The sequence below is a fragment of the Ahaetulla prasina genome, chromosome 3, assembly GCF_028640845.1.
Source record: "Ahaetulla prasina isolate Xishuangbanna chromosome 3, ASM2864084v1, whole genome shotgun sequence".
In the NCBI taxonomy this organism is placed as follows: Eukaryota; Metazoa; Chordata; class Lepidosauria; order Squamata; family Colubridae; genus Ahaetulla; species Ahaetulla prasina.
In genome coordinates this window covers 125569817-125641905 of record NC_080541.1, presented here as the reverse complement: position 1 = coordinate 125641905, position 72089 = coordinate 125569817, and positions in this window count along the sequence as shown.

Genomic DNA, 72089 nt, shown 5'->3' with positions numbered 1-72089 from the left:
GATTGCCTGATAACAAAAGGGAGCCAAAGGCCAAAAAACTGTTTTTCCACTTTCTCAGCTTAGAACCATTCTCTCTTCAAGCCCCAGAGATTCTAAGCAATTCCCTGATCCACAACCCAGCTGTTCCATTCAATAAGTCATGCAGTATTTTTAAAACATGTAATGGGATAAGAAGGTAAATGTGCAAGTATTAGTGATCCTAATGGTTCTATAAAGTAACTATGGTACCTGGACAAAGAAAAGAGCTGCAGGCATTTTAACCCTGGTTATTTCAATGCTGGGGACACACAAGACATTGTAGAAGTTCATGCTAATGTAGACAGTGTGATGTATGAGTAAGCTGAATGTGTACACACATGTGAATATGTTTTTAAAACATTCTTCTAAGGCCAATCTCTTGCTTTTTTGAACAGATGGAGCTACTGAGGTTGGGAGTATCTAGGCCAGAATTTTAAATGCTATGTACTCATGATTCACTTCACATTTTAATTTGTATACATAGCGTGGGAAGCTTCTGTAGCTTAGAAGGCCACACAAATAAATATAATTCAGTTTCAAGGTCATGGCTAATTTTCATATTGTGACTGCAGTTGACAAATTGACATATTATAATGAAAAATGAGCACACACACACTCTCTTTTATGGTACCAATGCTGAAAATAACAAAATTCTAAACTCCATATGGGAGAGGAGTGGATGCAGAAAAATCGCCATGAATTCAACGGTTTCTAATCATGTTGGAAGTCAGCAGGTTGTGAAAGGTTGGAGCATCTGCTTTCAGGGAAACCCATCTCACTAACTTGGGACACTTCTGTACCACCAACATTTTCATCCCTCTGGTCATTTTGAAGCAAATGAAAAGTGATCTGTGATTCTCCTCAGATGTGTGGACTTGAAATAGTGAGTCAAGGAGAGAAAATTGCTCTCCCATCTCCTGGGCATTTTGTATTCAGCGTTTTCTTTTTCTTTACTACAGGAAAGTTTCCCCTTTAAATTGACAAAAACACTTGTCAATTTCAGTCCTGCTCAATTTCAGTAACATTGCTATTAAGCTTAGAAGATCCAAGAAGATGGATGACAATAGAATTCATGTGTAGTTAATGAGGTTCAGATGCTTATTTTCTTGCATATCAAATGAAATCTAAATAAATATCTTTTAATTAGAAACAAAAGACATCATTGCAAGATTTTCACACACCCAAAATAAATGGGAATGGCAAAATCCTCCTTTCTACTTTGTCATCATGCTGAAAGTCTGCCAGAAGTTGCAGACATCTTGAGCAAAGCATTTGAGAACCCATATAAAGGAGATCCAGGATATGAGATGCACTAGTGCAGGCTTCTGAAACTGATGATCCAACAAACCAAGCACCAATGAGGTAATGAGGCAGTGATCTGACTTTTGAAGCAAACCCTATTCCCTTTCAAAGCTCTCCTGTGTCATTGTCACAGCATAAACATCACCAGCACAGGTAGTATAATATGTAGTAGAAAGCCTTCAAGTACCTATGATAAAAGAGGAGCCTGAAGGTAAGGGGGACACAATACTTAGTCTGCTAGCATTGAGGGCTGTATACAGAGAGAAAAACCTAACTTTACTACCAAGTGCGCATGTTAACATGGAATATGTGAATGGCACCTGTGTGACATCCATGTTTGCAAATACATAATAATATATTCAAAACCTGTAAGTTATTAAGAAACCCTGAGAAATAATAAGCCTTATTCAAGCATTCTTGATTGGATTACAATGCTCCTCTGTTTTATCTATATATATAAAAGCCAAATACCACTCACTCATCACAAAATCTCCAGAACTGTAAAGCCTACAAACTTGAAATTTGGCATGTATGTTCCTCTTGGCTTCTAGGTGCTCACTAAGAAAGGATTTTTCAAAATGACCATCAGATCATTAATATTTCATATACAGTATTATATTCACACACTCCGATGCTAAGGAGTTAGATGTCCTACTCCCCCTCCCCACCTGAAAGGAATTCTGTCCCAACTGCCAGTTGCCTTATATTAACATGCTCTGATGCTAATCCTTCGCTAAACTGGGCATGGGCATGGCCAGCACATGACTCATCTGGCCTGCGGGCTGGAATAACAACATGGAATAAATGCTATGGAGTTACACATTTTACATCAAGTTCAGGCTTTAAGTGTCAATTTATCATGCCCGATCACATAAGTTTGTAGTGAAGCATGGGCATCCAGCTAGTCTCCTCTATGAACCAAAAATGGGAAATTGATTTTGCTTTGTGGATCAAACCAGCCCTGGGCAACTGATATCCAGTGTGCTTCTACTATCTACACTCTCAGGGTCAAAGGGACATGATATCCACTCCATACACCAGCAAAGATTTTTCTATAGTCTCTTTAAAAAAATGGCGCCCATTTTAAAAACTCATTGCAGTGCAAGGCAGGCAATTTTCAAGCGTTGAAGCATTAGGAGAGATAATGAAAAAACACTATGCTTGCTAGGAAATTGGAGACCACATTTCTGGAGAGTATCCACTGGAGAAGACTGACCTACCTCAGTCTCACCACTGTAGAAGTTCATCCCTCCAGGCATGGATGACAACATAGCTGTCCAAAAAGAACATGAGGCAAGAGATTGGTCCTTGCTTTTCTCCTTACAATTAGCCTTGGCTATATAAAAAGGTAAAAGTTCCCCTCGTTGCCGACTCTAGGGGGTGGTGCTCATCTCCGTTTCAAAGCCGAAGAGCCAGCGCTGTCCGAAGACGTCTCCGTGGTCATGTGGCCGGCATGACTCAACGCCAAAGGCACACGGAATGCTGTTACCTTCCCACCAAAGGTGGTTCCTATTTTTTCTACTTGCATTTTTACGTGCTTTCGAAACTGCTAGGTTGGCAGAAGCTGGGACAAGTAACGGGAGCTCACCCCGTTACACGGCAGCACTAGGGATTCGAACCACTGAGCTGCCGACCTTTCGATCAACAAGCTCAACGTCCTAGCCCCTGAGCCACCACGTCCCTATTTATTTATTTATTTATTTATTTATTTATTTATAAATATTTATTATTGATTGATTGATTGATTGATTTTGGCTATATATATCCAAAAATAAATCAGATATCATCTATATGCTTGAGGATTTTCCCTCAGTCCTTAGTGCCTGAGCAAATGATAAGGCTCTATGGGAGCTTTACTGCTAACTGCAAAGCACCAATCTTTCACCTGTATAACTTTGGAATTTATCACAGCTTGTGAATAAATCCATATTAAATACCAGACCAGAAGAAAAAAAGCAAGGGATTAGAGTAGATAATTTTATCAATAGTCAGAATTGTCAATTAATAATTGTAAATGTGGTCTCTTCACCATTATACAATCATGTGGCTGATTTGTATGTTCAGTCCAATTCAGCCAATTTTAACATTCCAGTTATTGAAAAATGAATGTAAATATGGGCTGAACTATAAGGCGCACTGTACTTTTTCTAACACTAATGCCAACATAATGTAGAGGTAGGAATATAAAACTTGAAGCGGAGATCACCTGGTAATAAATTTTCAACCAGCATTAGTTTGGTGGTTGGCATCGGGCAAATCATTGACACCCTCAGTTCAACTTATCTTGAAAACATTTTCCATAATATAAGCTTGGTTAATATGACATGAATTGAATGCCATGAAGGAAGGGTGGGATGCTAGTGGGTTGATGAAGCACTACAATTTTTTTCCTGCACAATGAGTTAGAAACATTGGAAGCTGTTTTATACTAAATTTGGTCCCTGTGCTCAGCATTTTCAACACTGACCCCTTTGGATGACACTGAACTCTGCAGGAATTTGTTTCCCAGAGATGGGTTTGGGAGGGGGGTGTTCATTCAAAACCATTTGTTCTCCATTGAGAAATGGGCTTTCCCTAGTGATCCATTAATGCAGTTAGCTAGCAGTTACCATCAGGCAAACTGCAAGACAGATCTCCAATGTATAATTAAGGTGATAATAAAGCTAATTATTGGATGCCAGAAACCATTCCCAGCTCCTTCAGCATCCTGGGGACTATGTGTTTTTGGCCAAGCTAAAAAACAGAGTTCCAGTCCACTTCCTAATATAATATAATAAATTCTATTAAGTATCAATAAAGTCATAGATTGAATGATTCAACCCACTTTAAAAATAGTCTTCTTTGGAATCAGATTAGAATTAAGACCATTTTTATCCTTATTAGTTGTTCCTCTTGGGAAGTCTGGCATCTGATTCAATAGCCTTCAGGAAAATAACTATATTACAATTAAACTACTTACTAACCAAGCTGTAGATGGAAAGCTGAGGATATGAATACTGTCTGTGCTTTTCAGTCCCTTCACTAACGGAAGGGGAATGGGAATGTTGGGCATATTTGTCTGCTGTACAATTTGCTGGGAGAGAACACCAGGGCCAGACTCTTCAACTTCCATCAACCCAAGCTAGCATGGCCAGTAGAGAAGGATTTTATGAGCCCAGAATACTTGGAAGGCTCCAGGTTACACACTGCTCTAAAACATACTCCAGAATCCTTTGAAATGTATAGCTGTTCAAGAGCAGACTTGGATACATGCTAATCATTGACTTGGTACGGTGAAACATTTAGCAAACCTTATGAACACCAGAGAGGAAACGTGACTGTTGCAAAGAGAAGAGGAGAAGCAAGAGAAAAGTTAAGTCTGGCTTAATTATCCTATTTATAAATTAATTTAGAGAATTGCTTTAGCAGGTTTTCAAGATTCCATTGCATTATCCTATGAATAATAAAGATCTTACCAAATATTTAAATATTTTCTTGTCTTCTGAGTTTGCCAGCGTCACAAGGATGTGGGAATTTTATGTAAGTCTGAAAAGCACTTTAGCATGCCATCAACTGTTTAGCCTGCAAAATTCTAATTCCCATGACATGGCATATAAGAGCAACAGCTAACATTGTACAACCGGACTTCTATTCATGCACTAAAACTCCCATTTACTGTCCTCCCTTCCTGCAACCTCTCTCATATACAGATTTATTGTGATTGGCCCCCATTCCATACTTTAGACCATGTTTTCTAGAGCTTGGTGGGGAAGGAGAGAGGGATGAGAAGACACCGTTTGCTACAGTTCCTAAATACAGATATCAAACACTTGGACAACGTGTCAATATTCTGAGAAGAATTGGAGAGTTATCAGGATGACAGTGCACAGTCACAATGAGAATATTTGGAAGGATTTTGTGATGGAACATTAGCCAAGCCAATTTTTCTTATTTCAGCTGAACTAGCTCAGCAAAATAATCAAGGTGTTAGACATAGATTGGAGAGGTCCAGATCGAGGCCTCATTAATCTGACCAGTCATCATGTCTGTCTCTCTCAGCATCAATCTATCCATCCAGGCAATAAACTTGTAAGCCACTCAATCACATAAGAGCCCTAAGCAATGTATAGTTTAAGATTAAAAACTATAATACAATAAGACATTATTCCAATCTAATATCAGACAACCCACCCTGCCTTAAGGAACTGTTGCTCTGTATTTAAATCAGGGAAGATCACCATGAATGCTACCTTGAGCAACAATAAAACATAAATGCCAATCACACAGTAAATAAAAACTCCCCACTTCCATGCTGTTCCTCTCCCATTTGCCAATGCTCTGAATCTAGCACAAAACAAAGCAGCTGAGGGACATCAGAGAAAACCACTTGGGACCATCCCTGCCATTATTGCCCTTACTTCTTGAGAGAACAATAGGGGAGGAGCTATGCTAATATCATGTATCAAGATCTGGAGGCCATACTCAGCTGCCAGGCATCCAGCTTCCAAATACTATAGGTATTTACAAGCTTGCTTAAAAGTATGGCCAGAGTGTTCAGGGGCTACATAATGCAACTTCATCCCCCATTGCTTAGCAATGCTTAATGCAGGGAGAAAGCAAAGACCTGAGATCCTGTTTGTTCTCTGGCGGAATTCAGGAGTCTGAGGTGAGAAGGCTTATTCTTTCAGCTTCAGCCTTGATGTATTCAAGGAAGAACTGCCATGGAGACACTCTCTCTCATGGTGGGTAACCTTCAGCAAGCCATGTTCAGCACAACTGGTAGGTTCTGCAACCTCTGTGGACATGGCAGGAGGAGAAGGCATTCTCAGGCAGCTTTTCAAAAAGAAAAGGCATTTGTCAGAATAAAACATCTACTAAGGATCAGATAACTTTTGAAATAATGAACATAAAAAGTGATGTATTGAATGTATATAGTTGTGTTAAAATGAAACTAACTTTTAGATGAGCCTAACTGCTAACTGCGACAAAGTGAAACTAACTTTTAGATGAACCCAATTGTTTTGGAGGGAAATTTAAAACATTTATATTTGGGCAGGCTTTTTCTAGTTCTATGATTGGTTAAGGCCCTGTGAGCCTAGAGTATAAATAACAGGCATTTGCCTGTTTGAGACACACAGCTCAGAAACCTGAAACAACGGTTCTGAAGAATGGATATACAAACCTTTATCCCTCCAGTGCAACCCATTTCAACAGAGGATAGATGTAGCCTAGATTCCAAAAACCAATTCCTGGGTTATGTTTGAGAAAGAAAGGACAAAATAAATAAATACACAGCAGTTGTGATTTCTTTTCTAAACCTTTTGGCCATAACTAAAAATCACCTTCCACCCTGTCTTCTGTTAACCTTTCCAATGCACTTGCACTGTGGGTGGAAAAGAACAGAAAAATGGAAGGACCCTATTATGCAATTTTTCCTGCCATATATATAACTTTCTCTTGCTGCAGCTATTCAAATTGCAGAATATACCACAACCATTTTATAATAATAACAAATATAGTGAACAGTCGAATGCCAGTTTGAGGTTTTTGGGCATCACGTCCAGGGTATTACCCAACTGGTACAGAATTTTAGTCAAGCTCATTTAGTTTAGTTATTTTCCTAAATGTGTCTTAAATTTATTTTATTTGATTATTTATATCCCACTTTTATTATTTCTACAAATAACTCAAGGCGGCAAATATGTCCAATATACCTTCCTCCTCCTGTTTTTCCTATAACAACTCCTCTGTGAGGTGAAATCTGGGTTAGCCCAAGTCTTGCAGCAACAACAAATTATTATTTCTAGTTACACCATTATTTAGTGGTATTAATTCAAGCATTCAAGGACCTGGGACAGAGAAAAAACTATTTCAGAATAAGAACTTGGCTTTAAAGATCCTTCATACTGTTCCTAATTATACTATCATTCTTACAAAAATTGATAGAGGTTTTCCTTTTCAAAATGCTATATGATATACTTAGGAAACTGTCATCCCGGGGGGAGGGAGGCTCAAGTAGGGAATTAGCTTGGACTCACTTCATAAACACAAGGGACCAAGGTCCAACACTTACAACACTTCCCAAATGCCTCCAACCTTATCTAGTCTTTCCCAGGTGAAAGCTGCCAGTCTGGGGAGATTCCTGCACCATAGGCAGGAAACAATAAAGTAACTAGTTCAAACTTTACATATATGGGTCTGGTTGTTCATGTCTGACAGAGATACTGGCTTATCCTAAGACAAAATAATCAATGCAATGAATGTAAGATTCACTAGAATGACTGAGAATGTAAGATTCACTAGAATGACTGAGAATGGCTGAGGTTTTTAACAGAGGCCTTTCCTGTATGGACATATCAAGGACTAAAACTAGGGCCTATTTACTTACTCATGCTTAGCAAAAAAAAAAAAAGCTTATCCATAAATGAAATGATAACCTAGGTACATAAACTGTGTTATTTAAATTGGAATAGTAGGATTAAAACTAAATGAAACTAACTATTATATTCTTGGAAAAATTATCTGAAAAAGTTGGATTTTAATGAAAGGGTGGAAAGAGAATGCTCAGAGGTGGGAAAGATGTTTCCATGCCCTTCTGTACCAAAGCAGCCCATTTGACTATTAATCTCTCTCAGCTTCTTATTTCGGGAAAAGAGAAGACCTAAACTATAGGGTCCCCTGCTAATTTTTCAGGACAGGAAAAGGCAGTCTTTGAACTCAATCTGGTACTTACTCCCATTCTTTCCGCCTTGCCTGTGGCGTGCTCTGCATTTTATGAGCTTCATGAGCCTTGATGATATCACGCTGTTCAATCAGCCCGCCTCGTCGGCGTTTGATGACTTCAGGGCTCACAGGGATAAGTTGGCTTTGCCCTAGATCAAAGGTGCTGCTACCATCCAAACCCAGAGTGGACTCTCTCTCCTGCGATCGCAACTCATAGAGAGCATCAAAGCTGGTAGTACGTGAGATGAGGTTGTCTGGCTCCAACAAGCTACAGGAATGAGCAGGCTGCATCAGACCCAGCCGGTGCTTCCGCCATGCTTCTTCCTCCGGTAGGGCCAGCACATATCTTTGGGTTCCACTGCCCAGATCAGTGGTGGTTCCTCCAGGAGAAAAAGAACCTGCCTCAGAGAGCATGTGAGCACTTAGGGAACATGTGCCAAGGCTGAGCATCATGAATACCATTCAGGAGCATCACTCTAGAAGAGGCAAAACAAGGGGAAAATAGTTACTCACAAGTTTCTTCCTATCGTCTATTTTAAATGGGAGAAGAAAGACTATACATAATAGAGACTGTCCTCTGAAAAAAAGCTGCCTGTGTGTGTTTTACCCTTTTAAAAGCCAAAATAACATAATAAATGAACAAGATCAGAACCTGGTTGTTAGAAGGAATGTGGGAAGTACTTATTTCACACCTTCCTGTAATATCCTGTGAGATGAATTTCAGCCTGAAAGTGTTTGTGACATAATGTTCGGGCCCTACAAGCATTTCAATCTATTACAAGTCTCAGCTCCCATTCAATTATATCTTTTAAAAAACTGCTGGTTTGTGCAGGAAAGACTGAACTAGGTGGATTTGCCTGACTCAATGTAAGGTAGCTCCTTATATTTCCATAATATTCCTAGCAGGAATTTGATGGGATTTTTAAATGTCATTTGGCATCTCATGCATAACCTTGTATTTTCTGCAAGGTCAGATCTTTCAATCAAGGTATCCTTCTTGAATATCTGTCTAGATGAAGTGGATAATGGGAATGGACATCTCTGTTTCTTGGTTACTCCATGTAAGACGTGGTCATGGAATTGTAGTGGAAGGGGATATGCTCATAAATATCTTATTTTTATTTCTCTCACACACACATTTTCGAAATTCTATTTAGATATCCCCAACTCTGCAGTCTCCATGGTGTTAATCTATGAGCTCAAAGATTCCCATTCAAAATCACTGTTAAGACATCTTGCTTGGGAATTATGGAAGTTGTGCAACAAAACTAAATGACATTAGATGAGAGAAGGCATTAAATGTAACAGACAATAGCCCAAGGAGGCTAACATCACATTATATCTGGTATCTAAACACCATGTTCTGTTTCTATTTATTAAAAACAGTAATGTAGAAATAAAAGTTTTTACAGGATATTGCCAGACACTATTATAGCTCAGGGCTTGTTGGTGACTTTTCAATGGAACTCATGTTGCTAGAAGTAACTAAGGAGGAGGCAGAGACTAAGAGAAGAAATCCGGAGAGAAAACATATCAAACATCAGCATGAAGGCACTCTTATGTATTGAACTAGCGAATACATTTTGTGATGAAAATATGTGTGGGGGCAATATGCTGATGGATATTTATTAGATCAACACTATAAGAAGTGAGTCTCCAATGTGGATTGGAGTCAAAGTTTTAAAAGTGCAGAGAGAATACTGTATTCACTGAATCAGTAGGGGTTATTTTATTCATTACTTACTTAATTTAAAGAAATGTAGTTGAATCTTTTATGGGAGACCCAAAAGTAACACACTACTATCTTCAGTAGATTCAATCTTGGCTAATGATAGACGTTTAGACAACATGCCAAGTTATATAGAAGTTCATATCAAGCAGAACAGAAAGATCTCAAATTCTCATTCATGGTGACAATAAAGTTGCCCATTCATATAAACCCATAAAATTATTTCAGATTGATAATGTCTGAAGAGTTTGATCCTCTAGATAATTTATTTGGGGGAAAGAATCAAAGCAACGAGATAGGATGAACAGTCCTAAATTTCAAAGATAGGTAGATCTACACATGCATCTACAAACACACTAGACTAGTAAAATGAGGATGAGAATTAGATTCTCATTAGATCGTTATGGGAAATAGCTCTATTTGTTGCTGTTAAATACTATATTAATCTGTACCAAACCTTTCCTCATCCATGACCTTATCAAGGATGAAGTGGCTAACTTAGAATGTATAATCAAAACCTGGGTGGACCTAGAAGATAGTGCTTCCCTCTTTGAGTTGTTCTCATTGGGGTTTTGACTAGGGCATCAGCCATGAACCCAGGGAGGGATGTGGGGGATAGCCATTGTTGACTGGGAAGCTCAAGTAGCCACTGCATCAGAGATAACCAGATGTGAGGCCAAATGTGAGATCCTGTCATTAAAGTTGGAGCAATTATGTTTGTTGCTGCTGTACCGGCTCCCTACTGTGCAGCAATATTTCTGCCTCAGCTGTTCAGTTCTGCTGCTAAAGATTTTAACTTGTCCTTGTTTGAGATAAAGGCTGGACTGGCTCAGAAGTTTATTGCTCGCATGGAACACACACAGGACAGTCACATGTTAGATTTGTCATTTGTATCAGGGTAGCTGTAATGTGATCTAAGCCTATTCTTGCAGCTCTTTCCTGTGGCAGGAAGTAATTTGCACAGAATTGCCTGATGTGCCAGACCTTCTCATAGTCACCTATGCTTTAATCACCGCATGTAGGACTATTCCAATGTGCTCTTCATGAGACTGCTCTTGAAGACCACTCAAAAACCATACCCTTTCAGAATGCAGTAGTGTCACGGTTCTGGGTATGCCCCAACATGCCTGCATAATCTTGCTGAGGGAGCTGAACTGGTTGCCAGTGAATTTCTGGGTGTATTTAGGATGCTTTTTGTCACCTGGCATATGAGAGATCCCTTTTGTTCATTGTTTCCATTCATCCAGGAAAAATCTAGCAAAGAATAGACATGCTCTGAATTCTATCTGTTAAGGCACCTGATGGGGTCTAAGAACTGTTTATTGTTCTTATTTTATTAATTATTTATTATTTATTTATTTATTATTTATTTATTTATTAATTTATTAATTTTATTAATTGTTTAAGGAAAAAACAATCCAACCTATCAAAAACAGCACCACAAAAAACAGATTAGAAACACAAGTTAAAATAGGGAAGAAAATGGTAAGTGAACACCTGTCTACCCTAGACAAGTTCAAATCACCAGGACCTGATGGATTACACCCCAAGGTTCTGAAGGAACTGGCAGACGTGATCTCAGAACCACTGAACTATATCTTTCAAAGATCCTGGAGCACAGGGGAGCTGCCAGAAGACTGGAAAAGAGCTGATGTAGTTCCCATCTTCAAAAAAGAAAAAAAAAACAGATCCAAGAAACTACAGACCTATCAGCCTGACCTCAATACCGGGGAAGATTCTGGAAAAGATAATCAAGCAACTAATCACCGAACACCTAGAAGCAAACAAAGTAATAACCAAAAGCCAACATGGGTTTGTCAAAAACAGATCATGCCAGACTAATCTTATCGCATTCTTTGACAAAATGACAAAATTAGTAGACCAGAGGAATGCTGTCAATATAATTTACTTGGACTTCAGTAAAGCATTTGATAAAGTAGACCATAACCTACTACTAGATAAAGTAGAAAAATGTGGGTTAGACAGCACCACCACCAGATGGATTTGTAACTGGCTGACCAACCGCACTCAACGTGTAGTCCTCAACGGAACTACATCCACATGGAGGGAAGTATGCAGTGGAGTACCCCAAGGCTCTGTTTTAGGCCCAGTACTCTTCAACATCTTCATCAATGACTTGGACGAGGGGATAGATGGGGAACTCATCAAATTTGCAGATGACACCAAGCTGGCAGGAATAGCCAACACTCCAGAAGATAGGCTCAAGTTACAGAAAGATCTTGACAGACTTGAACATTGGGCACTATCTAACAAAATGAAATTCAACAGTGAAAAAAGTAAGGTTCTACATTTAGGCCAAAAAAACAAAATGCACAGGTACCGTATATATGGTACCTTGCTCAATAGTAGTAACTGTGAGAGGGATCTTGGAGTCCTAGTGGATAACCATTTAGATATGAGCCAGCAGTGTGCAGCAGCTGCTAAAAAAGCCAACACAGTTCTGGGCTGCATAAACAGAGGGATAGAATCAAGATCACGTGAAGTGTTAGTGCCACTTTATAATGCCTTGGTAAGGCCACACTTGGAATATTGCATCCAGTTTTGGTCGCCACGATGTAAAAAAGATGTTGAGACTCTAGAAAGAGTGCAGAGAAGAGCAACAAAGATGATTAGGAGACTGGAGGCTAAAACATATGAAGAACGGTTGCAGGAACTGGGCATGTCTAGTTTAATAAAAAGAAGGACTAGGGGAGACATGATAGCAGTGTTCCAATATCTCAGGGGTTGCCACAAAGAAGAGGGAGTCGGGCTGTTCTCCAAAGCACCTGAGGGTAGAACAAGAAGCAATGGGTGGAAACTGATCAAGGAAAGAAGCAACTTAGAACTAAGGAGAAATTTCCTGACAGTTAGAACAATTAATAAGTGGAACGACTTGCCTGCAGAAGTTGTGAATGCTCCAACACTGGAAATTTTTAAGAAAATGTTGGATAACCATCTGACTGAGATGGTGTAGGGTTTCCTGCCTGGGCAGGGGGTTGGACTAGAAGGCCTCCAAGATCCCTTCCAACTCTGTTGTTATATTATTATATTATAACTATGCCTTCTGTGTTGCGTTCTGGAATAGAATCCTCATAAAGTTTCAAATATTCTGCTATCCTTGGACTAAATCTTGTAGACTTAGTTTCTTTTTTTTTGTTTTGTTTTGTTTACATTTATACCCCACCCTTCTCCGAAGACTCAGGGTGGCTTACAGTGTACAGTCTTCCTCAGGTTAGGCTGGAACAGGTGTCCATTTGGACTGGATTATGTTTGGTTTGTCTGTACTATGTTAGTTCCTTCTGGTGTAGCCATGTTTTTTTAATTGGTTAAATGTATTGTGAGTTTGTTTTAAATCTGCATGTCGTCCAGAGCAGAGGTGGGTTTCAGTAGGTTCTGACCAGTTCTCGAGAACCAGTAGCAGAAATTTTGAGTAGTTCAGAGAACCGGTAGTAAAAATTCTGACTGGACCTGCCCCCATCTATTCTCTGCCTCCCAAGTCCCAGCTAATCAGGAGGAAATGGGGATTTTGCAGTATCCTTCTCCTGGAGTGGGGTGGGAATGGAGTTTTTACAGTATCCTTCTCCTGCCATACCTACCAAGCCACACCCACCAAGCCATGCCACGCCCACCAAGCCACGCCACGCCCACCAAGCCACACCCACAGAACCGGTAGTAAAAAAAATTGAAACCCACCACTGGTCCAGAGTTGCTGTGAGTTCAACAGCCTTATAAATCTAAATTAGAAATAAACATAACATGATATGCTATAATGCTGGGAAAGAATTAATACTTTCTCACATTCAATGTTCCTAATTTTAAGAATGACTATGGATTCAAATTTGAACTAGGGGATTCTATGATCCTGCATAGTCCTGGAGGTCAAATAAAATTAAGTTCTGCCTGGGAAAATGGCAGAAAGAACCTCCCCCTGGATTTTAATCCTAATCTGGTTAGTGAACCTCTGAGGCTGTACAGGACCCCATTTTATCCACAGACACCAACCTGTTGTTATCCATTGACATGTGATTAAAGTTCTTGTGGAAGAGCTTCAGTAAGTTTAATCATTATATTTGTATGAGTTTGGCTGGTTTGATTATTGTGATTGATTCTATGATTACCGTTTTGTCTAAACAGGCCATGTTAGAAGGCCATGCAAGCTTACTTGTGACTAATGACCAGAACCCTTTTTTCAGCTCTTTTCTATTGTCATACACATTAAAGCAGCGGTTCTCAACCTGTGGGTCGGGACCCCGTTGGGGGTCGAATGACGATTTGCCAGGGGTCGCCTAAGACCATTGGAAATATGGGAAGTATACTTGCAAGTCGAAGAATCGCGCTCCAATGGTTGACTCCACAAGCCAGCTGCAGGCTCTTCAAATCACTAGCCGAATTCGGCTTCAGGCGCGATGAATTAAAAAAGAGAGAAATCTTTGCTCTGATGTCTCCCTCTCAAGCCAGCTGCAATCACTCCCAATCGCTAGCCTAATCTGGCTTCAGACGCAATAAACTTAATAGGGGAGGAGTCTCCACTTTAATGCCTCCATCCTCAAGGCAATCACAAGCAGTTCAGATCGCTAGCCAATACGGCTTCAGGCGCGATAAATTCAAAATGAAAATAATTTCAGGGTTGGGGTCGCCACATCGTGGGGAATTGGATTAAAGGGGTCGCCACATCGTGGGGAATTGGATTAAAGGGGTCGCAGCACTATAAAGGTTGAGAACCACTGCATTAAAGGAACATAATGATGGCATGAAGGAGGCTGGGATGTTCATCTGTAATCAGTTATAATTGAATATGGATATTCTGCAAACAGTACAATCTGCATCCTGCTTTATTTGTTTGTTTCCAATATATACTGTTATTAGAAAGGTGTATGGTTTCAATTTTTATCCCTCTTTTTCTTTTTCGCTTTCTACCTCTCATCCAGCCATCCCTCACTATTACTGTTCTGCTGTTTTCTTCCAGATTGGAGCCTGCAATGTTATAGCTTTAGCAGAGGCTGTTGTTTATTTGAAAAAAATCAGGACCATGGTCAGTTCACTCTGGAATTGAAGACAGAATTAGCTAGAGACCACAAACTAGTTTCATGCAGAAAAATTCTGTATCTGCTACTTGTCATTTGATAAATGAAAATGGGCTTTAGAGTTCCTTTTTTAAAAAATGGGAATAGAAATTCAAAATAATTCTAATGGCTGGAATGTGGTATTCTTGTCCTTCATAATGAACAGAAGGAAGCAAATTATGTAAATGTCCTATCATTCATTGTGTTCTCATCTCTCCTGTGATTTGGGGTACTTTTCATGACTTTCCCCACTTCAATTCAATTATGAAAAAAGCATAATGAGGAAATTCCTCCATTGTTGTTTTCCAGTCTGGGAAGTGTGGACAGCCAGGAAAGCTTCATAGTGATGGAAAGATGGCTCCATCTGTCATCCATAATAGTAGAATAAATGTAAAATCACTTCCAAGAGAGTTCTAAATAAATTCTCAGGCATCTTAAGAATAAATATAGTAACATGGAAAAATGTTTTGCCATGGAAGAAAACTTGGGACCCTCTCAGATTTCAGCATGCATTACTCTTGTAAATTTAGAACAGCCAGGTTATTCTACCAATAGGCAAGAGCCAATGCAAGCCTGCTTAGTCCTGAAATCAAGCAGATGTCTTAAGCACTCTTCCTTTGAAAAAGCCAATTTTAATTTAAAGAATCTATTATGATAACTGCAAGAAATAGGAGCTATTCTGAGAAGTAACCAGAGATTAGCGGGGGGGGGGGAATTCATGAAATAATCCATGAAATCCCATAAAACAATTCATAATTACCTTTCTTGACCAGGATCAAACTTGATCATAATTATAGCAAGGAACTAGACTGGCAAATGGGGTTAGCTGCTTTTTCGTATAGCTTCATAAAATGTCTCATTCATCCAAATCCTGCATTTTTCACTGTAAATGATTAATGGGCTCTCTTTAGAGTGCATTGAATATCTGATCAGTAGATGTACTGTTCACACATAAGCAAGCTATTCCTCATTTGCTTAATCAACCATCAGTCACAAAGTCTTTGACAGAAAATAATCCGATGATAGATGATAGATAGATAGATAGATAGATAGATAGATAGATAGATAGATAGATAGATAGATAGATAGATAGGTGGATGGATATCACTTATATGCAAGATATCATGTGAGTTGTCATTTGATTCAATTGACTCATTTATCTTATAACTGAGGAGTATTAAATGATCTAAAGATGATTAAATGATCTACAGCTAAAATCTAGTGAGGTGGTAACTACATCTGTGTCTGATTTATACTCACGAATGAAGGCAAATATACATGCACCAGGATAATGTTGCAGGATCCAATCTTGGTCGGTCACCGAGACCAGAGGTTTAGTCTTCCAAACTTTCGGATTCATGCTAGAGCCCAGCCTCAGGGAATTTCTCTCTCAACAGAAAGTGTTGTGACTCGTCCTCCCTCCTCTCCTCAGCCGGGCCCCTCCCATCTCCAAACGGGCCTTTTATCAGACTCTGAGTCTGATAATGAAGATGAAAGGCCTGTCATGACTCCAGCCCCCGGCCCTGGCCCCATGCCCGGAGAGGATTCAAGGAGTGAAAGGAAAAGCCCAATAAACCTCACTCATACTCGTTTGTCGGAGTGGGAGTGGGACACGACAGAATGCATTTCCTGAGGATGGGCTCCAGCATTTGTCTGAAAGTTTGGAAGACTAAACCTCTAGTTCCTGTGATCAACCCAAATTGGATCCTGATGTGTACTGCATGAGACAGTTAAGTGGGATATATTGTATAACATAAAATGACTGAATATTTTCCACACAAACAGTTCACTCCACCCAAGAACAGCAACATGCCTGGGGAAACATTCTAAACTAATCCTTAGCCTGCTGGTTTCTTTGCTTAAATTTTTAATTAGACATTCCTTTTTAAAAAAAGAGTGACACCAATGCATAATCATATAGTAATCTGAATAGCTAACAAGTAACTTTAGCAGTGAGACTTCAGCAAGATCTCACCACACAAGAGTTACCATTATGTACTGGGTATATTTATATTATCACAAAGATACACAGTTTATTAGAAAGTCACCCAATGTATGGAAGAGACAGCAACTGGGACAGCACTCACCATCCTACTCTGCAATAGCCTGTCTTCGTAGCCAGCTTTCCATATACATTCTCACCATTTTGGCCATCTCTTGGAATGTCTGAGGAAAAAGAAGTGGAGAACTGAGGTAAGGTGGCAGATGAAGCAAAGAGACAATCAAGGCTGACAAAAGGTTAAAGCTGATGGCCTGCAGAAAGTAGAGGGCAAGGGAAACGAAAATTGATTGGAGACAATGGAGAAAACACAGATGGACTCAAATAGAGGCAAAATCAACTACAAATTTTAAAAAACTGGAACCAGGATTCATCCATCCATTTACATTTTCTTATTTTATGGTCCTCCCTCCATAAATCTGACAGTGTTTTTGTCTAATGCATATACAGTACTTTAATATAAGAATTCTAGATAAGGACCCATAAGCATCTTTTAGCCTATTGCAAGCAAAAACTTCCTAAAAGATTGCAATTTCATACCATACTTAACAATGGCCAGTTAATCATCTTTGGTATGCTGGCAAATTGGTTTGCATGTTAATGTCTTCCTTGTGCACTGACATCAGGCAATTCAATAAGTTTCTGTCAGCCCTGGAGGCCATCTTTTTCTTTTGGATCTTCAGGGCTGCCACTCTTAGTGCTGTGGGAAACTGAGAAGGGGGATTGTATGGAATTGCAGGGATATCTAGCAATAGTAACACTCTTTTCTCTGAAAGTCAAGGACAGTTTCCTTAATTTAAGGACAGTTTCCTTACGTTAGCTGGGGTGCTTAAGGCCTGATTAAAGGTTTTGTGGTGGGTTTTTTTAAGTACAATGGTATATATAAGGCAGTAGGTGGCAGTGTACAACTAGATTCCAAACTTTCCCCTGGAATTTACAGCATTTACCTTGATTCTCATTTCCAGTGGCTTTTTACAACTTCACCTATTGCAACAGTGTATTATCTACATGGCAGCAAATATTGTGAGTAGCTCAGAATTACAGATGCAAGGAATTTTTAAACTGGGGGAATGGGTCCAGAAAGGACTCTTCTAGCAGGCCTTCTCAATATCATTAATAGGGGAACTCCATTATTGGTCATTAGGGTCCCAAGAGGACACTGGCATGAAAGTCTCCCAGGAGCTTTCCATTCTAATCTGTTGAATAGAATGAGTTGCATGTAATAAGACAAACTGTACAACATTCCAAAGGTTACACATGCAACAGAAATGAAGACAGATGGTTTGCTTAAAAAATAAAAATAGGTCAGAGAAGATGGAGTTACTTTAATTTTAAGGATGATATTTGACTTCTTGCTGATCCTTGCAAATACCATAATTACCTTTTCTGTCTGAATATTAGTATATAAAAGTTTTAAGTACATGAACATGTCCTAGAATCCATTGTTGTTCCTTCATATAGAAATGCCTGAGCAGACAAGCTGAAAATGGAAAAATAGCAAAATTTCTCTTAAATCTAGAAATTATACAATTCTATTACAATAGCGTAATTGTAATACTCTATTGTAATAGGTATATTGAACGTAACCACGGCCAGCAATAGCTTTTGGCAAAAGACTGTGGAAATTATCTGGAAAGCACCAGATTATGTATTCCTCCTTGAGTACTTTTGGCAAAATGATATATGACCAATTAGAGAAGTCATATAATGCCTATTCACATCTTCCAAGCAGGCTCTGTATTCATTAACTATGTCTTAACAAGGAAAAACATAAATTGAGCTTGCAGCTTCTCTCAACTAACTGAACAGAGAGCAGTGAGAAAAACAAATCCAGGACGTTCTCATTTTAATTGCCAATTAGATAATGTCTGGGGATGAAGAAGCAAACCTTATTAGTAACATTTTACATTTAGACCCTTCACTAGAAACAATAATAAATTAACATGATTAATTAATAGGGATCATGAATGTTTTTAGTGTAAATTATCAATAAATACAAACATAGACAATGCATCCCTATGCTTCTCGGTATAGATTGATTTGCTGCAAGAAGTAGCCTTATCCAGATGTTTCTAGGGCATATTTCTATGCTAGATTATGTGCATACAGAGAAAGGACCATCTTGATGTGAATTTTGAAAAATGATCAGCAATAGCCTTCCACAAACTACTCCAGATTTTTTTAAAAAAATATTTTTATTAAAGATGTTTTCAACAGAATAAAAACACAAATCTTAAGTTGAAAGTATGAAGTATAAAGGAAAGGAAAAAGTGAGTGAAAAAGAAATAAAGAGAAGTAGAAAAGACAAAGAGAAACAAAAGAAAAGGTTATATAGAAGTGGCATCTGATCTTCATAATAGCAGTTATGCTATTAATAGCATTTATTGTTCACCCTATTTAAATTTTTTTTAAACTTTCTTTTATAGATTCCATTTTTTTAAAAAATTGTAATAATATTTATTTTACATATTTGGACTTGCCCTAAAATAAAGTATTTAATTGCTATGATTTAATAATATTAATTATTATTCCACAAAAATGTGTGATCATGCCCAGTATTATATTGTAAGGCATACATTAGGAAAGCAACAGCAGAAAAAAGTAAGTTCTAGTTAACAGGATTGCTTTATTTATATATCTGTCTATTCAACTGTCTGCACCAAATAATAAATAACACCCTTGTACTACTTCTGACAATGCTTGCAGGCAGTAGTTGTATATCCTACTTCCTCAGGTTAGAAAGGGCACTGCAGGCTGACACAGAGAGGGAGAGAACAATATAATTACACCAGTTGCTTTCCCAGCATGGCCAAGGCCCAATAAAGAGCCACAAATAGAAACTAACAATCCAGTGCAGCAGTAATTTCTCTTTAAACCAGGCAGAGTCCTACTGCGATCTCTCCTCCGCTCTGCAATCCCAGGGCATGCCAGGAAGCAGTTATAGAACAGCTGTATGTCTTGAAAAAGAATGGCCTGCTTGAGCATCTTCACTCTTAGCTGTTAAAACCCATAAAGGATTCATGATGCTGTCTTGTTAGCTACAGGAGACAATCCGCAGAGGTTTTGCCAGTGCCACAATCCCCCTTCCCCTCCCCTTACATAAGCAGCTTCCCGCATAGTGATAGAAATTAAAGCAATTCAGTAGCTTGTGCAAAAAAAAAAAAACATGCAATCTGATCCAAATGTCAAAGTTTTAGAAGATTAATATGATGATTTGAAAAAATTGTATTATACAGCTATTTATCACATAAAGGACAAAGACAGAAAAAGTGATGTTCTTGTATAACCGCTGATTCTCACCAACCATGCCATTGATTCCTCTAAACAGTATTAACAGCCATCTTCACCAGCAAGTTATCTGTTTAGTTTTATGATAAGGGCAATGCTGGGTCAGTGGTAGAGAAGTACAGTTAGGGAAAGGCTAGATTAAATATTTCATATGGCAAGATAAAAGTCAGTATGCAAGGACAGACCAGCTCAACAGGGAGAAAGGAATGTCCAGTAGCCCTGCCTACCTGCCTACACTGATGATATCATCAACATAAAGGAAATTTACTACCCAACAGGGAGCCAGGGGAGATTTCCTTTTTACAATGAAACTGTCTGAAATAAAACAGTTGCTGTTTATTCATCAAGGGAGCTGAAGATGAAATGAGCTGACTGGCTAAAAAGCTAAAGAGCAGTCCAGCTGCACTTACCTGATGCTGCAGCCGACAGGGCAGCATGAAATCCAGGAAGCATCCCAGTAGGAGTCCACCAGTCAGGTCTAGTGGCCCAGTGACAACATGTCTTTGAAAAAGGCCTTTCATTGGAAGGCCAGAAGACATAAGGAAAACCTACCAAAGAAATCCTGTAGGGTAACAATAGATGCTAGAGACAGACCAGCATGTGGATCATGCAGCCTAGGAAAAAGGCCCCTGCAGCTGATGAGCTAATGAGGCCTAATGAGCTAATGAGGCCACAGTGATGGGGATACAATAAAAAGGTCTGGCAGGAAGAACAGCCACCAGCTGTAACACAGCTAAAAATTATACTGCTGTATTAATCTACCAGCGAGGTGTCTAGTTCACAGGATTTGTTACTTAACCTGTCTGTGCTTGAGACCATCCTGACACAAACTTATCCAGACAGTTTCCACATAGCTCTTTCCCTCCCCAACCATTCTTTAATCAACAGGATTGCTCAGTCAGTGATGGAAGACAGATCCATTTCCAAAGATGTCTTACTTTCGAAGAGCAATTCTTTCCTTCTCGACCACCTTCATTATTGCTTTCAATAATAATGTTTAAATTTCACTGCCTGCCAACTTGCCTGGTTTTTTTCAGTACAATACAGCAGTTTGCATTACTATTTCTTCCCTTCTGTAGAATGTACAGTAGTTATACTATATAACTACAAGGTTGACAAGATGTAATAGCCCATTTTGCTCAATAATCTGAATTAATCTGTGAACCTTTATTTGTGTACATGATTCTTTTTGATTCTTGGTTTATTTTAAAGATAAGAGGATAGAGATTGCACGCAAAATTATTTTCATGCTATCTCTTATATGAAGCTTGCATATAACAGCCCTCTTCTACATTAAGGCTGTCATATTTCTGTTTTTCCTCCCCCTGTGTAGGTTTCTAAATGTCACAGATGTGAATCTAAACAAGAAAGTAGATGTGTACAAGGAAAATGCATAAATAGGTTGTCATAATACATATTATGTACAGATTTTACAGGCTAATATCACTGTAGTTCTAAATATTCTATTTTTAATCCAATTTAAGGTATAGAGCCCATTATTTCTTGGTGGAGATGGGTGAATCAGTTCTTGTCATATTTTCATAAGTTCATCTATTAGTCATTCTGTCCCATTTCTGCACTAATCAGCAATCTATTTAATTCATGTGAACTAGCTCTTTGAAATACATATCCATAGAAAAACTCCAAAGAATATTTCTACTTATATTTTATATTATAGTACACCTCATGTTTTAGTTACATTTTGTTTGGTTTAAACTGTCCAGAACTGTCCTAACATTGTTTTTCTTTGTGTGTATGTGTGTGTGTGTGTGTGTGTGTGTGTGTGTGTGTGTGTGTATGTTTACAAAAGAGCAACATCTGACTGGTATTAATTCACTCATTGATCCAAGAGCTTACAGATCTGGTTAAATCATACCAAAATTCAAAAGCTGCTAAGTTGATGTTTGATCTGTCCACAATTTAATTTGCTCAGGAGCCACACACTCATGTCATCAATTATCCTTTCAAGAGATACCAGTTTGAAGACTCTGGAAAGCACCTCTTTGCATTCCAGTGCAATCACATGTATAATTCTGAAGCTAGGCTGGGCAACATGGTTTCTGAGCTCGTCAACAACATGTTCTATAATTCTAGATTCTATTGCTCAAAATTCCTCTATTGTTCCAGATTGGGAGTTTTCTAGGTGATTGTAGATGTTTCTCTGGCAATTTTCCAGACACTAAAAAGACTAATCCAGAAAAAGATTATGGGTAGGAGATGACTAGGCTGAGCCGAAGGAGGTGTCAAGCAGGCCATCAGTCTCAAGTCCCTTCGCACAAGAGATCTAAATCCAGCCCATCTTGAATTCTGTTGACCCTTATCTACTGCCAATTTACTTTGACCACTAGCAGTCCAGATTCTTTTAGAGAGTGTTAGCATGCAATAAACCTGTATTTATTTGAACGACTCTGGCTCCTGATTCCTTATGCTTGATATTATGATTTTTTTAAGATGAATTTTAATCTGAGCCAGGCTGATTATTCTAAGGTTTTGTTTAGGAACCAAAGGCTATTCTTTGGGGTCATAATTCAAAATCTGAATTGGAATAAATTGTGACAGGTTCAAGTTTAATTTTCTTCTGTCCACCCCAATGTACTAATATAAGAGGCCATGCAATCCACAAACAGATGCATGGTTGGTAATCCAACCTATTGCATCAATTGATCTTCCTTATCTTTTCAAAAGTGGTATAAATATGTTCATATAATATGCTTATCAATATCAAAATCTAGAAACACTTTTAAACATTGTCTGGAGAATAAACATAGAGGAAAATATTTATCCCATATTGAAAAAAAGCTACAGAATATATTTGCAGAGGTTATCCACAATTTAAAAAGGTGATGTTTTATGAAAGTAACAGCAACACTTTCAAAGTATGGATACCTCTCTTAAAATATTACATATCATCAATATATCGTAGCCTGAATTTTCTCACTCCAGTATTTCTGCTTGTCCCACATCAGTCTAAATTTTATTTCTCCAGGATAACTTGGTTAGGTAATTATCAAGGTAGCTAATCTTTTTCTGTACCTTGTGCATTCTGTATGAGCACATAGCAGATACAGCCACAGAAAGGTGAGAAGAATGTGAAAATGGTCATTGAAGAAGCATAAGCAGAGAGAGAGAAAACAGTTTGAAGTAAATACAACAATCATCTACAAAAGAATGAAGCCAACTAAAGTTTCACAGATGGCTATGTCAACTATCTCAGAGAGGGATTATCTTGCTCTCTCTCTCTCCCTCTCTCTCCCCTTCTCCTTCTGCCTCTCTCTTTCTCACATTATCACATTTGCTTCCTTATCTTGATTTGCTTGTTTGTAAATAATCCTACTGTGGGTAACTTCACAGTGAGGCTCTGCATGCAGGCAACTATTTATAATATAACACTTGAAAGTGCAAGATTTTGCAACACACAAGCAAGATACCTGCCATCTCAGGAAGTATGAGATCAGATTTGAACTGGCCATATGGCTTGAGCTAGCAGACTCTCCATCGTTTTACTATATTTCCATAATAAATATGGTAAATATGTTATTACGCATTCTTTCATAACCTATTGTACACTAACCTCTGAAGCCAAACCTATTAGAAAATTAATTAGAACAGAAACTAATTTGTTCCTTCATATATTCTGATTAAAATTTTCATTTGCCAATGCTTCTGTTGACTATTTTCTGGATAGTCTTGTACCTGATGTCCAGTTAGGTACAAATTCAAACTTTGATATATTGCAGTGGCTATTTTGCAATATTTCATTAGTGGCATGTAATGATGCATACATATATGCCTAATTCACTCCTGGAAGATGCTGGAGCATGAGGGTATCCTAAGGGAAAGGGAGGGAGGGAGGGAGGGAGGGAGGGAGGGAGGGAGGGAGGGAGGGAGGGAGGAAGGAAGGAAGGAAGGAAGGGATTAGTTTCAAAGGAAATACTATATGAAAGCAGAGAGGTGTAAGTATCTGGGAAAGCAAACAGAAAGCACAAGGACTGGTCAGGAGGCACTGATCTTCATTGTAGTCTCGTTGCCAACCCACTGGATTTCTGAATTTGGCTAAACAAACAGGCAGAAGCAACATGGGTATAATGCTATTTAGGAAAGACCTTTGGAGATTGGGCCAAGGGGACAATCAGATAAAAGACAGCATAAACCACAATTGGATAATAGTTGGGGCAAGAAGCGCAGAAGAGACCACCCTTCATTTCTTGGGTTGCAAAGGAGATGGTGGTGCTAGAATTGTACTTCCAGACTTACAAGATTCTGTCAGCAAGATAGCTTTACAATAAAGTAGAATAAGCTCATATAGTTGTGATTCCTACTGATATATCCCTGAGGCCAACAGTGGAAGACAAGCAGCTTAGTCTGCAAAGTGTCATTGCTTTTAGTCTTCTTCTTCCTCTCAGACAATTTACTTTCCTTTCATGCCTTTTGTTGCAATTCAGTTCTCATTCATTCTCTCTGTAGTGCCCAAACCACCTTACTTTACTTCTTTTGTACTAATCACATACTTTTGCATTCAAATCATATTCATTCCAAGTCCATATTCATTCATCACTCTATTGCTTCTTGTTTTGGACACAACCCATATCTTAGCTCATAATCCATTCTTACTACATTCCATTCAATGTTATGAGCCATGATGGCACAGTGGTTAGAGTGCAGTACTGCAGGCTACTTCTGCTGACTGCTGGGTGCCTGCAAGGTCAGTAAAATGAGGATCCAAATTGTTGGGGGCAATATGCTGACTCTACAAACCACTTAAAGAGGGCTGTAAAGCAATGTAAAGCGGTATATAAATCTAAGTGCTATTGCTATTCTCCTTCCAAATCCAACTGTCAGTTTCATGTAACAAAGAGTATATAAGAGTGTAATTTATACTTTTTTAGATATAGATCCCTCACAACAGAAGAAATATTGCTGACTATCTTTCTTCCTATTTTTGTAGGCCTTCAAATTTCTCCATTCATATAGGCACAGTTAGTAAACAATTGTATCAAGCCAGCTATTTGCTTTATTTTCTTGCCGTTTGTTGGCAATTATACATTCAATTTTCCCTGCCACTTCTGAGTCTTAATTTTTACATCCATACCCTGATGGTATGTAATTTCCTTGCTAAATTAATATGTTTCTCATTGATCTCATAAAGAGCATAAATTTATCTGCAGAGACCCTGCATAAACCTACACTGCAATTCGCATATTTTGCCCCTCTTACCCATTAACCTTTGCAAACTTTTAATCAGAATTCTTTCGTAAATTTTCCCAGGCATGCTTTATGAATACCTTGTCATTTTTGTACTTTTGCTACATTTCTCTTCATATAGGGGACATTAACAGCACTTTTTGCAATTGTCAGGAGCAGAGACAGTCTCTCTCTGTATGTTAAACTGCACGGCCACTCAAAAACAAAACCATTTTGTTTTGTATTTTAAATTTTTCCACTTCCACTATCTACAGATGTAGATATAAGACAAGTGGGAAAAAATGTAAAATGTAAAATATTACAAGTTTTGAAAACTTCAAAAAGTTTTGAAAGTTGAATGTTTTTCACTTTCCCAAAGCATTTTCATCCATTTTTATTAGACCCTAGATTTATAAGCTCAACATCTAACTATCATTCCTGTAGCAGTATTGAAAATACCTCTTCCAGCATTCTCTTACTTCAGAGTCAACCCAACTCATTCAATAGTGTTTATTTTTAAAAAAATTCCATTCATGCTTTAGATATTTTTGGCTACTTTCAAAGGATTTTTTAAAATTGCATTTAAAGCTGTGCTGGCTTTGCTGCACTTCTTTTCATCTTAACCATTCTTTGCTGTTTTGACTACATTTTTGCAGCTTTTTTCTCCTCTATATATTTATAAAATATATTTGCTCTTTCTCATTTATTCTTTTGTTTATTTATTTTAGTAGCAATTATTCTCTTATATGCACTGTTTGTCATCTGGAGCTTCTTTTACTGCATAATTCCACTAAACATCCTTTTTAATAATTCCCATTAGAATAATTCCACACATTTCTGTGCCATGCTGTAATAAAATACATTTAAATTTGTTCCAAGTAATTTTCAAACTCTTTGTTACTTTCTATTTCCATTCATCCTGCTAGGAAACACTAGTACTTTTTTCCTACAATACATGCATTTTCTCTTCTTTCAATCGTTCTTGCACTCTTGGGTTGGATCCTTCCTGCGTTCTTTTTTTTTTTTCTCCCATATTTTTTCCCAAAATTCACTCTTAACATTATCAAAAACCAGTCTGCATTACATTTAGAACCTTTCATCATTCGAGTGCACTGCACTATTATTTCCAATCTTTCATTTAAAACAAGCAAAGCAGACATTTACATTGATTTATTTATTTTTATTTATTTATTTGTCACAACAGTGTATATAAGCATAAGCATGAAATAACTATACGATATATAAGCCTATATATAAGCATAAGCATGTAATAACTATATTAATTGGATATAATGAAAGGGAACATTAGGACAGGAATGGTAGGCACGTTTGTGCTCTTATGCACGCCCCTTATAGTCCTCTTAGGAATGGCGTGAGGTCAATAGTAGATAGTTTTTGGTTAAAGCTTTGGGGATTTTGGGAAGAGACCACAGAGTCTGGTAGCGTATTCCAAGTATTAACAACTCTATTACTGAAGTCATATTTTCTGCAATCAAGATTGGAGCGGTTAACATTAAGCTTAAATCTATTGTGTTCTCGTGTATTGTTGCAATTGAAGCTGAAGTAGTCTTCAACAGGAAGGACATTGTAATAGATGATTCTATGAGTTAAACTCAGGTAATGTCGAAGGCGGCGGAGTTCTAAGTTTTCTAAACCCAGGATTTCAAGTCTGGTGGCATAAGGTATTTTGTTGTATTCAGAGGAGTGGAGAACTCTTCTTGTAAAATATTTCTGGACACGTTCAATTGTATTGATGTCAGAAATGTGGTATGGGTTCCAGACAGTTGAGCTGTATTTAAGAATTGGTCTAGCAAATGTTTTATATGCTCTGGTTAGTAGTGTAGTGTTTTTGGAGAAGAAGCTACGCAAGTTTAGGTTTACAACTCTTAAAGCCTTTTTTGCGATGTAGTTGCAGTGGGCTTTGACACTTAGATCATTTGATATGAAAACTCCAAGGTCTTTAACAGGGTAGGGGTCATCTGTAAGGTAATGTCCATCAAGCTTGTATTTAGTGTTTAGATTCTTTTTTCCAATGTGTAAGACAGAGCATTTGCTGGTTGAGATTTGGAGTTGCCAAGTTTTTGACCATTCTGACACAAAGTCAAGGTCTTTTTGAAGGATAGCTGTATTGTTGGTGGTGTTAAATAGTTTGACATCATCAGCAAAGAGAACACAATTACTTACAATATGATCACAGAGATCATTAATATATAAAATGAAGAGTGTTGGTCCAAGAACACTGCCTTGGGGAACACCGCTATTGACAGGAACAGGAATTGATAGAGCACTGCCAATTTTGACCACTTGTTGTCTGTTTGACAGGAAAGCTGTTATCCAATTGTGGAGGGGTCCGGAGATGCCGTAGGATTTTAGTTTTAGGAGAAGTTTATCATGTACCACTGAGTCAAAAGCTTTACAGAAGTCTATGTAAATTGCATCTATTGCTTTGCCTTGATCAAGATTTGTAGTCCATATGTTTTTGCAGTGAAGAAGTTGTAAATTACATGATAATTTTTTTCTGAAACCAAATTGTTTATTAGAGAGTAGGTTGTTTCTTTCTAGGTGGAGGGTAATGGATTGGTTGATGATAGATTCCATTACTTTGCAGGTGACACAGCATAGAGAGATTGGTCTGTAATTTTCAACTAGGCTGGGGTCTCCTTTTTTGAAGACAGGGATGACCGTGGCTAGTGACCAAAGTTTGGGATGGGAGCTGGTCGTGAAAGCTTTTTCAAAGATTATGCTTAGGGATTCTGCTATATTAGTGGAAAGCTTTTTTAAGAAGTATGCATATAGACCATCAGGTCCAATAGATAGGGATGGTTTCAGTTTGCGAAGGGCCTTTTCAACATTATCTTCTGTGAAATCTATTTGTGTTAGGTCGTTGTACTCATTGTTGGTACGATTGTTGGTTATGAGCCATTACTGTTAACAAAGACTGAGCCAAAGTATGTGTTAAGAGGTTTGCTTTAACTGTTTCATCATTATATTCTTTGCCGTTAGATCCTTTTAGTGGTGGGATGGATCTCGAGTCTTTAAGTTTGTTGTTCACAAAATTATAAAAAACACAATTGGATTTTGTGCACAGAAGGTCTTCTTCTTGCTTGGTGTGGTAATTGGTGCATTCAATTTTTATTTGGTTGCATATATTTCTGTAGTTTCTGAAATTGGCTACAGAGCCAGTTTTGTTTCTTCTCCAGAGGGGTGTTTTTTTTTTTGGATTGGAGCTTTTTTATTGATATGGGTAATTTGTTTTTTCTGATTTTGGTGGTGGTTTGTGGTACGTAAAGTTTAATGACTCTACTGACTTCAAGTAGGAAAACTCTATAGTGGTCTTCAGCAGTGATACAGGTTGAGAATAGATTTTGCCAGTCAAAAGATGAGAGGTCGGTGTTTATAAGGTCATAGTTGGCTTTTTTGAAATTGTAGTTTGAAATATCATTATTATGACGATTTTTGTAAGGGCGTATATTGAGACAAAAGTTTATCATGCTGTGGTCACTGTTGGAAAAGGGTTCTTTTATTTGTAGTCCATTAATTGAGTTTGTGTTGTTGCAGAAGATGAGGTCAAGGCAGTTGTTGAGTCTTGTATTGTTAGTTACTAGTTGTTCAAGACCTAGATTTGTAACAGCGTTGTACAGAGTAGTATGGATGGGTTCAGTTTTACATTCATTTGTTATCCAGTTAATAAGAGGTAGATTGAGGTCACCCAGAAAGATGAGAGGATATGGGCAAGAGGTAGCCCATGCTAGTAGTGTGGTTAACATGTTCGCATGCGCGATGTTGTAGTCAGGGGCTCTGTAGTATAGTAAGAATCGAAGTGTGATGTTAAGGGACAGATCGCATACAATAGTTTCAGGAAGAGAAAGTTTATGTGCAACTTGAATATTTTTTAGATTCAGTGACTTTTTGTAAAAGATAACCACTCCACCTCCTCTGCGGGTTTCGCGATCTGACTGAAAAACATGATACTCTTTGTCTGAAATAATGGAGTCAGGGAGGGATGAGTTCAGCCATGTTTCGCTTACAAATATAATATCAAATGTACCAGTGTTTAACAAGAGGAGAAATTCAGGCAATTTATTTACAATGCTTCTTGCATTTATCAATTTGCATTTAAGACCTGTGTTTGGTGTAGAGGAAATAAGGGGCGTGCATACCTAGTTTTGGATGACAGTTGGTTGGAGGTTCTGAACGACGGATGGTTGGAGGTTGGTTGGTTGAACGACGGTTGGTTGAAGGTTCTGTACGACGGATGATTGGAAGTTTAGTGTGATGGATGGTTGGATGCTTTGATTGATGGGGGGTTTTTTTGATTGATTGATTGATATTTGTTCTGTTCCTATGAATACTAGTGAGTAGAGTTACTTAAAACATGTGTTACATCTTTTTTCTAAGCAGATATTCAGCAAACAGTCACCATGCCCATTCATTCTTGGATCTCTGAATTATCCAATCATTTTTTTTCCTGTACTCTCACATTTCATTCTCATCCTTTCTTTCATATCACCTGGCAGAATAATTTACTTCCCTTGATCACATTCATTCAGAATACGGTACAATTTTTCCACCAATTCATCCCTGATTCATTGTTACTATTCATTAGAATTCAACATGCAACTATTATGAACTGATGAATTCCAAGTTTCTTATGCACCTGTAACAATCTAGATGACACCAATTCATACCTTCTGATATCAATTTTAGCCTTTTTGTTCATAATTAAACCTACAAGTTCATCACACCACAAAATCACAAAATGCCTGCTTTCTCATCTTCTACAACCTTTTCTTTTGGTTTCATGAGTTTTATTTTTTTATATTTATATTTATTATTGTTATTTGTGGAAAGGAATTATAGGATTAATACAGGTAGTCCTTGACTTGAAACAATTTGTTTAGTGACTGAACTTATAATGGCACTGAAAAAAGTGACTTATGAATGTTTTTCACACTTACAACCATAGCAGTATCCCCATTGGTCACATGATGAAAATTCAGATGTTTGGCATCTGATTCACATTTATGATGGTTGTAGTGTCCCAGGGTCAAGTGATAGATAACCTTTTGAGACCTTCTGACAAGCAAAGTCAATGGGGGAAGTCAGATTCACTTAACAACCATATTATTAACAACTGCAGTGATTCGATTAACAACTGTGGCAAGAAAGGTCATAAAATGGGGCAAATCTCACTTAACAATTCTCTCACTTAGCAACAGAAATTTTGGGCTCCATTATGATTGTAAGCTGAGAACCACCTGTATTAAGCAGTGCACATCTATAATACTGTATATGGAGGGTACATATGTAATACTGTAATATTGTATTACCACAGGCATCATCAAACAATTGAACCTATATAAACACTCTCCTGCAAAAGGTATCAAAATCAAACACATCCAATGCAAAATCTCATTTAAAAAGTCAGGTTTTCATTGCTTTTCGAACACTCAAGAGCACTGGGGCTAATCTATCCCCCAGAGAAAGGATGTTTTAGCGAAGAGTAGCAGCAATGAAGAAATCCCTTTCACATGCCTAGAGATCTGGAAAGACTCTTATTTTCCATATTTTGATGAATGGGCAGAAATTACTGGCAGCCTGTCCCAGAGAGAGAGACTGGTGCCAAAGAGAGGCATGTGTGGCTTTAAAGGTACAACTAACATCTTGGATCCCAACCAGAAGTTTACTAGTGTAGATCTCGGTGCAGTTCCCAAAGTTGTGAGGTTGTATGAATAAACTATATGATACTCATAACTGCCCAACTGTGTTTTGGACCAGTTGAAGCTTCTGAGTGGTTTTTAAGGACAGAACTATGTAGGGAACATTGCAACAATCTAAATTATAGGTGTTCATGACATGAATGACAGAGGGCAGGATAGTGGTAACTAATAAAAAAGACAGGTGTGAAAATTTATGTTCCTTTTGCATATGCCATGGCTATTACAAGTTGGGCCAAAAGATTCCAAACTCTGAAGTTTGGCTTGGCTTTGTCCAATTAAAGCTTTCATATCATACTTCCTGTTAAATCAGTTGTCATATGAGCTTAATATATTATTGATGATGATGATGATGATGATGATGATGATGATGATGGTTGCACAATCAGCCAGATATTTAGACTAGAACTGGTGTTTTTCCACCTTTTAAGTCCTGGAATAGGCAAATGTTTGATGTTATTAAAGGTATTGTCACAAGATGCAACCTATTCCAAGTAAAGTTGCCTTTTGCAATTGGCTGATGGTGATTTTGGCAATACCAGTGTTATTGAAGTGGTACTCCAGAAATATTGAGATTAAACCCAAGGGTCCTATTAATATTGGTAATATTTTTGCTTAACTTTGCCATAGTGGTTCTAATTAGTAACAATAGCAATAGCACTCAGATTTATATACCATCCCATAGTGCTTTATAGCACTCTCTGAGTGGTCTACAATGTCAGCATATTGCCCCCAACAATCTAGGTTCTCATTTTATCAGCCTTGGAAGGATGGAAGTCTGAGTCAACCTTGAGTCCCATCAGGATTGAACTCCAGTATGTGGGCAGAGTTAGCTTGCAATATTGCATTCTAACCACTGAACCACCAGGACTAATAGTATTCCTATTAACAGTATAAATAGTGCTTGCTAATTTTGTGGTTTCAGTTGCATACTGTGACAAGAGAGAAAGAGAGGGAGGGAGGGAGAGAGAGAGAGAGAGAGAGAGAGAGGGAGGGAGAGAGGGTGGGAAGAGGAAGGGAAAGGGAGGAAAAGAGAGGGAGCGGGGAAGAGAGATTGTACCTAATCAGTTTTGGCCCATTTTGGTGAGTATATCCCACAATGCAAACAAAGCCAATTTTACTCTAAGCAAGCCCATGTATTCTATGCAAGCTAGGATCTCTAACAGGAACTATCTCACAAAATAACATGCTATTGCCCACATTTAATCAAGTAGAAGATCCATGAATTATATTGATACAAATTCAAAATTTTACAACTGATTATATTAACAACATTATCATCCCAATAATTTTCAAACTGTTTACTTTCACAAACAGCTTTCCATACTTTCCATATATTTTCCACATGCCAAGGAACCTCTATGACTACATATTGAAATAATTTCTGGGACATTTTTAGGAGTAATATAATGCTTCATAGAATAGAATAGAATAGAATAGAATAGAATAGAATAGAATAGAATAGAAGAGAAGAGAAGAGAAGAGAAGAGAAGAGAAGAGAAGAGAAGAGAAGAGAAGAGAAGAGAAGAGAAGAGAAGAGAAGAGAAGAGAAGAGAAGAGAAGAGAATTCTTTATTGGCCAAGTGTGATTGGACACACAAGGAATTTGTCTTTGGTGTGTATGCTCTCAGTGTACGTAAGGAGAATAAAATACATTCTTCAAGAATAAAAAGATACAACACTTATAGATAGTCAAAGTTACTAATAAGCTATCAAATCGTACTAGGAAACAAGTAAAAACAATATAAATTGAAAGATACAAGCACATGGTTATAATAATAAGTGGGAAGAGATAGATACTAGTAAGGAAGAGAAGAATAATAGTAATACAGTCTTAGTAAATTATTTGACAGTGTTGTGGGAATTAGTTGTTAAGCAGAATGATGGCATTCAAGGAAAAACTTGATAAACCATTTCCCAACACACCAGAATTCCTTAAAAACAGATCCAAACCATTGATACCTATAATATTTGACAGCATTTCAAGCTTGACATGAATCTGATAGTTGACATTCTGCAGTATTTGCAATTTGACAATATCAGAATAACATAATGTGATTTACTTCATTTGTTTCTTTTGGACATAAGTAGCCTAACAGTAATAACATTTGACAGCTGACAGCTTATAAGATGTCTCATGTGAAGCCTCCCAGTGTCAAAACTGAGAATTTTGGCACATTCATTTTTCAAATGCTGAGATAGCTGTTGTGATAACAAAATCAGGAATTTGGCTGGCTTCCAGAAAGGACATAGATTTTTACAAATCAAATAAATGATTAATATTTACATTAAAGCAAAACTGAAGACTTGTTTAAAGTCTATTAGATGCCATCTGAAGCAATTCAGACTAAGCTGTTCTGCTTCGCATGTTGTCTTAGGTAGGCAGATGGTCCCACCTACAAATCATTTACCAGAGCACAGTTGCATGCACTTTATTATTATAGTATCAAATTGCAAATATGAATTTTATCTTGACATTTCTTGGTCCAGAAACATAGACAATCAAACCTGGGAAACTTGCCAGGTTTAAATATTTGCAAATATTCATTTCAACCTAAAGCTACAGCTGCATTGTATGCCAATAAGGCTTATTTTCAAGCCGACATCAAGCTGAAAAGCTGTCTCTCTTTTTCTGTATTCCTCATAAGTATTATGACTACAACAGTTAAAACACATTCATAGTTTAGGTTGCAGATTTATTTTCTCAGCTTTTCCTGTAATATTTCACTTGCTAAAGTCTGGATTTCTTGTGACTTCAATTTCTACCTATTTTGTTAACTGGGGGATTAGCTTTCTTAGTTTTCATGTCAAATTGTTTATTTATAAATAAAATGTTCATTTGTTACTGTAAAAAAATGAGACTTGCAGCATCTTAAGCAAACAACTTTGAGTGTTATACATTTATATATTGTGAGATGCACAATATGATATGATATGTTTTACTGATGGGTCTATATTTACACTAGTTTTCGTCACGTTTTTGGTTTGTTCCCTGATGTCTGTTTGGAGGAAAAGACAGATGCTCCCTCACTCAACATCAGATGTGTGGATAAATGTGTCCATGAAAATACAAAATGCCACCTCATGGGTTCTCTCCATTACTGCCTATACAGATATATAACTTTTAAAAAACCTATAAATAGTTGTGCTGATGGATCCAGTGGACGTTTAGTGAGTAGGGATTGAATATTGAATTCTTAGCCATAACATCTATAAGATTTTATATTTTCATGTGAGAGTTTAGTGTTGTAGTGCAGAATTATGAAATGATTTTTAGTCATACTGTTATCTCTTATCCTTGGTGAGACCTCTATGTTACAATAGGATCTTCTTTCTCATCTTCAATGCAATTAACTGTGCCCAAAGAGCAAACTTTTTAACTTTGAGGTGGTCTCATTGCCACCTGGCACAAACAAGGACTCCTTAACTTTGATAGAGAAAATCTGTTTTCTAAGCCTGGTCTCTCTTTGTCTGCAAAATTCTCTATTTACCAGTAGCAAATTATACCAATAGAGAAAATAATGTAGTAGGGAGATATGGTAGCAGGAGAAATGGTGACGGGAAATAAAAGTAAAGAGAAGGAAGCTTCGAAAGCAAACAGCCTGTGGGTAAAGATGGTTCTGCATAAAAGATAAAGAAACACTAAACAGGCTACCTTATATGGGATCCAAAAATTGGGATCACTCCTAGGTGACAGCCAAGGATTAGTTTTCTGTATTTTATTTTTTTTATTTTTTGCTGCCAACTAAAGAGTCTCTGGATTTTTGCAGTTCAGATCTGGAAGACATAATCTAACAAATTTTCATCTCTGAGCAATTAAAGAAATAAAGCTAGCATCTTCCATTTAAAACCCTGAATATCTATTTAAATACTGATATATGCAGCTGCCATTTCATCCCATCCCATCAAAACAAACAAAAAACTCTAAGATAATGCACCAGGGGCCATGGGAATAAAATCTATCTTCATCTCTGGGATGTGTGATGACCATATCCAAAAAAGACTCCCCAATATCATTAATATTTGCTATTCTTTTTAGGGGTGTGGTGTGGTGGGATGTGTTCCTCTCACTAGCTTCCTATCAGACTTAAAATAGAATGTCTATATTCACTACCACAGGAAAGCATAATCCGACTAGAGAATTAACCTATTTTCTAGATTCACCCAACTCACCTATCAACTAAATGAGCTAGGTTTGCACAACATCCTGAACCATTTATTGTCTTTATTTCAGTCTTTATTTGAAACAGAGTTAAAAAAAGTTAATACTAACCAAAGTTAGCTTGTGCAAATGAGGCTGCTAAACCTTAACTGACTTTGTGAAGTATGTTGTATGAGCCCAATCACTACGTCAATAGATGAAAGCACCACAAATAGGAACTCAGATAAAAAGAAATAAAAATATGAAACCAGGACTGAAAGTGATAATTCTTGCTTGCGGTCCAAATTTCTCACACTTCATCAAAAGTTAATAGGCATACGGGCTTTATTTTCTTATCAAAATCCCAGGGAGCTTCTGAATAGGGTAGTCCTCATTCCAGGTGTTCTCCCGCACAACAAAATCCCATTTTCAGCAAGAGATTCAGCACTTACCCTTTCTAAGCAGTTCTATTCTAGCTGCTCAGAATTATCCTGACTCTTGAGTGTTAAATCTGATGCTTGCATGATCTTATAATTATCCTGGTAGGTTGATTTAAGTGATAATATATATTATAGGGTGTGAATCACCATAGGAAAGAGCAAGGGTTGCAGTAAGATTGTGACCTGAATTGCTTTGTACCATTGAAAAAAACAAAACAAAATGGTGGTGATCGTGATCTTGAGGAAAACCATTACGCATTTTGTAAACAACATAGAAAAATATTGAGGAATTTAAAAAATGTGAAGAGAGCAGCAAGAACATTCAAGTGAATTGGAGAACTGTAAGAAGAAGCTGCAAAGCGAAGGCTGAAGGAGCAACTGCATTGTCAGAGAGCTATTGTTCTTGCCAAGGACAAGAACGCTGACTTTCATGACTTTTTTTTCCCTCAAACTCATATGTTTAATTAGGGCCTTAGCAAATTAAAAAGAAAAAAAAAGACTTGAGATGCCGAATTCTTTTCTTCCTATTACGCTGAAACTATTTAGATTTTTGTTGGCATCTTAAGATAAAAGGGTAGAGGAAAAAGGAAAGAGCTCTACAATGGACAAAAAGGGAGGAATAAGGGAACAGCGCAGTATGCTGAAGAACAATATTAACCCCACAGTTCCAAATAACAACATATTGCTCCCCAGTTTCTAACATAGCTGATGTGTTCTGGAGTCTTAATTTACGTTATAATTGAGTTGGTGGTTCATTAATCATGGCTCTGGATTTTTAGAACCATGGCCAGCTGTCATAAGTTCCTACAAAGCTACCTCTTTCTTTTTTTAAAAAAATCTATCCCTTATAAAATGCTTGTGGTACCTTTACTATAGCTTACTGCTAGTAGTAGTAGTAATATATCATGAATTTGATAGAGGAACTTAGGCAAATCATAGCCTTGGCTTAGCTTCTGTGTCTATTTATAAAATAAAGATAATAGTGATTTCAATCTCACAGTTAAATTGTAAAGTTTAACTTGGCAAATATGGAATTATAGCAGATTGAAGATTAAAAGGCAAAAAGGCTTTAAAATGCAAATGCTTGTGCCATAAGACAATTATTTCTCTAAGATGCCCAGTAATTATTCATGTTAGTATCGCTGAGTCATACTTATTCTTTTTTTTTTTCAAATTGAATTTTAAAGACAATGTGAGCGTATATGATAAAGTACTGCTCTAGGACAGAACAGTTCCTGATGAATATTTTGGAGGATGGCTTCAGTACCTCTAAGGGGATGTGATGGCTCAGGGGTTAAAGACACTGAGCTAGTCAGCACCGCACAACAAGATGAGCTCCCATTACTTGCCTCAGCTCCTGCCCCACCTAGCAGTTCAAAAGCATGCAAATACAAATAGATAAACAGGTACCACTTTGGTGGGAAGGTGACAGTGTTCCTTGCGCCTCAGTGTGTACTCATGCTGGCCACATGACTATGGAAGTATCTTCCATCAACACTGGCTCATGTGGCTAAGGAATGGAGATGAGCACCACCCCCTAAGGTCAAAAATTACTCGAAAGGAGAAATCTTTACTTTTTTCTTTAGTCATCATAGCCAAAATTCATGATTGTATGAGGTGCAGTCCGCAATCTGTAAAAGGACTAAAAATTTAGAAATACTTAGAACCAATAGCAAACAGAGTGTGATCTTTTGATTACCGTTTTTTTTTGTTGTTGTTGTTGTTTTTCGGAATATAAGACACACTGGAATATAAGACGCACCTTAGTTTTTGGGGAGAAAAATAAGAAAAAAGCTGATTGGCAGGTGGATCTGGCCTCCTAGAATACCTCCAATCAGCTGTTCCAGAGATGAATTTTAGCAACAGGTACCTTGGTTGTGAGTTCTGTGCCTTGCTTTTTTTTTTTTTTTTTTTGCTTTTTTTCCTTCCTCTGAAACTTCTGAAACTCATTGCAGAAAAAAGAATATGCCTTTGAAAGCCTCTAAAACAGCTTCAGAAAAAAAGTCTTTGAAGCTCTGTTGGGGGCTTCTTTTCTGAAGCTTCCTTCTTATGCTTTTTTCAGCATCTGAAACCTCTGTTTGAGAAGCTGGGTGGGGCTACATTAAGAATATAAAAATACCCAGATTTTCACCCTCTTTTTTGGGGGAGGGCGGAGAAGGTGAGTTTTATACTCTGAAATAAACAGTAATTTGCTGCAAATCAGCTCATTAGAATCAGCAACATTTTTTGAAGTAACAAGTAGTCAATTTATTTGTTTATAAATTTATAAATTATAAATTTATTTATTGCGGTAGCAAGTAGCCAATTTATTTTTTTCTCTGTACTTTAGACCAAGTAAAGGAGTTTTGTGGAAAAGACTGACTCTTTTAAAACTATGCTGTTGTTGTTTTGCACAAGACTGTCAATTCTTAGAATTGCGGTCAAAATGAATAGAGAAATTCAAATATTTCCATCTCAGTTTTAGAATGATTGGCATCTTAAATTCATTGTGTTGCATTTATTTCTAAATGCATAGATGAATTAATAGGCCAGATGAGATTCACCAGAATGGCAGTTTAAGATACAGTACATGGGGTTTTGGGAAAAAAATGATCAAACTTTTGTTTCTAAAGAAAGTTAATGTCATGCAGTAGTTTAGATTTTGGACTAAAACAGTGTCAGACACTATGAAAATGGGACAGAAAAGTTATACATACACAGAGAGAATTGTAGTTCTTGTTTATTTGATCGTAATATTTGATATATGCAATGTACACAGACACAATTTCATACAAACACCCATTTCAAACTGAGCTTTTTACAATCTCTCATCTGTTCCCCTCCTTTCCTTCCACACGTAGCTTTCTTTCTTGTCTTATCGCTTCTGGACTGATTTCTGTCCTGGGGAAAAGAATGGGAAGAGGGAAAAATAACATTTTTTGGGGGGGGGAGGGCATTTTACAATCCAGCACCCTTGTTAAGCTGCCTTTTCTGACCATTGGACTGTTCTGCAAAATCGACAGTCCCTTCTATCAGATTTCTCTTTTGGTTTTGTTTGCTTCCATTGGGTTGCAAACTACATTTTTTTCCTCCTTGACACAGGTAGTATTGCCAGTTTACCCTGAACAAATCAGCTTCAGAAATCTGCTACATCACTCTTTTCCATTACTCTGTAGGTAATGGAAACACCAGGGCTTTTTCGTGTGTTTACAGTTCTAAACCAGACATGCCTGCCTCCCTGTGTTTTTATGAGATTTTGGGGGTCTACATGACCTTGAGCCTGATTCTGGTCCACAGGGAGGAAAAAAATAATTTTAACTTTGGACTACTGTACCTCTGCAAGTCCATCAGACAACTTACTCTGCTGCATCCTAATTCTTGGCAATTTGGTGGCTGACTTTGGACCACTTGCTGTTTCTCAATCCAATCTACTGCACAAGGTTTATGTCCCAAAGGAGCTTTTTCAAGAGGCAACTGGACTTTCTGGGGTTGTTTTTTTGTGGGGGGAAGGTGTTTTGCTTGTCATCCAAGAAGCTTCTGGATGTGCCATGTGTTTATGAAGTGGTTGTTTTCTTTCCTCAGTGTACAGATCTGCACATGGCTCGCTGCATTGTACTGCATATATCACGTTGCTCAGTTTGTGTCTGGGAGTTTTGTCCTTAGGGTAGACAAGCTTCTGCCTTAGTGTAGTCTTGGGTTTGAAGTGTTCGTGTATGCTGTGTTGGCTGAAGATCCTTTTGAGCTTTTCTGATATTCCTGCAATGTATGGAATGACAATGCTGCTTTGTTTATTGTTCTCTTTGTTGTCTGTTATGGAGGAGCTCCTGTAAGGTCTTTTTGAGATTTGATGAAGGCCCACTTGGGATAGCCACACATTTTGAGGGCTTCCTTGATGTGTTTTAGTTCTTTTTTTCCCCATCTTTGTACTTCATACAACTACTTCATAAACACATGGCACAACATAGGAGAACAAATCCATCAGGACTAGATTCAGTACTCCATCTGCATTTAAAAGACAAATGCCATTGTTTTGAAGACAGCAAAGTCCACATTTTGGATACAGAGGATCACTGGTTTGAAAGACGGGTCAAAAAGGCCATCTATGACAAAACTGAACAGACCTCTCTCAACAGATGGGGGGTGGGATATGATATCATCTATCTCCAGTCTACAACACAGTCCTTTCAACAGTTCCAAGAAGGCACCACATCCATTTGCACCACTCAGGTGACCCTGATGACACAGACAAACCTCCAGATGGCCTTAATGACTCGCTACAAGAATGCAATTGTCCAGCTGTCTGCAAAGAGTATAAATCCTTCCATTCCCCACCATCCACTAAGAGCTGAAGAACCTTCTTGGATGAGAAGAGAAACAACTTCAAAGAAAAACCAGAAAGACCAATTGCTTCTTGAAAAAGCACCTTTGGGACAACCATGACCTAGATGACTGAATATCTACATAGGCACAAGGTTTATGTTGCAGAGATTAAACAAAATGAGTTCCTAGTGTGAGTCGTTTTCAGCTCCTTGAAGAAAAGCTATATATATATATTTTCTGAGGTTTTCACGGGTGTTTGTATGTAGGTCTTTGGTTGTTCGGGTTTTCTCCCGTGTAAAATTGGAAGTGTCTTGGCGACGTTTCGATGAAATCTCATTCATCATCTTCAGGCTTCAGCTTCGTGCTTCTGGGAGCTTCTTGCTCCCAGAAGCACGAAGCTGAAGCCTGAAGATGACGAATGAGAGTTCGTCGAAACGTCGCCAAGACACTTCCAATTTTACACGGGAGAAAACCCGAACAACCAAAGACATACATACATACATACATACATACATACATACATACATACATACATACATATATATATATATATATAAAACTAACAAAGGAAGCAATCTCTGGACACTCATAAAATCACATATAAAGATGATATTATAGCTTTCTTTTTAATTAGTTTTTTCTTAACTGCTAGCCTGCAATAAACCAGTGTGAATGAATGTGTGAAATGTCTGTCTCAAATGTTATCTTATTCTGTGACAAAAGTCACAGTACTGTATATTGTTTCAATTCAAGAATACAGCCTCTGTCAAACTCTCTCACACACACCTAGTATAATACATGCCTAGCTACAGAAAACTGATTGTTTTTTTTTAAAAAAGCTTTTTTTTCCCTTCCAGCATTATATCTGAAATATGTGAAGCACAGTCTGTTTCAAGAATAAAATTAGAGTAGTACTTTAAAATTAGGTAGCAATAACATGTACAAAAGCGATCTGGAGGGAGGTAGTTTTTAAAAATATATATTATTCACAATGCTTTCTTTTAGAGATCCGGGCATACTAGGTAAGCTATGGATAATTAGAGGGCATAGTTTTCTGACCTTGAGGCTGATTTTTAGGCATGGACATCTGTAGGGAAATCAGATATAGCTTTCCATATGATCTGGAACTCCACATTTACAGCATTTCAGGTTTTTGGAAAGCTCAAAAACAAAGCTTTTGTGTCTTGACCCACAAAAATGTTTCTCTGAAGATGCTTGCATCTAGTATGATGTGGATATGATTGAAGTATGGCTATGAGAGAAAATTTCTCAGAGTTAGACCTTTGCTGCAGAAGGTATATTTCTGTATACATTTGCACAAATAGTTTCCAATATTACTTTTATTTCAAAGCTTAATTCTCAGAGCACTGCTTTGGTGTAAGGCTTGTGAAGGGAGAGCCATCTAAATGCCTACTTAAGGAAAGATGTAACTGCTCTGAATGGTTGCTGTGACTTCAATCATTTTACAACAGGGACGTCCAATCTTGGCAACTTTAAGACCTATGGATTTCAACTCCCAAAATTCCCAGAATTCTTCAGCCAGTATAGCTTTAAGTCCACAGATTAAAAGTTGCCAAGGTCGGACACCCCTGTTTTACAACAAACAAGTCTTTTAATTTTATTTTTTTTAACCAATCAACTAATGTGTTGGATTGGGTAATGGAGGACACACGAGACCAGGCTAGTGACAACAGCTCTTTTATTTAGTGTGAGACTTCAGTAAAGAATACAGGCAAAGGGTCCCCTTTTTATACACACCTGAGCCAGGTGTGAGCCAATAGAATTTGAATGTTTTCCCACCAAAAATCCCACCAATGGGAACATACACAACACTCTTCCCCCCCAGAATGCACTTCGCCCTGTTCTTCCATGAATTGGCATACGTAATCGTGTAAATAGCTAGGATGTTCCCTGTGTCTAGTTGACTTGCACAGCCCAGTTTTGGCGGGGGAAGCATGCTGGTCAGAGGTGCTTTCGGTTCCTCCCAGCTCTTCCATTGGGGCCCTCTCTTGTGGATTATTGGCGGTTATTTCTTCAAACCCTTGTGGATTACTAGCTGTTGGGTCATTGGTGGGTGTTGTAGTTGGACCCGAACAGCGCTGGACACCTAAGTCATCAGATAAGTCATTCGGTTCCCTCAGGTTTGAGCTAGCTGTTGGAGCAACTGGATTGTAGTTAGGGCCTGGATTTTTTGTTGTTTAGGTCACTCGTCTGCGGATTTGATCTATGTGCTTTCTTTTGACCCTGCCGTTTCCCATGTCTACGGTGTATGACTTGGGCCCGGTTTTTTCTTTTATTCTGCCGGCTACCCATGCGGGGCCTTCGGCGTGATTTTTTGCAAAGACCAGGTCGCCTATTTGGAACTCCCTTGTGCCTTCCCCTCCCCCCTGGTACCCATCAGGGGAGTAGTTTGGGTTGAGGCGATCGAGTGTGCATCTTAGCTTCCGCCCCATTAGGAGTTGTGCTGGGCTTAGGCCCGTAGCCGAACAGGGTGTTCCGTGCTGGGCCTTTAGAAAGACATCAATTCTTTCCTGCCAGTCCCCCGGCCCTAGGTGTGCTAATGCCTCCTTAGTGGATTGGACAAATCATTCAGCCAATCCATTCGTGGCCAGTTTGTATGGCACTGAGAGGGCATGACAGATCCCTAATCCTGCCTGGTAGCCCTCGAATTGTAGGGATGTGAATTGAGGCCCGTTGCCCGAAACTAGGGTGTCCGGTAGTCCGTGAGTGGCGAATAGCCTCCAGAGCACCTTGACCACAGATTCTGCTGTGGTTGATTTCATCAGGAATATCTCCAACCATTTGGAGAAAGCGTCCACTATTACGAGGAAGGTTTGGCCCTGGAATGGTCTGGCAAATTCAATGTGCATGTGGGACCAGGGGCTTCGGGGGCATTCCCAGTCTCTTACTGGGGCAGCGGGGGGGCTGGGTCTGGACTCTTGGCAAGGCGAACACTGGGCAACCCATGATTCAATATCTATATCCATTCCGGACCACCAGACGTAACTCCTGGCCAGACCCTTCATGCAAACTATGCCTGGGTGTCCTTCGTGCAGCATTTCTAAAACCCTCATCCGCAATCTTCCTGGCACAACAACTCTGTCCCCCCACAACAAACAACTCCCTTGTGTGGCTAATTCGATTTGCTTCGTTGCAAATTGCTTGAACTCGTCAGCTAGCCACCCCTTGGGCCAACCCCTCTGTTCCCAGCCCATGACAGTTTTGATGGTCATATTGCGCCACGATGCCCTAGCCAGTTCAGCCGATGTCAGAGACCTCGCGGTCACTGATTCTATTATCAGGGGATGGATCATCCACCAGCTTCGGGAGTGGGCATCTGCTTAGAGCATTGGCATGGCTTAAGTCCTTGCCAGGGTAGTGGACCAAAGTGTAGTTGTATGCTGCCAAGAAAAGCGCCCATCTCATTTGTCTAGGTGATAGCGCAATGGAGGTGGGTCGGTCACCCGCCAACAGTCCTAGTAGGGGGCGGTGGTCAGTAACGAGTTCAAATTTCCTCCCGAATAGGTATTCGTGAATTTTTTTCACTCTGGCCACGGCGGCCAGGGCTTCCCTGTCCAGTTGGCTATAGTTCCACTCAGGGCTGGACAGGGTTCAGGAGAAGTATGCGATAGGTGCTTCTGAGACGTTGGGTAGCCGATGGCTGAGGATGGCACCCACTCCAAAAGGGGATGCATTACAGACAAGGACTAGGGGAAGTTCTGGTTATATTGTATCAAGAGGCTGTCCCCAGTTAGTAGTCTCTTGACTCCAGCGAATGCCGTAGCTTCCTCTTTGCCCCAGACCCAGGCGGTTTTGTTAGCCAATAGTCTATGGAGGGGTTCCGCTACCGTAGCTTTCTGTTTTAGGAATATGGCTTAGAAGTTTAAAGGCCCAGAAATGCTTGTAGTTTGGTTTTATCTCAAGGGGTAGGTGCCTCCCTGATTGCCTTGATCTTGGATTCAGTCGGGTGAATGCCTGCCTGGTCAATTCTGTAGCTCAGAAATTCGGCGGATGGCACCCCAATCTGGCATTTCTCTCGTTTGAGACAAAGTCCTGCAGTTCTAAATACGCTCAGGACTTCCCGTAGTCTAGTTTTTAGTTGTTGATGATGGTCTGCTGACACTAAGACATCATCAAAGTAGAGCATCACCCCAGGGATTCCCTGTAAGAGTCTCCCCATCAGGTTTTGGAACAGTCCCGGTGCAACACTGACCCCAAATTGTAAACGGGTGCATTTGAATGCGCCCCTATGGGTCACAATTGTCTGTGTCTCTGCTGTGGCATCATCGACTGGCAGTTGTTGGTAGGCCTGGGCCAGGTCAAGTTTTGCGAAAAAATTTTCCTGGCCCCAGGGAGTGCAGTAGATGCTGCATGATTGGCATCAGATAGGCGCTCTTTTGTAGTGCCCTATTTAGTGTCACTTTGTAGTCCGCGCAGATGTGGATAGATCCATCAGATTTAATGGGGGTTACTATGGGGAGTCTCCCATCGAGCATGGTCGATGGGAACGAGGATCCCCCGCTGGACTAGTTTGTCCAGTACTTTATCTATTTTTGGCTTACGGACAAAGGGAACCCGCCTTGCTTTTAGTCTGATGGGGCTATCCCAGGGTCTAGGCTGAAAGTGATAGCGGTCCCCACATACTTGCCAAAGGTTCCAGCGAAGACGTCCTGGAATTCGCGTAGCAGGTCGTCCTTCATGCTTCCCCAGCTGGTCTGGATCTCCCAGACCCATAGAGCCCCATTCCTAGAGTCCGGATCCAGTCCCACCCCAGGAGGCTTGGGAGATGTCCACGGACAATGGTGACAGGCAGTTTCTTTTGGTAGGGACCGTAGATAACATTGATGGTGGCGATGCCTTCTACGGGAACCCTGTTCCCTTGGAAATCGTGCACTAGGAGTCGTTGGGGTTGTAGTTGGTTTCTTTTGATGTGCAGAAGTGACTCTTGGACAGTGTTCCAGGAGATGATCGTGATGGATGATCCAGTGTCGATCTCCATCTTGATCCGTTGTCCATCGATGCTGACCATTGTAAACGTTTTATCTTCGGGTCTTGTATTTGCTTGGCCAATTGTGACTTGGTTTGAATTTGCGCTCTTTTTCGGGCAGCCATTTTGGCCACACCTGCGCGAAAATGGCTGCTGGCCGACTGGCTTCCATTCCGTGTGGTTTCTCTGGCAGGAAGGTTGAATCAGCTGCATTGCTCTACACACACGGGCCAAGTGGCCCTTCTTCTCGCACCGGCAGCACAGGGCATTGCAGAATCAGCAGTTGTTCTGGTGATGGTCTCCCCCACAGCTGGAACATACATTTCCGCTGTCGCGGTTGGATTGATCTGTCCGGAAAACTGCCTCTTTTCCGATCTCCTCATCCCCATCCTCGGCTTGGGTGAATTCTTGGGGCTCACCTTGGGTGACCCCTTGGTGGATAGGCACTGTGAGGGCTAGAGTTTGTTTTGCTCCAGGGCGCTGCATATTTTCAGTGGCTTTGCTGGACAATTCGTGCCCCTTAGCTTCATCGATTGCACCTTGCCAAGTTAAATTGTGCTTGGAGAGCAGTTGCTGCCACAAATGGGGGTCTCGTATCCCGCATATGAATTGTTCAAGGAGGGCATCTTCTAGGAATCCCTTGTATTCACCGAGGGTGGCTGCTTTCCACAGGGCAGCGATGTATGCACCAATGGATTCTCCCTTGTGCTGCAACCACTGGCGGAACTTGAACTGCTGGGCAAATTTTGATGGGGCTGGCACGAAATAGGCCCAGAGTGTGTCCTTCGAGATGTTCCAGTCCACCATTTGCACCGGAGTTGGATCAGTGAGTGATTCCACCACGTCAAAAACGGCTTGTCCGCAGTGATGAAGGAATAGTGCTCTTTTCCGATTGTCCAAGCCATGGTTGTTGTTGGCTTCAAGGAAACAATCAAATCTTGCCATGAATGATCCCCACTTTTCAACCAATGGGTCGAACGGTCTTAGCGAGCTGGTGGTTTTGGACATCTCGATGATTCCCTGGTCTTTCTTTGTGCATGTGTCGGCCCGATCGATGACTGGGCTGGTTCTCTCGTTGTCGGCCCGTTCAGCTGGCTCATGTGGTCCTCAATCCCACCCTCGTCACCAATGTTGGATTGGGTAATAGAGGACATACGAGACCAGGCTAGTGACAACAGCTCTTTTATTTAGTGTGAGACTTCAGTAAAGAATACAGGCAAAGGGTCCCCCTTTTATACACACCTGAGCCAGGTGTCAGCCAATAGGATTTGAATGTTTTGCCGCCGGAAATCCCATCAATGGGAAAATACACAACATGATGACTGTTGCTGATGTTTGTCCTTTATTACATGGGGTCCTGCATGTTCTCATCACTGCCATCGTTCATCTAAAATGGTACATTTGGGAAAGGTATTACTTCTTTTCGACAAGAAGCTTCTTTGTCAGAAATACCTTTGTTTTTGGCAGAGAGAACTATAAATATATCCCCTATTGTTCTTAATAATAATTCATATTTTCATGGCTGTTGCTATATTTAACACTGTGACAAGTCATTATTTTCTACATAAGTATGAAGTGAACTATGCATGACAAACAAAATGAAGCTCTAATTATTCAAATCTTCCAATTTCTTAGCGACTAAAATGGGATTTTTTTAAAAAATGCTAACAGCAGGGATTGCAAGGAGGCAGGAAAGCTAAATGTATAGTGAAAAATTGGCTTGAATGGAGGGTCTGAGAAAAGATTCTAAGACAATTTGAATTAACCAGGTTAAAGGAGACTATCCTTACGGAGAAACAGCATCAACTCAAGAGAAAATGGCTAAAGAAATCCAACTAATCTTGCATATTGCTGTTCTCATTTTCAAGGGATTGATAATTTTTCCATCTCAGTCTCTCTAATTAATCTCTATTTGTGTGTAAGACATATATTTACATGTGTAAATATTTCAGTTCAGTGCAGACATACATTTCTAGAGTAGCTTGTTCCTGTTTTAAATTGGAACCTACTCATTAATTTTGTTAAACAGCTACTTAGATTATAAAGACCAATGCCCTACTGATGTTTAGGATGCAGTTTAAATACCTTGTAGCCAAGTGAGACAGCTTTTTAATTTAGTTTTTAAAAGTGACAAAAAGGAGGTGAAAATTACACTGATAAAATTGTAGGATTTGCCCTAGTGGTCCAGGCAGTGGTGGGATTCAAGTAATTTAACAACCGGTTCTCTGCCCTAATGATTTCTTCCGACAATCAGTTTGCCAAACTGCTCAGAAAGTTAACAACCGGTTCTCCCGAAGTGGTGCGAAGTGGCTGAATCCCACCACTGGGTCCAGGGCAAATTGATAATTAGAGAAGCAAATCAAAATACAACAGATTGTTTGAATGCAACCCTCTTCATGCTCAAATGACTTCCTCAGATTAAAGAATGACTTTATTTATATCACCCAAACTCTGTTGACTCTAACTTTTGCTAACTTGACAGGTATTTACTCTCATTTACTTCACTTTGAAATTAGACATACCAGTTTCAGGTTAATATGGAGGACCGTTGGACAGCACAGAGACTTTGGATCAGCATCTGGAAAAGGATCAGGGGTGTTCCATAGCAAGGCATAGACTTGCTACTGGTTGTAGTAGCCAATACTCTGAGTATCACAACAGATGAACAGCCACTAACAGTACTCTGGGTGAGACAATGGGCACTTCTATTTTGCTACCCAATCCTTCAAAAACCTGTTTTACTGATCACTTTCACTGATGCTATTTTTGAAATGCTGAGAATCTCCCTCCAGCTGATGGACAGGAAAGCACAAAGAACAGAAGACAATCAATATGCCCCCATCCATGTGCATGTTTTACTTTGTTAACTATTAATTAAAACTTAATGAACTGAAGAAAAAACTTTAAAACAGAAATATATTTCCGGGCCTGGAGGTTGACAGATTACTGGGAGCCCACTAGTGGTTAAGGCATCAGGCTAGAAACCAGGAGACAGTGAGTTCTAATTCCATTTTAGGCACAAAGCTGGCTGGGTGATCTTGGGCTACTCACTTTTTTTTAGGCCTAGGAAGGAAATAATAGCAAACCACTTCTGAAAAACCTTGCCAAGAAAATTGCAGGCATTTGTTCAGGCAGCCTCTGAGAAACAGACATATATTCCATCAATTCCAGGTTTTCTTGACTTATTTGTTCTGGTGTGGAGTATTTTAATCCAGGTGATGTATGAGCTATTTGAAGTAGGCAGATGAAGAGTTAGAGGATCTTTGCCCAAGGATTCTTACTAGTATGGTGTAGGTACTAGCTGATGTTCAAACTCTGGTCTTTGTATCAAAGGCAGTGCTCTACCTATTACATTTTCCAGCTGCTTCTATCATGCCATCAATATGTAGGCTCTGCCAGTCATCAGATAACATCTTGGTATAATAAACTGGCCAAAGGAGGGCATGAAAGCATGAAAACTGCTGACGTGAAGACCCAGAAACTCCTCACAATGTGTGGAGGATTCCACGCCTAGCCCAACACCCAGATACTGTTCACCAGTTGAAAAATGGGTGAGTGGAGTTTGGTGAGTGTCAAAGCTACTGTCCTGGATAAAAACTAGAGCATCCAGGAATGCATCAGTAAGGTGGCATCCAAAGACAAGCTGTTGAGAGAATGTCTGAGGCACAGCAGATATGGGAGGAAGATCAAATAGAGGACATGCATGGGATATATCAGTGAGAGACAGTTGAGCTGATTGTGATTGGGAATCCTACCAGTGGTTGGAAAAAGGATGGACTAATAGACAGAACTGAGGCACTGATTATAGCAACACAAGAACAGGCACTATGCACCAGATCCATTGAAACAAGAGATCTACCACACACTAGTCAGGAACTGCTGTTCAGACTATGCAGTCAATCATAGGGAAGGATGTATGAAGCAGGCAGAAAAAGCATGTACTGAGAAGCACAACCAAGCAGCTGGCATTGTATACATGACTATCTACAAAGTGTATGGGCTAGACTCTCCCAAATTAGATGAAATAATCAACAGAGAATAATACTGTAGGGCCAAGATCCTGTGCGACTTCCAGATGCAGATGGACAGGCAGGTACTGGCCAGTCAACCAGATATTATGGTGGTAGACAAGGGGTAGAAGAAAGCAGTGGTGCCAAATGACAAAAACATCAGGAAGATGAGAGGATAGAGAACTACCAGGGCCTGAAGGAAGAACTAGAGAGGACGTTGAAAGTAAAGGCCAAAGTAATCCTAGAAGTGGTAGAAGAACTCAGAGCGGTGACTCTTAAGCTGGGAAAGTGACTCCAGCAGATCCCAGGAACAGTATCAGAGCTCTGTATCCAGAAGAATGCAGATCCCTCAGATTCTCAGGCCTCTGGTAGAAGATCCAAGACTGGGGAAGACACATACTACCCATAGAAATGAGGTGTGTGTGTGTGTGTGTGTGTGTGTGTGTGTGTGTGTGTGTGTATTTTGTACAGTAAAAATATACAAAATATACAAAATAAAGAACAAAATATACAAAATAAAGAACAACAAAAAAGAGTAAGGAAGAAAAAGAGAGAAAGGAAGGGAATAAAAAAGAAAAGAAAACATACAGGTAAGCCTTCTTCCGTTCTTTCTATCAAGCAATTCTCATCTTAATTTTTTCCCTAGGCTCTTCATCTTTTTTAAAATCCCTAAATCCTGAGATCATCAGTTCAATTTTTTCTTCTTTCAGCAAAAGGTCAATATAAGAATTTCAATTTTTTTAAAAAAATAAAAACACCTGTCATTTTTTTCTCCCTCTGACCAAACTGGTCAGCTTTGCCATTTCTGCTAGTTCAGTTAATTTTATAACCCGTGCCCCTCCTGGTTGGTGCTGGCCACGCAGGAGGTGACAAGAGGCTGGCTCCAGGCGATTACGAGCGCTTCTTTGGTGGAGGGTGTCTTTCCGGCCGCCTTGAAAGAGGCGGTGGTGAGGCCCCTCCTCAAGAAGCCTTCCCTGGACCCGGCTGTTTTAGGTAATTATTGTCCGGTCTCCAACCTTCACTTCGCGGCGAAGGTTGTAGAGAGTATGGTGGCATATCAGTTTCCCTTGCACCTGGATGAAACTGTCTATCTAGACCCGTTCCAGTCCGGTTTCCGACCCGGTTACAGCACGGAGACGGCTTTGGTCGCGTTGGTGGATGATCTCTGGAGGGCCAGGGATAGGGGTTGTTCCTCTGTCCTGGTCCTATTAGACCTCTCAGCGGCTTTCGATACCATCGACCATGGTATCCTGCTGCGCCGGTTGGAGGGATTGGGAGTGGGAGGCACCGTTTATCGGTGGTTCTCCTCCTATCTCTCCGACCGGTCGCAGTCGGTGTTGACAGGGGGGCAGAGGTCGGCCCCGAGGCGCCTCACTTGTGGGGTGCCGCAGGGATCGATCCTCTCACCCCTTCTGTTCAACATCTACATGAAGCCGCTGGGTGAGATCATCAGTGGGTTCGGTGTGAGGTACCAGCTGTACGCGGATGACACCCAGCTGTACTTTTCCACACCGGACCACCCCAACGAAGCCATCGAAGTGCTGTCCCGGTGTCTGGAGGCCGTACGGGTCTGGATGGGGAGAAACAGGCTCAAGCTCAATCCCTCCAAGACAGAGTGGCTGTGGATGCCGGCGTCCCGGTACAGTCAGCTAAATCCGCGGCTGACCATCAGTGGAGAGTCATTGGCCCCGATGGAGAGGGTGCGCAACTTAGGCGTCCTCCTGGATGAACGGCTGTCTCTAGAAGATCATTTGACAGCCGTCTCCAGGAGAGCGTTCTACCAGGTTCGCCTGGTGCGCCAGTTGCGCCCCTTTCTGGACCGGGAGGCCCTATGCACGGTCACTCACGCCCTCGTGACGTCTCGCCTGGATTACTGCAACGCTCTCTACATGGGGCTTCCCTTGAAGGGCATCCGGAGGCTACAGTTAGTCCAGAACGCGGCTGCGCGGGTGATAGATGGAGCCCCTCGTGGCTCCCGTATAACACCTATCCTGCGCAGTCTGCACTGGCTACCTGTGGCTTTCCGGGTGCGCTTCAAGGTTTTGGTGACCACCTTTAAAGCGCTCCATGGCATAGGGCCGGGTTATCTACGGGACCGCCTACTGCGACCAGATACCTCTCACCGACCCGTGCGCTCTCACAGAGAGGGACTCCTCAGGGTGCCGTCAGCTAGGCAGTGTCGTCTGGCGACGCCCAGGGGAAGGGCCTTCTCTGTGGGGGCTCCCGCCCTCTGGAACGAACTCCCCCCAGGACTCCGTCAACTTCCGGACCTTCGAACCTTCCGTCGCGAGCTCAAGACACATTTATTCATCTGTGCAGGACTGGCTTAGTTTTTTTAGATTTTAAATTTAGAGGGGTTTTTAAATTGATTTTAATATTTATATTTTTATTTTTAATTAATTGGGCATTAGAATAAGTTTTTTAATGATTATTTTAATTTGTATATTGATGTTTTATATGCCTGTGAACCGCCCTGAGTCCTTTGGGAGATAGGGCGGTATATAAATTCAAACAATAAATAAAATAAATAAATAAATAACCCAATTTCCAGAAGATAAGTTGTGTAACAATATATACACAGGCAAAATTATACTGGAAACTCCAGAAAGAAGATCCTAAAACTGGCTGAAGAAAAAACTGAATGAAGATGTATTTCTCCTGGTGTCTGGTGAAAATGAAGTACCAATCCAAGGATAGGTGTGTGATGAGACACCCCTCCAATGGAAAACAGGGAAGGAAGGAATTCATCCTGCTGCACCAACCATGCTTCTCCAGATGCCAGCCTGCCATAGGCTGTAGGGTAGAGGGAAGCTCCAGGCAGAAGGGAGCTAGGAAGGGAGAATCGAAACTACTCTTTGTGCCGTCCCATAGGAGCATCTGGCTGCTCCAAGGTCAGCGAATGGAATGCAACACTATCCAACCACTGAACAGGGACTGTTCCCAAAACAATTTGTTTGAATGTAATTGGACAGTTAAAGATAACCAGAGGGAAAGTAAAATGGGAAAGTAAATTAGAGAGCTTCAGGGTGCGAAAACTCGGTTCCAGCTTTGCTACATTGTAACCACTTGGCTTTAGTAAAGTATACTTTTTCTAACAATAGAGTCGAGAGTCTGGGACAGCTGACACAGATAATACAATAAATATTCCAGATAAAATAATGATAATAATGCTAGTAATGGCTAAATGCTTCAAAGGAGCAAATAGCATAGGGAAAATACAAAGAAGACAACTGCGTGTCCTCTATAAAGTTTCTGAATCTTGACATTCTCAATAAACAGACATTCTGCCAATATTTTTTTTTAAAGCTGGAGTGTTTTTCTGTCTTTCTTTTGTCGAAATCAAGATTTCTATTAAAAAACTCATCCATTTGCCATCCCTTTGTTTTCTATAACTTGATCCAAAACAATGAGTTGTCAGCTAACTGAACAATTTTCTTATTTTTAGTTACATTAATTTAAAATTAATTTACTGATCATTAAAACCTGAATATAACTGGTTTTTCAGTGAGACATTGAATGAAAGTTAAAGAACACTGTTATTTATTAAATTGCAAGTTGCCACTCATCTGTAGAACAAAAAGTCATCTTTAAATGTTTTCTTCCTTTCACTCCCTCCTATAATAATTAACAGTAATACACTAGAACCAAAATAGCTCCTGAAAACACACTACAATTGACTCATCACCACAATCCAACCAATGAAATTAATGAACGAAATATTACACTAATTTAGGCAAAATTCTAGGTAGTTACTTGGGAATAAATGCCATTGAATTCAGGATGTATTTTGGAGTAAATGACTGGATTCATGCTCTGTAACTATTATAACTTAGATCTGTAAACATTTCAGCTGTTTCGGGTTTCTAGAAGGAGTTTGCTAAGAGATTTGCATGTGTTTTGGGACTAAGGAGATCTGAGATTGCCAAGCTTCTAAAAAGCACCCAGATTTGATCCTTTACTCTATACCTGGGGTTACACAGGCAGTCCCTGGGAGAAGTCAGCCAGAACATTGGAGTAGGATGCCACCAATGTATAGATGACATCCAATTTACCACTCCTTACCATTTAACTCTGAGAAAACTGCTAGTTCCCATGATTATTGTTTAGGTAAATAATGAGTTGGATGAAAGTAAATAAGCTACAATTAAATTCAGACAAGTTATAAGTGCTTGTCATGCTCATAGAAAATCACGGTCAGGGGTTGGGGCTTGATTTAGATAGCATTACATTCCTATGAAAGAGCAGACCTAAGTTTAGGAGTGCTCATTGGCCTCCAATTGAGTTTGCACTGGTGCAATTGTACATTTGTACAATTACAACCAGCTTTCTGTATGAACAGATATTTGAGCTGCTTGTATTTGGCAACAATTATACACCCTTGTTTGAGTGTATCACAGATTACTGCCATGTACCTAATATTAGATTAGTCCCTAGAGTGCTTGGAAGGTGAGCTTGTGAACTAGACTGTTTTCTTCTGCATAGTTTTGGGAAGATATTGTACTCATATTTGTAGTCAACTGTTGTCGATAGTATACATCAATAAGAAAATAATTGGTATCATTTATTTTATTAAGGTTTCTGTGCCACCAAGCACTTTAAGCCATTTACAACAATATATTCATCATCATTATTTTAGCCATTATCTATCTGCTGCAGGATGAAGGCCTCTTCCACATTTTTCAAATCTATCCAACTTGGCCTGGACAACTCCCTACAGTTTTCTTGGCCAGATTTCAGAAGTGATTTGCATTGCCTCCTTCCTAGAGCTGAAAGAGAATGACTGGCCCAAGTCACTTAGGCTTTGTGCCTAAGATGGAACTACAACTACAACTCCCATCCTTATCTACTACACCAGGGGTGTCAAACTCAAGGCCTGCAGGCTGGATCCAGCCCGAGGGGGGGTGCTTAGATTTGGCCCATGGGACTGCCCTGGAAACAGAGAAGGACCGGCCCGTGGTGCCTCTGCCAGTGAAAACAGCAACCATTTTCCCTGGCAGAGGTTGCAGGAGGCTGTCACAGCTGAAAATGGAGCTCTGGAACCTGTTTTTCCTGGCAGAGCACTTAGGCCACCACAGGCGCCCCCAACATGAGTTACATCGAGCTGGCCATATCCCCCCTGGCCACACCCTATGCCCCCTGAGGACAAACACAACCCTGATGCGGCCCTCAATGAAATCGAGTTTCACACCCCTGCACTACACCAACTGACTCTCACTTTGAGATTAATCCTTAATAAAAATAGGACACTAGGACTTTTTTTTTTCAGAGCTGAATTCAAATATGAAAACGACATTGAAGGCTGTCTTCTAGCAGTGGACATGGTTGGAGTGAGTGATGGAAGAAGGCTGGAAGAACTGCATAAAGAAATTAAAATGGAGTGGGGAGGAAGTGGGGGGATAGGCATGAGAAGAGGCACATCAAATTGGAGATCCCTCCCTCCCGGATTGAACAGATGTAGGGAGTAGAGATTCTCCCTTCCTACTCTATTGTTTTCATTGGATTTCTTTTGATTAACAAACATGGTTATCTGCATTTCATGAAGTATAAAATATATAATAAATATTGTTTGCTTACCCTGAAAAGCTAGAAAATCACTTCAAATGCTTTGGGAAGAGAGTAACTCACAAACCTAGACAATTCTGAATTGAGAGAGAGATCTCAAACATCATGCAGGAACTTGTCATTTTTGAAGCAACACACTATGGACATAATCCATGTACACTTACTTCCCAGCTCATAAATAATTGCAAGCAAATGAAGGAATTTCCATAGGGCCAGAAGAACAATGCTTCTCATTTTTTCTTAGTGGTGTCGCATGAACATATAAGAGACACTTTGCAATAAGCCTGTTGTGTCTTGCCCGCTCTCACCGCAGCCGGGGTCTGCTTATCTGCTTCCGAACGCTGAAGAATGTCCTCCCGGCCCCAGCCCTGGCTCCATGCCCAGACAGGCTGAGGAGGGGGCATCTCCCGGCCCCAGCCCTGGCTCCATGCCCAGGCAAACGGAGCAGCTAGACCCCTCTCCCTCCTCCACAGCATGTGAGCCTGAGGAAAGTTTATTTCCAACAGCTGCTGATTGGAGTGACCCTCGCATCAGAAGACTGGATAGGCGGAGGCAACAGAAGGAAGGGAGGGGCAGGCCTTAATGAGTGCTGAGTCATGGAGCCACACCCCATGGCCTATATAAAGGATCTGCTTTCTGGCAGTCTCTGAGTCAGGCAAAGTCGAACTTATCTTGCTGAAGTCACTTTCTGGTCTCCTGCCTGCTCTGAGGACTTTGCTAGGACTTTGGGCAGAGCTGCAGAGGCAAGCCTGATTCGGATTTCCCTGACCTGGCCGTCAGCGGAGGAGTGGGACACGACAAAACCTGACAATGGGAGAGGGTTGTGCCATGTATTTCCTTTCCTTTCTAATTCAAGGCCCAGCTCGTAATTTACTTGAGCTCAAAGAGAAGGTATAGTGCTACAGCCTCCCTTTTCAGTATAAGACTTATATCAGAAAAAAGGAAGAAAGAACTAATTTTTCCTTGCCCCTGTAACAGCTACCTTTTAAATGCAACTCCACCACCGTCTCTGTGTTTTTGTTTTTGGCTTTTGTTCACCAAGATTATATATTTTGTTTTCCTTACTTAGTTCTCCACTTATGGATCCTGTCATCAATTTTCTGATATTTAATTTAAGTCTTCTTTGAGGCAGAATTTCATCCAAGCATAGACACTGATGCAGAAAGACATAACATTTGCACTCATGATTTATTCTTGCTGTTCAATACAAATTAAGAGCCAACATTACTCAAGAAAAAGAATTATAAATCTTCAATACAATATCTGTTGTTTTAAGAGATAACATGTCACTTATTACTTAATCTTGTTTGGGATGATAAAACGGGTCATGAATTATTAAAAGTAAAGGATCGATAAGAGGACTAAGAAGCCAACATCAACTTGTTGCCACTTCTGCTATTTAGGATGGCTTCTCATCATCCTCTCAGTTTGTGCCAACTTCAAGCTGAAGCCCTAGCAAATATAGTAGATTCTATGCTGGCCCAACAGGCACCCATATTTGTTCCCATATGACTTTACCTTGGTGTTTAAATCAATTTCTGATTGTATACTTTCCAGGATCTAGGTTTATGGCCTCCAAGGAGATAAACTACGAATATACAGTAACAACAAACTTTGGTTCACACCTAAACTTAAGCAGCTACGTCATTCCAAAGAGGAAGCCTACAAGAAAGGTGATAAAATGCTGTACAATCAGGCCAGAAATGCACTAACAAGGGAGATCAGAGCAGCAAAAAGAAGCAACTCTGAAAAGCTAAAGAATCAGTTTTCAGCAAATGAACCAGCAAACATGTGGAAAATATCACTGGCTATGGCAAACCTCCCAAACCCAAGCTGAAGGTAATCAACAACTGGCAGATGACCTGAACGTGTTTTACTGCAGGTTTGAAAGGAAACTACAACCCCCATCTCAGACACACCAACAACAGCCAAGCTCCTACAACTGATCCCATCCCATTGGGTTCACAACCTCTAGTGATCACAGAAAAGGCAGTGCAGGACTATTTCACAGACAAAAGCCAGGAAAAGCTCCAGGCCCAGACAAGATAACTCCTTCTTGCTTAAAAGTCTGTGCTGACCAATTGGCCCCCATCTTCACCCATATCTTCAATAAATCACTAGAGATGTGCTATGTTCCTTCATGCTTCAAACGTTCTACCATCATCCAGTGCTGAAGAAGCTCACTATCAACTGAATGACTACAGACCAGTTGCTTTAACATCTGTAATCATGAAAGCCTTTGAAAGGCTAGTGCTTTCCTACTTGAAAACCATCACAGATTCACTGTTAGACCCCTTGCAATTTGCATACCGAGCAAATAGATCAACAGATGATGCTGTTAATATGGCTCTGCACTACATCTTACAACATCTTGAATCTCCGAAGACCTATTTAAGGGTCCTCTTTGTAGACTTTAGTTCAGCATTCAATACCATCATTCCAGACACTCTTCTAACTAAGCTAAACCAGCTACAAGTACCTGAACAGACTTGTAAGTGGATCACAAGCTTCCTAACAAACAGGAAGCAGCAGGTGAAGCTAAGCAGGATCACATCAGATACCTGTACAATTAGCACAGGGGTCCCCCAAGGCTGTGTGCTCTCCCCACTTCTCTTCTCTCTGTATACCAATGACTGCATCTCAAACAATCCATCTGTTAAACTACTGAAGTTCACAGATGACACAACAGTGATTGGTCTCATTCGAGACAATGATGAATCCGCATATAGACGTGAGGTCGAACAACTAGCCTTGTAGTGCGACCGAAACAATCTGGAACTGAACACACTCAAAACTGTAGAAATGGTGGTACACTTTAGGAGAAACCCTTCCATACTTCCACCTCTCACAATACTTGACAACACAGTATCAACAGTAGAAACCTTCAAATTTCTAGGTTCTATCATATTGCAAGATCTAAAATGGACAGTTAACATCAAAAACATCATCAATAAAGGACAACAAAGAATGTTCTTTCTGCCTCAACTCAGAAAGCTCAAACTGCCAAGGAGCTACTGATTCAATTCTACAGGGGAATTATTGAGTCTGTTATTTGCACCTCTATAACTGTCTGGTTTGGTTCTGCAACCCAACAAGACAGACACAGACTTCAGAGGATAATTAGAAAACTGCAGAAAAAATAATTGCTACCAACCTGCCTTCGACCTGTATACTGCACGAATCAAGAGGGCCGTGAAAATATTTATAGATCCCTCACATCCTGGACATAAACTGTTTCAACTCCTACCATCAAAACAATGCTATAGAGCACTGCACACCAGAACAACAAGACACAAGAACAGTTTTTTCCCGAAGGCCATCACTCTGCTAAACAAATAATTCCTTCAACATTGTCAAATTATTTACTAAATCTGCACTACTATTAATCTTCTCATCGTTCCCATCACCAATCTCTTTCCACTTCTGACTGTATGAGTGTAACTTTGTTGCTGGCAATCCTTATGATTTATATTGATATATTGACCATCAATTGTGTTGTAAATGTTGTACCTTGATGAACGTATCTTTTCTTTTATGTACACTGAGAGCATATGCACCAAAACAAATTCCTTGTGTGTCCAATCACACTTGGCCAATAAATTCTATTCTATTTTCCTATTTTTCCTAGGTCATGAAACTGATTTTTGAAATCTGTCTGGCTTTTGTAAATCAGGTTAATGTTTGAGTTCAATTTTATACAAGTGCTTTAGAAATATGGATAAGAAGCAACATATGGTATGTCATGTATATCAGTAGTAAATTTAGCTGTATGGAATTCTCTGGTCAAATCTCTTCTCTTTTCCTATAACCAACCTAAAGAATAATATCCATATGAAAATGATAAATTCATCAAGCCATTTTAGATGCAATAATATAGTTTAACTTTACAGAAACAAACTAGTGTGAGCATTGGGTTTCAAAGGGCTTTTATAAAATTAGCTATGGTTTACCATATCATCCAAACTCTAAACCAGTGTCAACCAATCTTAGCAACTTTTAACATGACTGGACATCAACTCCCAGAATTCCACAGCATGCTAAGATTGAGAAACCCTGGTCTAAACTCTGATTAAATTTAATTTTAGTGAATTAGAATCCAAATTATGGTTCAAATTTTCAAACTAAGATTAAGCACAATTTTTGCATCAGGCATAACAACACATTCTGGTTAACTGAAAATGAAAAGAAAATCTTGCATCCCTGCCAGGTTTGAGGGGAATAGGTAAGCTGGAAATCTAGGTGGCTTTTCATCCTTTTTGTGTTAAACAATAGTTTAACACTGCATGCGCACCAGGCTAGTATGTTCAGAAATGCATTAACCTTTGAAGTGCAACAGATTGTGTCTCATCATTGTGTTTCATCGTTATGGATATTTGAGAAGTCTTATTCTCTTAACATATCCAATAGTGTGTTTCTTCATATTCTCTTTCATCTCAATGCCCTTTTTTGTTTACCATTGCTATGACTTTGATCTAAAATAAAGGCAAACAAATGTGCTCTGAGAACTAAAATTAATATAAAAAGGTAAAAGAATCCGAAGAATGAACAGCAAGCAGTTTTACAATGATTCTCTAGTAATTTTAAAGCATTTCACACCCAAGAATTCCCCTTAACTACCTTTGAATCAGAAGCAGAATTAGCCTCCAGACCCCTTATCATCTTTGTTGCTTCTCTGTATACTCTTTCTATGGTCTCAGCATCTTTTTTTGTATCCTGGTGATTGGAATGCAATATTCCAAGTGTGTCTCACTAATGCAATATAAAGTGGTACTACCCTCTGTTGATGCAACCTAGGACTGCATTGTCTTTTTTGGTGGCTGCAGCACATTGCCTGGCTCATACTTAAGTGGCGGTCCACTAGGACACCAAAATCCCTCTCACAGTTACTCTGTTGAGCCAGATATGTCTATGCTATACCTAGACATTTGGTTTTTCTTGCCTGAGTACAGGACCTTACACTTCTCACCACTGAACTGCATCTTATTGAATAGGGTCCACTAATAGAGTTTTTTCTATTGGGATTTTCAGTAACGTGGTGATGGACAGTGGTGGTATGTCCCTGAGAAACTAGAAAAATTGTGAAAATTGCCTATTCCATTTGTCTGCTTCTAAACTAGATGGAGAATTTCAAATGTATGTCCAGCTCAACATTTAGTGTCATTATCTGTCCACTCTTTATTGAATTGTTGTGTCTTTTAATGTTGGAAGGAAGGAAGGAAAGAAATAGGGTTCCTTTATTTACATTTTATTCTCCAAAATTTTATATGCACGTGAATGCAGTTTTGTATTTGTTGGTTTGTATCTTCAATATTAATATAATACTTGGTGTGTTTTGAACATGCTGTAATGGAAAACTCTCATACTTCTGGACTCATTCTCACACACAAAGAATAAAACTACCCATTTCTCAGCATTAATAAAAGATTCTTGGCACAGCAGCCTCTAATATCCAACCCCTCAAGGATGTTTTCAGGATTATAGATGACAAGATCGGGCAGGAAAAGAGCTGGCACAAACCACAGCGATCCAAAATTAAAACAGAATGTTGCCTTTGGGGAAGATTCTTGGATAATTAAAGTATTAATTCACACCCCAACCTTTCTTCAATAACAACAATATTATTTCAATATAATTTGCTATTTTCAGTGCAGCTTAAATTCAGTACAATATCATTTGTTAGGAATTGTTAGTACATACACACACAAACACACATACACAGAGAGAGAGAGGGAGGGAGGGAGAGAGGGAGGGAGAGAGAGAGAGAGAGAGAGAGAGGGAGGGAGGGAGAGGGAGGGAGAGAAGATAAATTCTACCCATTATTTTTTTTAAAAAATCTTTAAAAAATATTGTTCATGTTATCGTAAAAGGTAGTTCTCAATTTACAAACCTTCATTTAATGATGGTTCAAAGTTCTGACTGCCTAGAAGAAAGTGACTTGTGACCTGAACTCACATTTACAATCCTTGCACCAGTTCTGCAGCCACATGTTCACAATTTGTGGACTTGGCAACTAGCTTGCATTTATGATTGGTTGCAGCATCCTGCGATCACATGATTTGCAATTTTTTTGCAAATCTCTGTTAAAAAACACCTATTGGGGAAGCTGAGTTCAGGGCCCAGGAACCAAGAAAGACATGTACGGTTATTTATGAGCAGTTTCATTTATTTTTCCTCACCTTTTCAGGAAGTGATATTTATGACACCTAAAAAGGACAGCCAAGTTGACGTAAATATGCTATTTCATTTCAAAAATAAGTTTAAAGGGAATAATTCTGTTAGATTCGGGCAATAACGAGGCAGGAGACCAGGATAGTGACAACAGCTCTTTACTATATGGTGAACCCAGCAACCGGGCTGGGAAAAAACCTCTCTTTAAATACAGTTTAGCCGGCGGCTTCAACCAATCAGCAACGTGCTTGTTTCCCGCCAAAACATTTAAAGATACATTACACTCCTTCCCTCCCAGAAAACACTTTACCAATATTTACATGAGATTTACATATTATTTTTCAACGTAATCACGCAAGTAGACTGGGCGTCTCCTGACTCTTTCGGACCTGCGCAATTCATTCCCTGGGAGTGAGTCGAGCTGACCGGAGGGACTGTTTGTTCCTCTCAGCTCCTCCTCTAGGCCATCCGCCCTGGATTATTGCAGAGTCGTCCCTGCTGTTTTCTGATGGAACCTGTTGGCGTCGCTGGACCTCCTGGAACTCAGATAAGTCCTGCTTTGCCCCGGGTTTGAGTCAGCTGTGGATTCAAACATTGTATAGTCAGGGCCTGTTTCGCCTAATTCTGATTGTTCGGTTATGCTTTCTTATTTGGTCTATGTGGCGCCCATACCCGGCCATCCTTTATCTCCACTAGATATGATTTGGGACCTGTTATTTCTAGGATTTTTCCTGCTAACCAGGTCGGGCCTTCGCTGTAGTTGTGTGCCCACACTAGGTCGCCTATTGCCATCCCTCTTGTTTTACCAGTGCCCCTTGTAACCGTCTGGTGTGTAGTTTGGGTTTAAACGGTCTAGTGGGCACCTGAGCTTCCGACCCATTAATAATTCTGCTGGGCTTCTGCCAGTTGTGACACAGGGGTTCTGTGTTGGACTGCCAGGAAGGTATCGATTTTTGTTTGCCAGTCGCCTGGCTTGATTCTGGACAATGCCTCTTTGCGCTCCGGACGGAACGTTCTGCAAGGCCATTCGTCGCAGGGTGGAAAGGCGCCGAGAGGACATGCCGGATGCCCTCTTCTGCCAAGTACCCTCAAACTGGGTTGCCGTGAATTGCGGGCCGTTATCGGATACTAACGTGTCGGGCAACCCATGGGTTACAAATAGGTGCCGAGGACTGAAATCACGGCCTCGGCTGTCATGGATCTCATGAGAATGATTTCCAGCCATTTGGAGTAGGCATCGACTACTACCAGAAAGGTTTGGCCGTGGAAGGGCGGCAAAATCGATATGGATCCTAGACCAGGGCCCTGGGGTCTCTCCCATTCCCGAATCGGGCCGTTGGGGTAGCGGTCTGGACTCCTGGCAGGCCTGGCATTTCCTACCCTCTCAGCAATTTCCGAGTCCATTAAGGGCCACCACACATAGCTTCTCGCTAGACCCTTCATCCTCACGATCCCTGGGTGACCTTCGTGAAGGAGATCCAACACCTTTTCCTCAATTTCTCTGGGATCACCACTCGATCCCCCATAGCAGGCACCCCTTGAGCCGAAAGTTCCCTCGTTTTTTACAAACTCTTTAAAACGCCGCCCGCGCAGCGGGCCACCTCTTGTACCCAACCAATTACAGTTCTTATTGTAATGTCCTTACGAAGCCCAGCCACCTCTTTGGATGTGACTGGGCCAGAGTCCAAAGAGTCAATTAGCAGAACTGGTATTCCCGGAGTGGGGTCTTCATAGTCTCTGGTAACGGGCATCTGCTCAGTGCGTCTGCATGCCCTAATTCCTTTCCTGGCGGTGTAGTAATTTGTAAGAATACGCTGCCAGGAAGATAGTCCATCGGGTCAGTCTTGGCGAAGTGCCACGCATGGTCGCCTGCCAGCAGACCTAGCAAAGGTCTATGGTCCGTGATGATTTCAAAATCACGACCAAATACATACTCATGGAATTTCTTTACTCGGAGACTATAGCCAAGGCTTCCTTATCAAGCTGGCTATAATTCCTTTCAGTTGATGACATGGTTCGGGAGTAGTATGCAATAGGGCTTCTGTGCCATTTGGTAACCTGTGGCTGAGCACAGCCCCACCCCATAGGGAGATGCATCGCAGCTTAACACTAATGGCAGTGTGCCATTGTATTGGATAAGGAGGCTATCACTCGTTAGGAGATTTTTACCCTTCGAATGCCCTAGCTTCCGCCTTTCCCCAAGACCATGCAGCCGTCTTTGCTAATAATTTATGCAGCGGCTCTGCTACTGTTGCCTTATTCCTTAAGAATACTGCGTAAAGTTGACCAGACCCAAGAATGCCTGTAACTCCGTTTTGTTCTTGGAACCGGGGCCTTCCTGATGGCCCGTACCTTGCTCTCAGTGGGTGAATCCTTCCCTGTCTATCCGGTAGCCCAGGAATTCCACAGACTCAACCCCGATCTGGCATTTGTTCAGTTTAACTGTGAGACCGCAGACCGGAAAATGCCCAAAACTTTCGCAGCCTCCCTAATTCCTCTAGGTTTTCAGCGGATACCAGTACATCGTCAAAGTATGGTACCACCCCTGGTAATCCCTGCAATAGCCGCTCCATCAGGTTCTGAAATAATCCTGGAGCCACACTAACCCCAAACTGTAATCGGGTACACCTAAAAGCCCCTCTGTGAGTCACAATTGTCTGTGCTTGGCTGTGCTGCTGTCTACGGGCAGCTGTTGATAGGCTTGGGCCAAGTCTAGCTTGGCAAAACTTGCCCTTGCCCCATTGAGTGCAGTAAGTGCTGTACCACCGAACGGGTAAGCACTCTTTGCAACGCTTTGTTAAGCGTTGCCTTGTAGTCAGCGCAAATCCGGACCGACCCGTCCGGTTTGACTGGGGTGACTATAGGGTCTCCCACTTAGCATGGTCAACTGGCACTAGAATTCCCTGGTTTACTAGTTTGTCCAGTTCCCGGTCAATCCTGGGCTTTAGGGCGAACGGGACCCTCCTAGCCTTTAGGCGGATAGGGCAACTTGGGGTCTAAGTTAAAGGATATAGGGGTCCCTGTACTTGCCCAGGCAGTCTTTGAAAACGCCCCAAACTCCTTCATGAGTGCGTCTTTGAGGTCGACTTCGTTTCTGAAGATTCCAGTCACTCCCATGCCCAATGCTCGGAACCAGTCCAGTCCCAACAAGCTTGGCAGGGTCCCATCGACGATGGTGATGGGCAGAGTTTTCTTATGTGTCCATACTCGGCGTGGACGGACGTTACCCCTCGAACAGGGATGCGATTCCCCTGGTAGTCCTGTACCTTTAGTCTTTGTGGTTGCAGCTTGCGCTTTGCGATGGCGGGTAAGGCTCTCACGAGGTTGTCCCAGGACATGATCGTGATCGATGAGCCAGTGTCCACCTCCAATCGGCACGGCACCCCCTCAATCTTTGCTTTGTGAAGATTTTCTTTTCTAGGCGTGTTGATGCGTGACCCACTCTCACGACAGTTTGATTCAATTTCGCCTTTTTAAACTGACCACTCGCGGGCCGCTTCGTTCCAGCTCTGATTGGCTGGTTTGAATTTTTGGCGGGAAGGTTGGGAGCTCGACAGACCTGTGCTAGGTGCCCTTCCTTTCGCATCGCCGACATGTTGCATCTTTAAATCTGCATTGTTGTCGTTGGTGTTGCCCTCCGCAACTCGCGCGTCGCCCGGTCGTCTTTCTCCGGCCTCCCGTGTGGAAGACTCCTTCCTCCTCCTCCCCTCCGATTCGGCCTGGACCTCTTCATTGTGGACCGGGTTGATTTCGCACCAGCCGCTGGTGTGACCTGCTTTTGTAAGGTTTCCCGCTTGGGTGGACATCTCGTGAGCCCTGGCTTCCCAGGCGCTTGCCAGCGTTAGGTTGCTTTTAGCCAGCAGCCGCCCGCAAACGGATGTCCCTGACCCCGCGGATGAGTTGCTCCAGCAATGCCTCGTCAAGTCTCGATACTGCAATGTTTTGAGGCTTTTCTTAGGGCGGCCATGTATGCACTGATGGACTCGCCTTCTTGCTGTCTGCGCCCCTGAATTCAAACTGTTGCACATACTTGGATGGCATCGGTGCAAAATGGCTTTCAGCAGAGTCTGCAGAGTTTGCCACGGTACCGACTGTACCGGGCGTTGGCTCAGCCAGGATTCTGCGGTGTCGAAAACTTCTGGACCGCAGTGGCTCAGAAATAGGCTCGCTTCCTGTTGTCTGAAACTCCTTGAAGTTCGTTTGCTTGAGGAAACACTTGAGCGAGCCATGTATGACCCCATTTCTCCTTGGCTGGGTCGAATGGCGCTGGCGGTGTGTAGCCGGACATCGCTGCTTTCCGCCCTTGTTTTGCTGGGTTCGCGTCTTCCTGGTGAGTTCAGCTCTTTTCCTGGCGCTCTTAGCCTCGAGATCCCACCTTCGTCGCCAGTGTTAGATTCGGGCAATAATGAGGCAGGAGACCAGGATAGTGACAACAGCTCTTTACTATATGGTGAACCCAGCAACCGGGCTGGGAAAAAACCTCTCTTTAAATACAGTTTAGCCGGCGGCTTCAACCAATCAGCAACGTGCTTGTTTCCCGCCAAAACATTTAAAGATACATTACAAATTCCCTCTTAAGGTTTGGACACGGTGGGATGCAGTGACTCAGGGGCTAGGACATTGAGTTTTGTCGATTGAAAGGTCAACAGCTCAGCGGTTCGAATCCCTAGTGCTGCCGTGTAATGGGGTGAGCTCCCGTTACTTGTCCCAGCTTCTGCCAACCTAGAAGTTTCGAAAGCACATAAAAATGCAAGTAGAAAAAATAGGGACCACCTTTGGTGGGAAGGTAACAGCGTTCTGTGCACCTTTGGCATTGAGTCATGCCGGCCATATGACCACGGAGATGTCTTCGGACAGCGCTGGCTCTTTGGCTTTGAAACGGAGATGAGAACTGCCCCCTAGAGTCGGCAACGACTAGCACGTATGTGCGAGGGGAACCTTTACCTTTACCTTAAGGTTTGGACAGAACCAACGCCCAACTTAAATTGATTTTATCTCTCTCATTATATTGTTACTTTTTAAGAATGTTATTTCTTAGCTATCAAATTCTTTACTTATATTGGTGCCCAAGTCAAAAATAGCACTTGATTGCTATTTATCAGAAAAACAGTTCTCCTAGGTCCTGTTGGAACAATTAAAGTCCTGTTAGTGAGTATTCCTATTTTGCAGGTGCTTCTCTTCATTTTGTCGTGATTTTTCCACACATGTCCACTTATTGCAATTATTATTTCATGAAAAATATTTCCATTACTAATATAATTTAATTAGTTGAACTTGTTAGTTACAAAATCACAAAATCTGAAAGTATACACGTATGCTGTGAATATTTTTATATATTCAGTACTTTAAAATAGAGGCTGTTTGGTATTTTTTTATTTATTTATTTATTTTTGTCACAACAGTATACACAAACAAATGTCATAGATAAAACAGCATATCTTGAAGAATATATATATATATAATTAAAATTATATATATATATATAATTAAAATTATGCATCAACTATATTAATTGGATATAATGAAGGGAACAGTAGGACAGGAACGGTAGGCACATTTGTGCTCTTATGCACGCCCCTTATAGTCCTCTCAGGAATGGGGTGAGGTCAATAGTAGACAGTTTTTGGTTGAAGATTTTGGGATTTTGAGTAGAGACTATGGAGTCAGGTAATGAGTTCCAAGCATTAACAACTCTGCTACAGAAGTCATATTTTCTGCAATCATTGTGGTGGAATGCAGCCTTCGAGTCCATTTTCATATTGGAATTCAGCTCTTGAGCTAAAATAAATGCTAGGGTTCTAATTTTATTAAGGATTAATCTAAAGGTGAAAGTCAATTGCAGTGTTTAAGGCACCAGGCTAGAACCCAAGGAATGTGAGTTCTAGTCCCATCTTAGGCACAAAACCATTGGATGGCCTTGGGCCAGTCACTCCCTTTCATCCCTGGGAAGCAAGGAATGGCAAACCACTTCTGAAATCTTGCCAAGAAAACTGCAAGGCTAGTTCAGGCAATTGCCAGGTGTCAACACTGACTGGAAGACACACATACACATTAAAATCAGTATCTTCTTTCAAAAAGTCCAACTTTTTTTCCTATCCCTCATTTGTGGAAAAGTTTCACAGAAGACCCCTCTACAAAATGACTTGTATACCTTGATGAATGTATCTTTTTTTTTATGTACACTGAGAGCATATGCACCAAGACAAATTCCTTGTGTGTCCAATCACACTTGGCCAATAAAAATTCTATTCTATTCTATTCTATTCTATTCTATTCTATTCTATTCTATTCTATTCTATTCTATATAGATCTGCTTTTAAAAGAAGACACTTAAAACACACACACTGGCATATATAATGTGGCTCCATTGTTTTCTGATTTAGCATAATGGGTTTAGCATAACTGGTTTAGCCTAACCATTCACTGTGATTTATAAAACAGTTTATAACATAGTATTATGAATAGTTGCTCGTATTTTGAGTTAATAACATGCTGTCAGATTCCTATAGAGTGGTTGGTGTACCATAATACTCCAGGCACCAACCACAGAAGGATTGTTGACTACAAAAGGGCTTCTTAAAAAAAATAATCAGGGCATTACTTTTACAGAAAAGACTTATTGGGAATCACTTTGTGGGTTTTTTTGTTTTTGTTTTTATTTGCATTTATATCCCGCCCTTCTCCGAAGACTCAGGGCAGTTTACACTTTGTAAATTTAGTTCATCCATGTTACTTTACTATTACTTATACTATTACTATAATTTGGATAAATTAAATGTTCTTTCTACAATTTCAACCATGAGTCAGCTAAGTAAATAAATGAATGAATCCTATTAAAGAAAACAAAGCAACCGTATTTAAAAGTCACTGACCTACAATAATATTTTCAAGATTTTCTCAATAATCATAAAGGGATCTTGCTATATTTTAAATATGATCCAGATTAGAATTATTTTCAGAACTTTTGGATATCACATGTGTGTCCAGAGTGATCTATTGCAGTGATTTAAATTAAACTTGTTTCCTCAAATTATTGTTTAGCTACAGCTAAGCTTCCATAAAGCTTGGCAGTAGAGTGGATAGTTGTGTTCAAAAAGGTTACATCTTAGATGTACTAAATTTATTTTGTCACCACCAAATGCTACGGTTGTTGCCAACACCTACAAAGCTATAAATATAAGAATCAAGGTTACCAGTATGCTTTGACTTTTTAATACAGTACATTTTTTTAAAAAGCTTATCTCACTTTAAAATATCGACATATTTAATTTTCAGGATTAACTCAACCGCATGCTGTAACACAAAAGTTTCATACATTTACTTTAAAACTGCCAACATGATGAGTATGACATGTAAATGAATGTCCTGTATGTTTATTTATGAGACATCATCCCTTTCTTCTTCTTTTTCTTTGAAAAGGAAACATCTACCATTTCAAACGTCCATCCTTACAAAATAGTAATGTAATTCAATCCATGAATTATCCAACCTTAACCCTCCCTGGGTTTTTACACCAGGTTACCAATGTCTTTTAGCCATTAAAATGGAGAGTAATATGAATTGTACTTCAAGGTACTTGAAAGCCCAAGGTTCAACAAGCTTGAGCAAAGGTGAAAATGGTGGGCAAAAACCTTCCAAACTCCAGAATTTTAAACCTAGAATAGCTAAAGGTGATACTAGCAACACAAAAATGGGTTGCTCTAACTCATTTTTCCAAAGACAACTTTAAAAAATAAATAATTTATACAGACAAAATTTACATATACAGAAGGAGAAGAACAGAATTCTTGGCTGCTGTAACTTTTAATAATGAACAGAACAGAATAGAATAATTGATTGGCTAGGTGTGATTAGACACACAAGGAATTTGTCTCCGCTGCAGAAGGTCTCCGTATTCTTTACCAATGTACTTTACCAATACTTTACCAATGTAATCATAAAAGTTATAGCAATTAACCACATCAAAGTTGTACTGCAAGAAACATACAGATTTCTTCCTCTACCCACTGGCAATTCATAACAAGTGAAAAAAATAATTCAGTAATCTAGTTATAAAAGAGAGAGAGAGAGAGAGATTCACATATTGCAATACTGCAATACTGCAAATAAAAGTCTCACATTTTTCTTACGAAAGAAAGGGGGGAACTATAATTGGTGCTTCACAAGCTCTTCCAATGTTGGATAGAAGGGGAAAAATGACAAAATGTTATCATTTTCGCCCTGCTTGGTTTTATCTGGGGCTTCAAAGCTGTCAAGTTAATTTATCCTGAACAGAATCTGACAGGAACCAGGATATGGTTTGATTAATGTAAGCCACCCAGTGTTGTTGGTAGCCAGACAGCATTCAATTATTGTTATTACAGAATGTTTGCCAATGAAAAACAAAATCATAGCTTTTCAAAAATAAAACAGCTTTCCAGTAGTGGTGGAAATAAACTGACTTACCTCTTCAACACTATGAACACGTAATTTTTTTATGAACTGCTACAGAAGCCCTTGTGACAGTGCCCTTAAAATCACTTAGAAGAGAATGGTATATATCAACAAATTCACTGGACATTTTCAGACTATGGAATATAGTATTTTACATATGACCATGACTTTTAGGATTCATTTTAGGAATAAGATACTAAATATCAAACTGCAAGCAATTTGCTGTGGTCAGAATTATGGTATGCAGAATATGTGAAGATGAAATAGTAAAGAAATCAGTTGATCTTTAGCTATCATAAAAATGATATTATGAGCTGTGGTGGCGCAATGGTTAGAATGCAGTATTGCAGGCTATTTCTGCTGACTGCCAGCTGCCAGCAATTTGGCAGTTCAAATCTCACCAGCTCAAGGTTGACTCAGCCTTCCATCCTTCTGAGGTCAGTAAAATGAGGATCCAGATTGGTGGAGGCAATATGCTGACTCTGTAGACCACTTAGAGAGGGCTATAAAGTACTGTGAAGCAGTATATAAGTCTAAGTGCTATTGCTGTTATTCTGTAATCTCACTAACATTTATTTACATGATAGCCTCTAAATATCATTAATTTAGAACATTGCCATTTTTTAAAAACTGGTGTTATAATGAAAACTAGTTTCTGAACGTTTTTCCTAAATCATTCAATCCAGAAAAGTTAAACTGAAACAGAAAACTACATAAACTCTTTTAAAATAGGAAAATATTATAATATTTGTAGCTGTAGGTAACAGAAGATAGACTTACACAAGAAAGTTTTTTAAATCCTTCTTTATAATACGGGAACTAAAATATTGCAAGCAATAGCTTTGGTTTTAATTTTACATCTGCTAAATTTGTCAAATATTTTTCAGCTAATTAGTGCAACTGGCGGCACTCCAAAACTAGTAATATTTAGCATACTGCCTGCATGTTGATTTTGCTGCAACAACTTTCTTAGCTTCACATTCACCTTGAAAAAAGTAATAAAACAGTCAGTAACAAGTTTGCCTTGGTTAATGGTTTTGATATTTCATATACATGACATATATTATATGTATGTCTCAGGGGTGGGTTCTAAATTTTTTTACTACTGGTTCTGTGGGCGTGACTTATTTTGTGGGTGTGGCTTGATGGTCATATGACTGGGTAGGCGTGGCCAACTCAATGTCTCTCATGTCAAGGGGTACCTCACCTGGCCCCTCCCCTCCCAGCCATTCCTTGTCACACCCAGCCTCAACGTATCTATAGTTCTGCAAAAATGTTGTGCACCTTTTTTCAACTTTATTACCTACATACTAAAGATCAGGGGTCTTCAAACTTGGGCACTTTAAGACTTATGAACTTCATCTCCTAGAATTCCTCGCCAGCTTTGCTATCTTAAAGTCTTAAAGTGGCCAAGGTTAGAGGCCTCTGCTATAGATGCACTTTCATGGACCACTGAAAGGAGGAAATGGCTCACATGCTTTGCCAAAGAGTGTGATAGGCAACAGTCTTTTAAGGGGCTGCTAGAAAGAAGGGGGGAAAAAGTATTTTCCAAAGCACCAGAAGGCAAAATAAGAAGCAATAGATGGAAACTCAACAAAGAGAGAAGCAACCTAAAACTAAGGACAAACTTCCTGACAGCGTGAACCTATATAGGTTTCAGTCATAATTTCACATATAAAATAGCCATTCATGTAATACAAAATGCATATTGTTCAAAACAATCATTAGTATTATGGCTGATGTTTGACAGCAAGCCTAAAATCCCCATTCCCTCCCCACTCCAGAGGAAGGTTACTTCAAAATCCCCATTTCCTCCCCACCCCACTAATCTGTTCTGGGAAGGAATCAAACTCCCCCCTCTTCATTTCCCAAATAAAATATCCCAGATAATTAAGGAATAATCAAGCTGCTAGCAAGGAACCTGCCTGGAATTCCACATTCTTGCCAGCTGCATAAACGAAACTTTGTAAGCAGAAAACAGCTGCCGGTGCTTAGAGATCAGTAGAAAGTGGAAGCCGGAAGTTCGGCTCCATTTACAAGCAGGCAGAAAACTCATTCAAGACAGGATACTTCACAATGGAAATCGCCCAAACCTTTTTAGAAACACAAAGCCCATGTTGCACAAACCCCAAAACTTCAAAAACATTGAACCATATAAGAATTCCTCCTCTTATCCAATTTGTTGTTCAGCTGACGGAGAAAGGAGCTTCTAGCCCTCTGTCACTTTAAAACGACAGCATTTTCCCCCACCCTTCTTCTTTGCCAAGCAATCTCCTGGCTGAGAAGCGAGCCGATCAGTTGGGAGGCTTCTTGGCTTCTCAATTTAAAGGGACGGTGTCTTGGGGTTTTTTTTTTCTCTTCTTCGACAAGTGAGTCTTGATTTTTTCCTTCTAGCCAATCAGCTGGGAGTCAGGAGGCAGCAATAGATTGGGGGCAGGGCCAGGCAGAATTTTTACTACTGGTTCTCCGAACTACTCAAATGTTTACTACAGGTTATTGCGAACTGGGGAGAACTGGTAGCAACCCACTACTGGTATGTCTTTACAGCATTACTCATACCTGTCCTGTGCTGATCCCCAGTAGTTTATTGGATTACTTCTGATTTAGAGGACTCATCTTCCAATGTCATGGTAATATTGTCTTGATTGTAAATACCCATTAAGATCTTCTGGGCAGAATATCAGAGAGAGTAACCATCTCCCATTATTGTGATTAGTCTGGCTCTTCTTTTTTTTCTTTTATGACCTGTTTATCATGGGTAACATTCCCAATAGCATAGTTCATAACAACATTGGGGTATGCAATTCCACCATTAATTCAAAGTAGTAATTCTTGAATGGGTTTACATTACTAAAAGGCCTGTTTCTTTTTTGCCATCTTGTAGCTATTCAGGTTTTTGTATCCCTGGGATTGCTGAAGTGAAGTTTACTATAGTTACATTTTTCTACATGTTGTTTCTATAGTGGCAAGAGAGTTTCGAAAATTCTAGCCAGTTAAAGGTCAAATAGACATTTGGTGGAATGCCCAGAATCTGGGAAAAACCATGACCAA